At 53.2% G+C, this 71,109-nt stretch overlaps 1 protein-coding gene across 1 annotated transcript; it reads right to left on the bottom strand.

Moving 5' to 3' along the window:
• Window positions 1-13,282: 13,282 nt before the first annotated feature.
• On the bottom strand, window positions 13,283-47,824 carry tnk1 (tyrosine kinase, non-receptor, 1). The gene is made up of 14 exons (XM_085977383.1): window positions 47,430-47,824; window positions 46,059-46,129; window positions 43,725-43,919; window positions 41,945-42,097; window positions 38,377-38,651; window positions 28,910-29,036; window positions 26,818-26,964; window positions 24,895-24,989; window positions 24,017-24,211; window positions 21,822-21,880; window positions 19,982-20,577; window positions 17,406-17,501; window positions 15,639-15,749; window positions 13,283-13,657 (listed from the first exon to the last, which is right to left on the bottom strand). The coding sequence occupies exons 1-14, from the start codon at window positions 47,806-47,808 to the stop codon at window positions 13,646-13,648; spliced, it is 2,511 nt and encodes an 836-aa protein (XP_085833509.1). The 5' UTR covers window positions 47,809-47,824; the 3' UTR covers window positions 13,283-13,645.
• Between the last annotated feature and the right edge of the window lie 23,285 nt (window positions 47,825-71,109).

Consider the following 71,109-nt stretch of genomic DNA (forward strand, 5'->3'; position numbering starts at 1 on the left):
TGGAAGAGATTGAGGGGAGGGGGAAGAGATTGAGGGGAAGCGGGAAGAGATTGAGGGGAAGGGGGAAGAGATTGAGGGGAGGGTGGAAGAGATTGAGGGAGAGGGGAGAGATTGAGGGAAGGGGAAGAGATGAGGGGAGGGTGGAAGAGATTGAGGGGAGGGTGGAAGAGATTGAGGGGAGAGGGGGAGAGATTGAGGGGAAGGGGAAGAGATTGAGGGGAGGGTGGAAGAGATTGAGGGAGAGGGGAAGAGATTGAGGGGAGGGTGGAAGAGATTGAGGGGAGGGTGGAAGAGATTGAGGGGAGAGGGGAGAGATTGAGGGGAAGGGGAAGAGATTGAGGGGAGGGTGGAAGAGATTGAGGGGAGGGGGAAGAGATTGAGGGGAAGGGGGAGAGATTGAGGGGAAGGGGAGAGATTGAGGGAAGGGGAAGAGATTGAGGGGAGGGTGGAAGAGATTGAGGGTGGGTGGAAGAGATTGAGGGGAGGGGGAAGAGATTGAGGGGAAGGGGAAGAGATTGAGGGGGGGGAAGAGATTGAGGGAGGGTGGGAGAGATTGAGGGGAGGGGGAAGAGATTGAGGGAAGGGGAAGAGATTGAGGGGAAGGGGGGAGAGATTGAGGGGAGGGTGGAAGAGATGTTGAGGGGAGGGGAAGAGATTGAGGGGAAGAGATTGATGGGAAGGGGGGAAGAGATTGAGGGGAGGGTGGAAGAGATTGAGGAGAGGGGGAAGAGATTAGGGGAGGGTGGAAGAGATTGAGGAGAGGGGGAAGAGATTAGGGGAGGGTGGAAGAGATTGAGGGGAGGGGGGAAGAGATTGAGGGGAGGGTGGAAGAGATTGAGGGGAGGGGGAAGAGAGTGAGGGGAGGGGAAAGATTGAGGGGAGTGGGAAGAGTTTGAGGGGAAGGGGAAGAGATTAGGGGAAGGGGAAGAGATTGAGGGAGGGGGAAGAGATTGAGGGGAGGGGGAAGAGATTGAGGGGAGGGTGGAAGAGATTGAGGGGAAGGGGAAGAGATTGAGGGGAGGGGGAAGAGATTGAGGGGAGGGGGAAGAGATTGAGGGGAGGGGGGAAGAGATTGAGGGAGGGGGGATGAGATTGAGGGGAGGGGGGATGAGATTGAGGGGAAGGTGGAAGAGATTGAGGGAGGGTGGAAGAGATTGAGGGAGGGTGGATGAGATTGAGGGGAGGGGAAGAGATTGAAGGGAGGGTGGAAGAGATTGAGGGGAGGGGAAGAGATTGAGGGGGAGGGGAAGAGATTGTGGGGAGGGGGGAGAGATTGTGGGGAGGGGGAAGAGATTGAGGGGGGGGGAGAGTTGAGGGGAGGGTGAAGAGATTAGGGGAGGGTGGAAGAGTTGAGGGGAGGGGGAAAGATTGAGGGGAGGGGGAAGAGGATTGAGGAGGGGGGAAGAGATGAGGGGAGGGGGGAAGAGATTGAGGAGAGGGGCAAGAGATTGAGGGGAGGGGAAGAGATTGAGGGAGGGAAGAGATTGAGGGGAGGGGGAGAGATTGAGGGGAGGGGGAAGTGATTGTGGGGAGGGTGGAAGAGATTGAGGGGAAGGGGAGAGACTCTGTGGAACGGAGACAGGGGGGAAGAGAGAGGAAAGAAGATTCTGTTAACCATCTGAAGGCACTGGCACATTCTTAACGTGACTCCGGAGTGCGCGTGAGAGTTAATGGGCTCTGCTATTCCCAACTGATCCAGTTGGATCTCCTGGCTGATAACCTCCTTACCCAATGCAGGCCCTAATCCTGATTCCCAAAAGCCAGGGGCTGGAATTCCCATTCTGATGTTTGCCAACACCTTCCCTGGCTGGGTCTCCGATGGGAGCGAGGCACGCATTGCGGAGAAGAACTGTGTTCCGCCAGGCTTCGAGGGGGGCCGCCGTCTTGGATTCCTTGGTGCGACACGCCAAATATTCCCGATACCAAAGTTTACGCAGACGTTCTTGCTTGCCCTTTGCTGGAAACCTTGGGCTCCACACCCTGGGTGTGGCCCAAAAGTGTATATAAGACAATAAACAGTATTGAACATTACCTCAGGCTAAAGCAGGACGTGGATACAGAGCCAGCGAGAGGAAACCTTGGGGTTGACGTCAGGAAGCTCCTCGTCAACAGATAGCATGATCAGCACATGGAAAGGCCTTCCAACTCTGGTTGGACGCGCTGCTGAGGCTTCATCACATGACCTCCCGCCTCATACTGCCCCCTCCCCCAACAACTCCCGCCATTGGTCACCTGACATGTCCATCCTTGTGGTGCCCTGCCTTCCCACGGCTAATTGGAAAGCCAGCAGACACTCCGTTCTTCGATTGGATGATTCTTAGCTCTCAGTCAAATGGCCTTTTTCCCCACCCCCACCCGCCATCTCCAATATTTTTATAACTAACACAAAGAAAGGTCTTTGAAGAAAATAGTTGAAAAAATATTTTTTCACTCAATGCCCTCTATGATTTTTCCCCTGGGTGTCGCGCCTGGAAATTAGCCTTTGCCTCCTCGGTTGGTATGGGTAACGCTGGATGGTCTCTCAAGTAGGGTAGTGGGGGGCAAAAAAAAGCCTGGACTCACTTAAGACCTTGACATTCAACGGCATTACCATCGCCGAATCCCCCACCACCAACATCCTGGGGGTCACCATTGACCAGAAACTTAACTGGACCAGCCACATAAATACTGTGGCAACAAGAGCAGGTCAGAGGCTGGGTATTCTGTGGTGAGTGTCTCGCCTCCTGACTCCCCAAAGCCTTTCCACCATCGACAAGGCACAAGTCAGGAGTGTGATGGAATACTCTCCACTTGCCTGGATGAGTGAAGCTCCAACAACACTCAAGAAACTCGACACCATCCAGGACAAAGCAGCCCACTTGATTGGCTCCCTATCCATCACCTTAAACATTCACTCCCTCCACTACCGGCGTACCGTGGCTGCAGTGTGCACCATCTACAAGATGCACTGCAGCAACTCGCCAAGGTTTCTTCGGCAGCACCTCCCAAACCCGCGACCTCTTCCACCTAGAAGGACGAGGGCAGCAGGCGCATGGGAACACCACCACCTCCAAGTTCCCCTCCAAATCACACACCATCTTGACTTGGAAGTATATCGGCCGTTCCATCATCGTCGCTGGGTCAAAATCCTGGAATTCCCTCCCTAACAGCACTGTGGGAGTACCTTCACCACATGGACTGCAGTGGTTCAAGGCGGCTCACCACCGCCCTCTCAAGGGCAACTAGGGATGGGCAATAAACGCTGGCCCTGTGAGTGACGCCCACATCCCATAAACAAATTTTTAAAAAACTGTTGGGTATACTGGCACAGGCCTTTCTTGTGTCAGTCGTGGCTCAGTGGTCGCTCTCACCTCTGAGTCAGAAGGTCGTGGGTTCAAGTCCCGCTATCTAGACTTGAGCACAAAATCCAGGCCGACACTGTCAGAGGTGCTGTTGTTCAGATGAGGCGGTTAAACCGAGGCCCCGTCTGCTCTCTCAGGTAGACGTAAAAGATCCCACTGCCACTATTTCGAAGACGAGCAGGGGAGGAGTTCTCCCCGGTGTCCTGGGGCCAATATTTATCCCTCCATCGACATCACTAAAAAACAGAGGATCAGGTCATTATCATATTGCTGTTTGTTGGAGTTTGCTGTGCGCAAATTGGCTGCTGCGTTTCCTACATTACAACAGTGACGACACCTCATTGTACTTCATTGGCTGTAGAGCGCTTTGTGATGTCCTGAGCTGGTGAAAGAGGCTATGTAATTGTAAGCCTTCCTTTTTTCTGGATGGACAAGCTAAAGGTCGGCCTTCCTCTTTTGCAATAGCAAAATACTGCGGATGCTGGAAATCCGAAAGAACAACAGAAAACGCTGGAAAAACTCAGCAGGCCAGGCAACATCCGTGGAGAGAGAAAGAGAGTCAACGTTTCAGGTCGAAACCCTTCGTCAGAACTGAGGAAAAAAAGGCAGGAAATGAAACATTAAAAGGCCAGTTTGGGGGCCGGGAATGGGGATGAAAAGAACAAAGAGAAGTGAAGAGGTATTCAAAACCAGACGAGATGGTGATAGGACTAGTGGAGACAAAAGACGGCTCTAGATTAGGTGTGAAATGTTCTGGCAGAAAGGGAGACAGCTGCCATGTGGGAGAGAGAGAAAAAAGAGGGGGGTGGGGGGAAAGGGCCAAAACAAAGGTGTGGGTAAAAAATATAAGTAAAAATGTAATAGGGCCGAGGTTATGATCTGAAATTGTTGAACTTGATACTGAGCCTGAAGGCTGTAAAGTGCCTAATCGGAAGATGAGTTGCTGTTCCTCGAGTTTACGCTGAGCTTCCGTGGAACAATGCAAGAGCCCGAGTACAGTGAGGTCTGAGTGGGAATGGGGCGGTGAATTAAAGTGACAGGCGACCGGAAGCTTGGGTCACCCTTACGGACTCTTTTACACCCCGCCCCGTGGTTTAAATGACATTTATCTGGGCTGTGATAGGCCGATGGCATTGCGCTCACGGCGTCAGTCTGTCACTGGGTGGGAGCTGCCTAGATTGGCGGGGGAGAATTGGGGGAGGGGAGAGGCAGGGGAGAAGTGGGGGGGAGGAGGGAAGAGGTGGGGGCAGGGGAGGGGTGGGAAAGGGACCAAACGGAGCTTGAATTGTGGGCATATGTCTTGGGGGGTGCAGGGTGTGAGAGGGGGTTGGAGGGAGTGGCCCCCTCTTCTGATAAGAGGGTGAATGTGGGCTCTTCCTCTATGGGGGCGGGGGGGAAGGCTTGAGACTGAGGGCCCATCCTGAGGAGGAGAGAAGTGGGGTGAGAGTTCAGAGGTCAGAAACGACAGGTCCCACCCCTGCTGCTGGGAGGCAGGGGATAGAGACAATGGACCTCTATCGGGCCAACAGCGAGGTCGGGAGGACCACACTGCAGCCTACAAAACCCAGGCCGAGAGGACCTGCGGGAAGGAGGGAGGAGGACAGTAGCAGTATGTTTGTGTTTGTGTGTGTGTGTGTGCTAGGCCGATGTAGCAGAGCCTGGTCTCCAATCGTCTTGGGTCCCCTTACCATTGGACCAAGACCTTGCTCTGTCAAGCCCGTGTGACACGTTAAAAGAATTCACGCACAGGCATCTTCCACCCACCTTCCATCATCGAGATAACTAGAGCGCGCCCTAGGGGCAGGGTCCGTTGGATCCTCGCTGATTGGGGGAAGGGAGGCCTCTTCCTCTGTTGACCCTGGGGTCAAAGACTTATGATTGGGGGAATGGGGTTGGAAGCTACGCCCCCGTGGAATTGTAGTTGGGGGGTCTCCCTGCAGCTCGTAGGAGACCAAGGAAGCTTCGGGAAGCATTGGGAGGTTCAAAGCACGAGCAAGAAGGACGGTCTTCTGCGACGATCGAGTTCTTTTTGTACTTTATTTACACCCGCCTTGCGTCTCGAGATTGGTGGGGTCCGTGACCCACGAGCTTTCTTGTTTTTTTATTATGTAAATGCAGCCATTTTATTTCCAGCCGCTGATTTACGTTTGTAAATTAATAAAAGTTCAGTCGGTGGGAAATGTTTCCGTGTGGGGCGTCTCTGGTAAACCCGGCCGCCCTCTCGAAATTTGGATCGGGCTGTTTTGGTCGGCGCAAAGAGGGGACGCCTTAAGGGATGCAAAATGGTGGAAGGTGTTGGCAGCGGTTTTGCCATAGGCCTCCGGGGCGCGAGCTCGAAACAGGCAGTAGGCCCCGCTGCCTGTGCAAAACTTGGGGGGGGGGGGGGGGGAGGCGGGGTAGGTGGTGGGGCCTAAGGCCTGGTCAGGGCCCCTCCCCCATCTTCACAAAGACACGATGGCTGCTCACTGTCGGTCAGTTTTCTTGGCCATCCCAATGGATATGGGGGGAAGGCAGGGACAGGGTACTGAATTTGGATGATCAGCCATGATCTCATTGAATGGCGGAGCAGGCTCGAAGGGCCGAATGGCCTACTCCTGCTCCTATCTTCTATGTTTCTATGTAACCCAACGGTCCTTAAAGGCGGCAGCTGGAGGCCGCCACCGGAAAGGGATCGTGGGGTCAGGAGGGGCAAGGGTGGACTTTAAATCCACAGGCCTCGCCGCCGCCCCTCCCCCCCCCAGACTCTCCTAAGGATCGTGCCCTGACCCTATCTTCCCCCCGCTCCCTCCAGAGACCAACGAGCTACCTCTGGGCCAGAGACTGGCACCTATAGCTCGTCAGTACATCGTTCGGTTGCCAGCCTTTGGCTCAGTGGGTCGCACTCTCTTTCTCTCTCGCCTCCGAGTCAGAAGGTCGTGGGTTTGAGCCCCACTCCCGAGACTTGAGCACAAAATCTCAGGCCGACACTCCCCAGTGCCAGTACTGAGGGAGCCTCCGCTGCACTGGCGGAGGGAGCCGTCTTTCGGATGAGACGTTAAACGGAGGGTGGACGTAAATTATCCCCGCGGCCACTATTTCGAAGAGGGGCAGAGGGGGAGGAGGTGGTATCCTGGTGCCAATATTAATCCCTCAACCAACATCACTTAAAAAACCCAGATTATCTGGTCATTATTACATTGCTGTGTGTGGGAGCTTGCTGTGCGCAAATTGGCTGCCATGTTTTCTGCATTGCACCAGTGACCACACTTCAAAAAGTGCTTCATTGACTCTGAAGCGCTTTGGGACATCCTGAGGTGGTGCAAAGAAGTGCGAGGACCTCCAAACCAGACGAATAACGGTGAGCAGAGAAAGACTGTCGGAAGGGAACAGCTCCGAGTGTTCCTCACACAAGGCGGATGTTGAACTCCTAACACAGCCCAGTGGGGGGCGCCGAAGGCAAAGACAAATGATAGTAGGCCCAAGAAGCCTGCTTTCCTCTTTTGGGATTGGCCAGGTTTTGTTCCCCCTCTTCTGAAGACGCTGATTCTACACTGAGGAACCATTCCTTGCGCGCCAGAGTCCCTTCAATAAGGCGCACAAGTGACCAGCGTCGCACAGCAGTGGGTTTCGGAGCACCATTCGACCAAGGTGGCCTTCACAGCCCAGCCCTCGTTCCAGCCTTCGAGCAGAAGTTGCATCAGGCCGTTTTGGGGGGGGGGGGGGGGGGGGCGGCGGCGGGGGTGAGTCACTGGATAGAGGGAGGGAGCGGGAAGCTTGGCTGGTGGTTTCCCCTCCACCCTACTTCCCCCTGACCTTTCCCCTTGCTAACCCAGGGGTCCCGAGGGCAACTGCAGCACGCCCCACTGCTGACCCGAACAGCTCAGCACTGATGTTCAAACTTGGAGGTTCTCTGGAGTACCGGTTCTGGGCACCGCACCTCAGGAAGGATATATTGGCCTTCCGACGGGGTGCAGGGCAGATTCACCAGAATGATACCCGGGGGCTTAAAGGGTTAAATCACGAGGACAGGTTGCACAGACTAGGCGTGTATTCCCTGGAGTATAGGAGATGATTGGGGTGATCTAACGGAGGTGATTAAAGGAGTTGATAGGGTCGATAGAAACGACTTCCTCTGGTGGAGGGAGTCCAGACCAAGGGGGCTTAACCTTACAATTAGAGCAAGGCCGTTCAGGGGTGATGTCAGGAAGCATTTCTTCACACCAAGGGAGGTGGAAACCAGGAACTCACTCCCCCAAAAAGCTGTGGTAGAGAATTCCATAGGTTCACCACTCTCTGGGTGAAGAAATTACTCTCATTTCTGTCCTAAATGGCCTACCCCTTATCCTTGGACTGTGACCCCTGGTTCTGGACTCCCCCGACCATCGGGAACATCCTTCCTGCATCTAGTCTGTCTAGTCCTGTCAGAATTTTAAAAGTTTCAGTGAGATCCCCTCTCATTCTTCTAAACTCCAGCGAGTACAAGCCCAATCGACCCAATCTCTCCTCATACGTCATTCCTGCCATCCCAGGTATCAGCCTGGTGAATCTTCGCTGAACTCCTTCCATGGCAAGAACATCCTTCCTCAGATAAGGCGACCAAAGCTGCACACAATACTCAAGGTGTGGTCTCACCAAGGCCCTGTACAACTGCAGCAAGACATCCTTGTTCCTGTACTCAAACCCTCTCACTATGAAATATATCGGCCGTTCCTTCATCGTCGCTGGGTCAAAATCCTGGAACTCCCTCCCTAACAGCACCGTGAGTGCGCCTTCACCGCACGGGACTGCAGCGGTTCAAGGCGGCGGCTCACCACCACCTTCTCAACTGGGGATGGGCAATAAATGCCGGCCTTGCCAGCGACGCCCACAGCCCCGCGGTGAGGATCGGCTGAAGAAATACTGGAAAAGGGAGGGTTTGAGCTGATCTTATAGAAGTTTCCAGGATCCCAAGGTCAACAGCAACAGATTATTTTATAGGCGGCAGCCGTGGCCAATTGGTATCTCTCTCGCCTCAGAGCGAGAAGGTCGTGGGGTTCGAGCCCCACTCCAGAGACTTGAGCACATAATCCAGGCTGACACGCCCAGTACCGTACTGGGGGAGCGCAGCACGGTCATAGATGCCATCTTTCTGATGGAGACGTTAAACCGAGACCTCATCTGCCCTCTCAGGTGGACAATAAAGATCCCACTGTGGCGGAGCCACCAGAGGACTCAAAGCAGTTGTACGTAATTCCTTTAACAGCAATGTAGTTATAGCCTGTGTCTGTACCTTTAATTACACTGTTTAACTGTACTCTGCCTAGTTACCTTTACAGCGCGGTCTTAACGTCATGACGTCACGCCGTTCATCACGTGATCTCCCAATGGCGGGAAGAACGTGATGACGTCAGCCATTGGACCAGCCCAGCAGTCCTCATGGAGCCTTGAGAGAGAACAGACCTGTTTTTGATGTATCCCAGCAGTTTCCAGTTTAAACCTGTTTTGTTCCATTAAAGTTCGTTGTTTAACTGCCTGAGTTGAACTCAGTCTTTTCGTTAGGAACCTCCGTTCCTACACCACGACACTTTGGGAAGAAGCACTTGGGAGTTCTCTACGATGTCCCGGTCAATATTTATCCATCGGCCATTTTCACTATTAAAAAAAGTCTCATTGGCGGGAGCTTGCTGTGCGCAAATTGGCTGCCACGTTTCCCTGCATTGCAACAGTGACAACACTTCAAAAAAGTACATCATTGGCTGTAAAGAACTTTGGGACTTCCGAGAGATCGCGAAACGCTCAAGTCCTTTTGTTTATCAAGAGGGCATAGCGTCAAACTTAGAAAGGACAGCTTAAATTTAATGACTTTATGCAAAGGGTGGGGGCGTATGGCATCGACTGCCGAGCGAGGCAGCGGCGCTGGAGCGCATCAGCAGATTCAAGAGGATACAGAGACACTGGGGGAGGTGCAACAAAGATTTACAAGGATGATACCAGAACAGGAGCAGTTCGGAGGCTGGGTATTCTGCGGTGAGCGTCTCACCTCCTGACTCCCCAAAGCCTTTCCACCATCTACAAGGCACAAGTCAGGAGTGTGATGGAATACTCTCCACTTGCCTGGATGAGTGCAGCTCCAACAACACTCAAGAAGCTCAACACTATCCAGGACAAAGCAGCCCGCTTGATCGGCACCCCATCCGCCACCTTAAACATTCACTCCCTCCACCACCGGCGCACCGTGGCTGCAGTGTGTACCATCTACAAGATGCACTGCAGCAACTCGCCAAGGCTTCTTCGGCAGCACCTCCCAAACCCGCGACCTCTTCCACCTAGAAGGACAAGGGCAGCAGGCGCATGGGAGCACCAGCACCTCCAAGTTCCCCTGCAAGTCACACACCATCCTGACTGGGAAGTATATCGGCCGTTCCTTCATCGTCGTTGGGTCAAAATCCTGGAACTCCCTCCCTAACAGCGCTGTGGGAGCACCTTCACCACACGGACTGCAGCGGTTCAAGAAGGCGGCTCACCACCACCTTCTCGAGGACAATTAGGGATGGGCAATAAATGCTGGCCTTGCCAGCGACGCCCACATCCCATAAGCGAATTTTTAAAAACAGCGAGGAAAGACTGAACAGGCTGGGGCTCTTTTCTCTAGAAAAGAGAAGGCTGAGGGGGTGACCTTGTAGAGGTCTTTAAAATTATAAAGGGCTTCGATAGGGTCGACGTAGAGAAGATGTTTCCACATGTGCGGGAGACCAAAACTAGAGGCCATCAATACAAGATAGTCTTTAATAAATCCAATAGGGAATTCAGGAGAAACTTCTTTACTCAGAGAGTGGTGGGAATGTGGAACTCGCTACCACAGTCATCGAATGGTTACAGCACAGGAGGAGGCCATTCGGCCCGTCGAGCCCGTGCCGGCTCTCTGCAAGAGCAGTTCAACCAATCCCACTCCCCCTGCCCTTTCCCCGTAGCCACGCAATTTTTTTTCCTTCAGCTACTTATCCAATTCCCTCTTGAAAGCCAGGATTGAATCTTCCTCCACCACCCGTTCAGACAGTGCGTTCCAGATCATGACCACTCGCTGTGTAAAAATGTTTTTCCTCACGTCGCCTTTGGTTCTTCTGGCAATCGCCTTAAATCTGTGTCCTCGGGCTCGCGACCCTTCCGCCAATGGGAACAGTTTCTCTCTATCTGCTCTGTCTCGAGTGGTTGAGGCGAATGATGTATTTAAGGGGAAGCGAGATAAACACTAATACAAACAGAAAATACTGCAGATGCTGGAAATCTGAAATAAAAACAGAAAATGCTGGAGATACTCGGCAGGTCAGGCAGCATCGGCGGAGAGAAAAACAGAGTTAACGTTTCAGGTCGATGACCTTTCGTCAGAACTGGAAAAAAGCAGGAAAGGAACAGATTTCACTACTGTGCAATGGAACATTCCTACAAGCCCACTGACTCCCACAGATACCTGGACTACACTTCCTCCCACCCTGCCTCCTGTAAGGACTCTGTTCCATTCTCCCAGTTTCTCCGTCTCCGCCGCATCTGCTCCGACGATGCCACCTTCCATACCAATGCTTCCGACATGTCTTCCTTTTTCCTCAACCGAGGATTCCCCTCTACCGTGGTTGACACGGCTCTCGACTGTGTCCGTTCCATCTCACGCACTTCTGCCCTCACCCCTGCCCCTCCCTCCCGGAACCACGATAGAGTTTCCCTTGTCCTCACCTTTCACCCCACCAGCCTCCACATTCAACGGATCATCCTCCGCCATTTCCGCCACCTCCAGTGTGATCCCACCACCAAACGCATTTTCCCCTCACCTCCCCTTTCAGCATTCTGCAGGGACTGCTCCCTCCGCGACACCCTAGTCCACTCCTCTATCACCCCCAACACTGCTTCCCCTTCGCCCGGCACCTTCCCGTGCAAGCGCAGGAGATGCAACACCTGCCCTTACACCTCCACCCTTCCCACTGTCCAGGGCCCCAAACACCCCTTCCAGGTGAAACAGCGATTTACTTGTACTTCTTGCAATCTAGTATACTGTATTCGCTGCTCACGATGTGGTCTCCTCTACATTGGGGAGACCAAACGCAGATTGGGTGACCGCTTTGCGGAACACCTCTGTTCAGTCCGTAAGGGGGACCCCGAGCTTCCGGTCGCCTGTCACTTTAATTCTCCGCTCCACTCCCACTCAGACCTCACTGTCCTCGGCCTCTTACATTGTCCCACTGAAGCTCAACGTAAACTCGAGGAGCAGCACCTCATCTTCCGATTAGGCACTTTACAGCCTTCGGACTCAATATCGAGTTCAACAATTTCAGATCATATCCTCGGCCACTATCACATATATATATTTTATCCACACCTTTTGTTTGTGTCTTTTCTTCTCTCCCACATGGCAGCTGTCTTTCATTCCGCCAGCGCAATTTACACTTCATCTAGAGCCATCCTTTGTTTCTGAACCTGTCCCATTACCATCTCCTCTCGCCTTGAATATCTCTTAATCCCTCTTTACTTCTCCTGCCTTCTATCCTATCGCACACCTTCCCTTTTGTTCTTTCCTCCCCTCCCCCATTTCCCAGCCCCTACACTTGCTTTAAAATCTGTTCCATTTCCTGCTTTTTTCCAGTCCTGACAAAAGGTCATCGACCTGAAACGTTAGGCTGGATTTTCATTGAGGAGGCGGGTAGGAGGCGGGACTACAACTTTCGGGGTTGTAGTCCCGCCTCCATTGAGTCCTAGCCAACCCACGTGATTTTGACTTGATTGACCTTGTTGAGCCCGCCCAGCCGGCCAATTAAGGGCCACCTGGCAACAGGTGACGTCACAGATTGACATTTCATCTGTCAAGACCTTTTGACAGATGAAATATCAGCGTTTCACAGCTGTTTGAAGCTGTCAAACACTGATGATCTGTACTCTAAGTTAATTCCTTCCCATCAGGATGATTTAGAGATCTCCCCGGAACAGAAAGCTGAATGCTGCAACTTTTGACAGCTCGCGGCCATTCTGCTTTCTGTGCCGATGAGATGAGGGACTCCCGAGACCTGAAGGAAGGAAGGCTGTAAAGGTAAGTAAAGGTATGTAAAACTTCTTTAAACACTTTACACACACCAAACACACTTACCTCTGCATTTATGCACCCATCACTCACCTGAGCACCAGACATCTCGACCCCTCCAAGTCCTTCATCCCGACGGTCCGCCTCCTCTAACTTGGCGTCGTTTGGAGCCGTCGGGAATCCCACAGTTCAACCTTAAAAATAGGGATTAGGCTAAAAACTGCCTGTTAACTACCTGTTAACAGGCAGTTAATTGGCACTAATCCCCTTCCCGCCTCAGGGAGGCGGGTCCCAGTGCGGGGCGGGTACCCGCCGCCTTTGAAACTGGCATGGAGGCGGGTTGGGGTTGGGATGGGGTCGGGATCCCCGATTTCAGGATTTTAACCCCCCCCCCCCCCCCAATGCCTCCAACCCCGACTCCACGGCCCAATGAAAATCCTGCCCGTTAACTCTGTTGTTCTCTTTTCACAGATGCTGCCTGACCTGTTGAGTATCTCCAGCATTTTCTGTTTTTATTATAGCTAAACACATAGAGAGAAAGGAATAGAGGATGTGCTGATGGGGTGAGATGAAGAGGGGTGGGAGGAGGCTCGTGTGAAGCATAAACACCGGCACGGATCAGTTGGGCCGAGTGGCCAGTTTCTGTGCTGTGCGTTCTATTTAGAGTTGGAGAAGTAGCTGGAGAAAGATTTTTTTTGAGAGGGGTGTGGGAGTTGGCGTGTGACATTTCCCCGACACTGGGCTTTTCCAGTCTGGTACACCTGGATGCCGCGATCTATCGGGAGGTGAAGTCGTTCCATTCACGGCCTGGCGTTTCGAACCAGGCGACTCTCTGGATCACGTGAACCCGGTCACGCGAACAAGTAAACAACCTCACCTCTCCCCTTACCCAGCAACCACCCCCCCCCCCTCCCCACCCCGGGGACCAATCGCGTCGCACGAAACCAGGCCGAAATTCTCACACGGCACGTTGAATTCAAACGGCTTGGGGGAGGAGGAATGGGGTGAAAGGTCACTGCCCACAGGCTTTCCCCCTTCACTGCCATCGTCATTCCCTTCCTGAGCACTGGAGGAGGCCACACAGGAGCCGACCTATCGGCACACGGATATCAATGTGATACCTGCCAACAAATCGAGCGGGTCTAAGTTCACCCGCAAAATACTCGAATCTCTACACAAAGCTGGGCAACAGCAGTCCAAAAAGATGTCCATAGATTTCTGTCGTCCAGTCCATTGCTGAAGCAAGATTCCTGCCACGTTCTTTCGATTCCTCGTGGGATCCTCAGGATTTCAACTGCAAGTGGAAAACAGGAAGTCTATTCAGAAAAACGCGTGACAAATTGACGTGTTTGGTTTCTATTATTATATTAGTCCCAAGGCAGGAACAGCATGGGTCAGATACAGAGTAAAGCTCCCTCTACACTGTCTCATCAAACACTCCCAGGGCAGGTACAGCACGGGTTAGTTACAGAGTAAAGCTCCCGCTACACTGTCCCATCAAACACTCCCAGGGCAGGTACAACACGGGTCAGATACAGAGTAAAGCTCCCTCTACACTGTCCCATCAAACACTCCCAGGGCAGGTACAGCACGTGTTAGTTACAGAGTAAATCTCCCTCTACACTGTCCCATCCAACACGCTCAGGGCAGGTACAGCACGGGTTAGATACAGAGTAAAGCTCCCTCTGGACTATCCCATCAAACACTCTCAGGGAAGGTACAGCATGGGTTAGATATAGAATAAAGCTCCCTCTACACTGTCCCATCAAACACGCTCAGGGCAGGTACAGCACGGGTTAGATACAGAGTAAAGCTCCCTCTGGACTATCCCATCAAACACTCTCAGGGAAGGTACAGCATGGGTTAGATATAGAATAAAGCTCCCTCTACACTGTCTCATCAAACACTCCCAAGGCAGGTAAAGCATGGGTTACATACAGAGTAAAGCTCCCTCTACACTGTCCCTTCAAACACTCCCAGGGCAGGTACAGCACGGGTTAGATACAGAGTAAAGCTCCCTCGACACTGTCTCATCAAGCACTCCCAGGGCAGGTACAACACGGGTTAGTTACAGAGTAAAGCTCCCGCTACACTGTCCCATCAAACACTCCCAGGGCAGGTACAACACGGGTCAGATACAGAGTAAAGCTCCCTCAACACTGTCCCATCAAACACTCCCAGGGCAGGTACAGCACGGATTAGATACAGAGTAAAGCTCCCTCTACACTGTCCCATCAAACACGCTCAGGGCAGGTACAGCACGGATTAGATACAGAGTAAAGCTCCCTCTACACTGTCCCATCAAACACTCTCAGGGCAGGTACAGCACGGGTTAGATATAGAGTAAAGCTCCCTCTGGACTATCCCATCAAACACTCTCAGGGAAGGTACAGCATGGGTTAGATATAGAATAAAGCTCCCTCTACACTATCCCATCAAACACTCCCAGGGCAGCTACAGCACGGGTTAGATACAGAGTAAAGCTCCCTCTACACTGTCCCATCAAACACTCCCAGGGCAGGTACAGCACGGGTTAGATACAGAGTAAAGCTCCCTCCACACTGTCCCCATCAAACACTCCCAGGGCAGGTACAGCACGGGTTAGATACAGAGTAAAGCTCCCTCTACACTGTCCCATCAAACAATCCCAGGGCAGGTACAGCACGGGTTAGATACAGAGTAAAGCTCCCTCCACACTGTCCCATCAAACACTCCCGGGGCAGGTACAGCACGGGTTAGATACAGAGTAAAGCTCCCTCTACACTGTCCCATCAAACACTCCCGGGGCAGGTACAGCACGGGTTAGATACAGAGTAAAGCTCCCTCTACACTGTCCCATCAAACACTCCCAGGGAAGGTACAGCATGGGCTAGATACAGGGGCAGATAAAATTCCCCTTCACCAGATCACATTCCATACTCTATTATTTTACTCTTGCCCTTCTCCTCCTGAAGGTGCTGACTGCTGCTGGGTAAAGGTTTCATGGGCTCTCGATGTACTCTGGCACTTCACCCAAGTGATTCCTTCACGAGGGCACATCTGCCAAGCCCGGGTCGTGCCCCTTCACCCCTGACCTCCAAACCCATGCTTTTTTGACACAGGGGTCACCAGATAGCGGTCAGGAGCAGCCAATCCTGGGAGACTCCTCTCTCCAATAAGCCCGGATCACCCCCTGGCTGGGATGAGTTAATTCCGCCTAGCCCAAGGATTGATCCTGGGGCTCCACAAGGCCTGTCCCGCACGGGGCGCTGCCTTATCCCACCAAACCTACTCACCTTCTTCTTCAGCAGGTACTGGCTGGCATTCTCCAGGCTCCAATTAAAGTCCTGCAGGATGTGTTGGCATTCCTCGCGGGACTTCTGACTCATATTGTAAAGTTGTTGGATCTAATGGAAAGCAAGTTGAGGGACTGTAAGGGCGACGGTGGCGGCAATAGGAACGTAGGACTTGCTAGACGAGAAAAAAAAGGGCCGTGGCCTGTCTCGTTCATCTTCCTGGTAGTCACGGGGATAATGGGAGCTGTTGACTAATCCTCGCAGTCAATCTCTGTCAATGAATCTACAACAGACCCAAACACGAGGCGAGGAATACCCCCAGTGGTGGATAGCTTTGGGAACCATAGGTCCAAAGTCGTATGTTCTTAGCATTCTTGGGCGGAACAGAAGAATTAGGAGCAGGAGTAGACCAGGCGGCCCCTTGAGCCTGCTCCGCCATTCAATAAGATCATGGCCGATCTTCGGCCTCACATCTCATACTCTTGCCCTTCTCTGGTGTTGGATACATTTCTTAAGGCTAAAGGGATCAAGGGGTATGGGGAGAAGGCAGGGACAGGGTACTGAATTTGGATGATCAGCCATGATCTCATTGAATGGCGGAGCAGGCTCGAGGGGCCGAATGGCCTACTCCTGCTCCTATCTCCTATGTTTCTATGTTTTCTCCTGAAGGTGCTGACTGTTGCTGGGCAAAGGGTATAGTGGGCACCAGATGCACTCTGGCACTTCACCCAAGTGCATCCTCCTCACGAGGGCACGTCTGCCAGGCCCAGTCATGCCCCCTCACCCCTGACCTCCAAACCCATGCTTTTTTTGACACAATGGGGTCACCAGACAGCGATCAGGAGCGGGCAACCCTGGAAGACTCTCCTTTCCAATAACCCTGGATCACCCCCTGGCGCTACCTTGGCTGGGATGAGTCCGCTTTCCCACCCGATCCCCATATCCCTCGATTCCCCTCGAGTCCAAAAATCTATCGATCTCAGCCTTGAATATACTCAACGACTGAGCCTCCACAGCCCTCTGGGGTAGAGAATTCCAAAGATTCACAACCCTCCGAATGAAGAAATTTCTCATCTCAGTCCTAAATGGCCGACCCCTTATCCTGAGACTGTGACCCCTGGTTCTAGACTCTCCAGCCAGGGGAAACAATCTCTCAGCATCTACCCTGTCAATCCCCCTCAGAATCTGAAACGTTTCAATGAGATCACCTCTCATTCTTCTAAACGCCAGAGAGTATAGGCCGAGTCTACTCAATGCTACACTCACCACATCATGTCTCAAATTACTCGCATACTGTATCCCAAAATGTATTCTGACGATAGTCACCCTTCTAGAACCCCTCTTATCAGCTGTTAATAGAGCTCAGCTTAATGAAATGAAACAAGAAGGCACTTAACCTCTTCCCTACCCAACCTTGCAGCAGGCACCTGCTGCCCGTGCTTGCTCAGCTCATCATCATCACTGGCCAATACCCGCTCGCTTGCTCCGTTAATCGCTCACCGGCCCGATACCCCCGCCCCCCCGCCCCTTGCTCGCTCCGCTACCTCCTCACCAGCCCGATACCCCCCCCCCCCTCACTCGCTCCGCTACCTCCTCACCGGCCTGATACCACCCCCTCGCTCGCTCCGCTACCTCCTCACCGGCCCGATACTCCTCCCCCACCCCACCCTCGCTCGCTCCGCTACCTCCTCACCGGCCCGATACTCCTCCACCACCCCCCTCGCTCGCTCCGCTACCTCCTCACCGGCCCGATACCACCCCCCTTACCTTCAAGTGTTGGATGGCCTTCTGTGTATCGAAGTTGGTGACCTGCAAGGCGTTGCGGCATTCCTCTGTGGTAACTCCATGCACCGCCTCCTGGACCTAACGGGCAAGGAGCATGGAAATTGAGAGTCAGGTGCTATGAGCACGTGCGAGTGAGTGAGAGCGAGTTTGAGTGCATCACAGGGGTGAGAACATTCAACTCGGTCTACGCCCCCATCAAACCCTCGGTGTCCACCTCTCAGCATTCGACAGTACACCACTCCCTGCCCTTCTCCCGCTCCCCCACACCCGACGGCCTCCACTCCGCTATTCAACAGCCCATTTCCCCCTCCTCTCATTAAGAATCTCCTCCTGCTTTTTCACTCAGCCCCTCCCCGCTCTCCCCATTCAGCCCCTCCCCGACTCTCCCCATTCAGCCCCTCCCCCACTCTCCCCACTCAGCCCCTCCCCCACTCAGCCCCTTCCCCCGCTCTCCCCACTCAGCCCCTCCCCCACTCAGCCCCTCCCCCACTCAGCCCCTTCCCCCGCTCTCCCCACTCAGCCCCTCCCTCACTCAGCCCCTTCCCCCGCTCTCCCCACTCAGCCCCTTCCCCCGCTCTCCCCACTCAGCCCCTTCCCCCGCTCTCCCCACTCAGCCCCTCCCCCGGCTCTCCCCACTCAGCCCCACCCCCACTCTCCCCACTCAGCCCCTCCCCCACTCTCCCCACTCAGCCCCTCCCCCACTCTCCCCACTCAGCCCCTCCCCCACTCTCCCCACTCAGCCCCTCCCCCACTCTCCCCACTCAGCCCCTCCCCCACTCTCCCCACTCAACCCCTCCCCCACTCTGCCCCTCCCCCACTCAGCCCCTTCCTCCGCTCTCCCCACTCAGCCCCTCCCCCGGCTCTCCCCACTCAGCCCCTCCCCCACTCAGCCCCTTACCCCGCTCTCCCCACTCAGCCCCTCCCCCGCTCTCCCCACTCAGCCCCTCCCCCGCTCTCCCCACTCAGCCCCTCCCCCGGCTCTCCCCACTCAGCCCCTCCCCCACTCAGCCCCTTCCCCCGCTCTCCCCACTCAGCCCCTTCCTCCGCTCTCCCCACTCAGCCCCTCCCCCACTCTCCCCACTCAGCCCCTCCCCCACTCAGCCCCTTCCCCCGCTCTCCCCACTCAGCCCCTCCCCCGGCTCTCCCCACTCAGCCCCTCCCCCACTCAGCCTCTCCCCCACTCAGCCCCTTCCCCCGCTCTCCCCACTCAGCCCCTCCCCCGCTCTCCCCACTCAGCCCCTCCCCCGCTCTCCCCACTCAGCCCCTCCCCCGCTCTCCCCACTCAGCCCCTCCCCTGGCTCTCCCCACTCAGCCCCTCCCCCACTCCCCCCGACTCACCCCCTCCCCCGACTCACCCCCCTCCCCCGACTCACCCCCTCCCCCGACTCACCCCCCTCCCCCGACTCACCCCACTCAGCCCCTCCCCCACTCAGCCCCTCCCCCACAGCCCCTCCCACTCAGCCCCTCCCCCACTCAGCCCCTCCCCCGTGTGCCCACCATTCAGCCCCCACCCCCTCCATTCTCCCCACCCCTCACACCCCCCTCTGCTTCCACCTGTACCAACGTTGGCTTCAATTCCTATTTCGTTACTGTTAAAAGTTCAATGAACAGTTTCCCTAGCGTCACGTTAAGAGAGCTTTAAAATAAAACGTTCCCAATGTGTGTGTGTGGTGGGCTCCAGTTGCTCGGCAACAGTCTGGAGTTCCTGTTTCTGACCCGGCCGCCCGCACTCTACGTCCTCCGCCTCCATCCCACTTCAGAATGTCAAGTCGCTTCCTGCTCGGTAGATTTTTCTGACCTTCTTCCCAAACATAGAAACATAGAAGATAGGAGCAGGAGTCGGCCATTCGGCCCCTCGAGCCTGCTCCGCCATTCAATGAGATCATGGCTGATCATCCAAATTCAGTACCCTGTCCCTGCCTTCTCCCCATATCCCTTGATCCCTTTAGCCTTAAGAAATATATCCAACTCCTTCTTGAATATATTTAATGAATTGGCCTCTACCGCCTTCTGTGGTAGAGAATTCCACAGGTTCACCACTCTCTGGGTGAAGAAATTCCTCCTCATCTCTCTCCTAAATGGCTTACCCCTTATCCTTAGACTGTGACCCCTGGTTCTGGACTCCCCGACCATCGGGAACATCCTTCCTGCATCTAGTCTGTCCAGTCCTGACAGAATTTTATAAGTTTCAATGAGATCCCCTCTCATTCTTCTAAACTCCAGCGAGTACAAGCCCAATCGACCCAATCTCTCCTCATACGTCATTCCTGCCATCCCAGGTATCAATCTTTGCTTAACTCCCTAAGGATTTTATCGGCAGCCGCCAACCTACAGAAACCTCCCTCAACAATTCGTTTCTAATTGGCCCCGAGTGTACCGGTACAACCCTGCACTCAGCCCCCCGCCCCGCCCGCCCACCCGCAGGCAGTGCCTCAGAGCAGCCTTAAAGGGGACAGGTCTGAACTAAGTGCATCTTAGCTGTTGTCCCGAGGCTACTCTTGCGAGTGCCGCCACGGGTGATCAGCTAGCATCGATAGATTCTCTCGGTGATAACGTACACGTTTAATTTTGTCCTGTAGACTAGGGCCGCTCCCCTGCCGGTTAAGCCCAGCCTCTGGATGGGATGCTCGCGTCTCCTCGGGGATATTCTTGTGGAGATAATTGCCCCTGGGACCTCGGGGTCTACCTTGCTGCTGCTCGCTCGGCCTGAAGCCCCTCGAGTCCTTCTTCTGCTCCGTTGGGAGGTGGAGCTGGGCGGCCATCTTAGAGTGGGCCTCGAGCCCCAGCCGGCCGGCTGCCTCTTGCTCCTGCCTGCCGCGTTCGCTGGCGCTGCTTGTCTGCTGGCCTGGAAGCCCGGGAAGGTGGAGGTCCACCTGGGGCAAGACCACGGGCCAACAGCTGGGCCTGGGCTGGGCGGTCCTCAGCCGCAGCTTGGCCATGGCGGGAACCACGTCTTCGGCCTCGGCGGCCCAGCTGGGTCCTTTCCTCGGCTTCTCGTTCGCCTGGCCCCTGGCGGCCCGGACTGCCGCGGCCTGCTCGCTGATCCGTCTGAGGCGCTCCTTGGAGACGGGCTTCGGGTTCGGCTCTGGCGTGTGGGCGATCTCGGACAACTGGTCCTTGCTGTCGATGTTCGAGTCCAAACTTCGGGATAGGCCTGAGGATCCAAAAACACAGGCGGGCCTAGTCAGGAAATTGTACGCTACAGTAAGGAGTACTTATACGGGTCAGCTGGCTACACACCCCGCTCTATGTCGGATGGATAGACACAGACAGATATATAGATAGAAAGAAAGAAGGAAAGATAAACAGAAAGATAGACTTGCATTTCTATAGCGCCTTTCACGACCTCATGACGTCCCAAAGCGCTTCACAGCCAATGAAGTACTTTTTGAAATGTGGTCAACTGTTGTAATGTAAGAAACGCAGCAATTTGCGCACAGCAAGCTCCCACAAACAGCAATGAGATACTGAGCAGATCATCTGTTTTTTATTGATGTTGATTGAGGGATAAATATTGGCCCAGGACACTGGGGAGAACTCCCCTGCTCTTGGCCGTGGGGTCTTTTACGTCCTCCTGAGAGAGTAGACGGGGCCTCGGTTTAACGTCTCATCCGAAAGACGGCACCTCCGACAGTGCGGCACTCCCTCAGTACTGGCACTGGGAGTGTCGGCCTAGATTGTGTGTTCAGGTCTCTGGAGTGGGACTTGAACCCACGACCTTCTGACTCAGAGGCGAGGGCGCTGCCCACTGAGCCACAGCTGACACCTAAATGATGCCCATTTTTATATCTGTTCTTGGGATGTGGGCGATACTAGCAAGGCAGCATTTATCGTCCACCGCGAGTTGCCCTGAGGATATTAAGGACCAACCCCCCCCCGCCCCCCCCCCCACCATGTAGGCCCAGGCTGGGCAAGGACGCAGGGTCCCTTCCCTCAAGGACATGAGTGAACCACTTGGGTTTTACGACCATCTGGTGGCTTCATGTGTCACATCGCTGGCACCGGCCCACAAACCACCAGATTTACTGAATGCCATTTGAATTCAGGGCCTCACGTTCGCTAGTTCCGTACCACGACCAGTAGGGACTTCAAGAATTTGAATTTAGTTTAAAAGTCAGTAGGAGTGACCGTGAAGCTAATCGTAAAAATCCAACTGCTTCACTCGTCCTTCCGTGAGGGAAACCTACCGTTCTTACCCGGCCTGGGCCCAAACGTGACTCCAATCCCACACCAAGGTGGTCGACTCTTAACTGCCCTCCGATGAATCAGAGGGAAAAGGATGGGAGATTGGGTAACACTCGTATCTGTAAGAAGCTCGTACTGATTCAGCGACAGTTTGAGTCGAATCACGCCGCCCCCCCCCGCCTGCCCCCGTCTTCTCTCCTGACAATGACTTACCCGACATCTTCAGCAGCTGAATCGGGTTCATGTTGTCCAGTAGGTTACTCCAAGATTTCCTGCAAGATCAGAGAGGTCAGTCAGTGAACAGAATGGGTGAAAGCACAAGGGATGTGATTGCATTGCAGAGGAGATTCACCCGGATGTTACCTGGGCTGGAGCGCTTCAGCTATGAAGAGAGACTGGACAGGCTGGGGTTGTTTTCCTTAGAGCAGAGAAGGCTGAGGGGGGACCTGATTGAGGTGTACAAAATTATGAGGGGCACTGATAAGGTAGATAGAAAGGAACTTTTCCCCTTAGTAGAGGGGTCAATAACCAGGGGGCATAGTTTCAAGGTACAGGGCAGGAGGTTTAGAGGGGATTCGAGGAAAAGCTTTTTCCACCCAGAGGGTGGTTGGAATCTGGAACTCACTGCCTGAAAGGGTGGTAGAGGCAGGAATCCTCACAACATTCAAGAAGCATTCAGATGAGCACTTGAAACGCCATAGCATACAAGGCTACGGACCAAGTGCTGGAAAATGGGATTAGATTAGACAGGGCTTGATGGCCGGCGCGGACACGATGGGCCGAAGGGCCTCTTTCTGTGCTGCATAGCTCTATGACTCTATGACACAACAATGGAGCGGGCCGTGGAACACCTGCAGGGGGCGGTGGTGGGAGAGAGCAAGGGGAACATATCCCTGGGACATAGAAAGGGAGTAGTTGGGGTGGGCAAGGTATCAGAGGCATTTCGGACTGAGAGGAGGAGAAATTTCTTCACTCAGAGGGTGGTGAATCTTTGGAATTTTCTACCTCAGAGGGCTGTGGAGGCTCCGTCATTGAGTATATTCAAGACAGAGATCGATAGATGTTTGGACACCAAGGGAACGAAGGGATATGGGGATAGTGCGGGAAGGTGGAGCTGAGGTCGAAGGTCAGCCATGATCTTAGAGAATGGCGGAGCAGGCTCGAAGGGCCGAATGGCCGACTCCTACTCCTGTTCATTTTTCATATGTTCTCAAAATGTCCCCGGAATCACTTGGGGAGTACTGAAGGTCGTTCAGACGGATGGGCTGAGATGGGCCGAATGTCCTTCCTTGTGACTGACCTCTGAAGGGCCTTTGAAGGGAAAGGGTAATTGGGGGAGGAGAAGGCGGCCAATGGAATGGAGGCCAAAATGTCCCTATTTCATTCCAGACGCTGCACACTGTTGCCGGGCAGAAGTTGTATCCCATGGTAACCCCTCAATGTACGTCACATTCCCACTAATTCTTCAGACCTTTGACCTTCGGCCCCTTCATGCCAGGAGGACGGTTGTGTGGCCTCTTCCCAGCAACGCTCCACCCCTGGTAGCACCAGACACCTCCCAAGTTCCAAGTTATTCTTCCTGAAGGATCAGGAGCAAGAAGCTCGACACCATCCAGGACAAAGCAGCCACGCTTGATTGGCACCCCATCCACCACCTTAAACATTCACTCCCTCCACCACCGGCGCACCGTGGCTGCAGTGTGTACCATCTACAAGATGCACTGCAGCAACTCGCCAAGGCTTCTTCGGCAGCACCTCCCAAACCCGCGACCTCTTCCACCTAGAAGGACAAGGGCAGCAGGCGCAGGGGAACACCACCACCTCCAAGTTCCCTTCCGAGTCACACACCATCCAGACTTGGAAATATATCGGCCGTTCCTTCATCGTCGCTGGGTCAAAATCCTGGAACTCCCTCCCTAACAGCACTGTGGGAGCACCTTCACCACACGGACTGCAGCGGTTCAAGAAGGCGGCTCACCACCACCTTCTCAAGGGCAACTAGGGATGGGCAATAATTGCTGGCCTTGTCATAGACGCCTACATCCCGTGAAGGAATATAAAAAAAACCCTGCCAATTTCCCGAAGTCTAACTGACTGTACAGCTCCTAACCCAACCCAGCACGGCCGAAAGGCCATTGGACTGAAATGTTAACGCTGTTTCGCTCTCCACAGATGCTGCTCAACTTGCTGAGTATTTCCAACATTTTCTGTTTTTATTCCAACCCAGCACTAGGCCGCGGATGGAGCCTGGGACTTTCCTGCTCGGTACAGCCCACAGACGGAGGCTCTCCCCGGCAGCCACGACAGCTATTTATCTTTATACTGTCAGGTTCTCAGTTGTCGGTCCCCAGTCTGTAAAAGGGGCCCAACAACAGGAGCTTGGCAAAGGCCTTGAACTGGAGACTTACTCGTTGACCTTCTCCGGGAAGCCCCAGGAGCGACGCGGGTCGATGTCCCCGTGCCCAGAGTGGACAAAGCTGCTCCTCAACGGGCAGCTGATGACTGGCCCCGAGCGGGCCGTGATGGCGGTCACGTAGGCCTGAGGGAACAGGCCCACCTGCAGAGTTTTCTTGTTCTGTCCTCGCCAGAACACCAGCTCAGGCCTAGAGAGGACAAAGAGCAGCGAGTGAGACTGGGACACATCCCTCCGCAGAAACAAAACAAGAGACCAACCCCCTCACTGTAACACTCCCCGATATACCCCTCACCCCTCACTGTAACACTCTCTGATATACCCCACACCCCTCACTGTAACACTCACTGATATACCGCACTCCCCTCACTGTAACACTCTCTGATATACCCCTCACTGTCACACTCTCTGATATACCCCACACCTCTCACTGTAACACTCTCTGATATAACCCACACCCCTCACTGTCACACTCTCTGATATACCCCACACCTCTCACTGTAACACTCTGATATACCCCACACCCCTCACTGTAACACACCCTGATATACCCCACACCCCTCACTGTAACACTCTCTGATATATCCCACACGCCTCACTGTAACACTCACTGATATACCCCACACCCCTCACTGTAACACTCACTAATATACCCCACACCCCTCACTGTAACACTCACTGATATACCCCACACCCCTCACTGTAACATTCTCTGATATATCCCCCTAATAACCGATACTGGATACCAAAGACGGAATGACCTGCCCATATGAACACCTCTCCCCCCTCTTCCAGGTCAGTAGGGTGGGCTGTACCACACATGGTGGGCAGACAACGCCCCCCCCCCTGTCCCCGCCCACAATGGGTACTCACCGCCCATCGATAACCGTGATGGGATCGTTGTTCTGCATCTTCAGCTTGCCCGCCTCGCTGAAGTCCTGGAGGGCTTTCACTTCCATTGGACGAGCCTGAGGGAGAGAACAAGGAACCTGATTGGTACTCGCCCTTTAACCCCACACTCGCCCTTTAACCCCCGTGCTCGCCCACTGCCCACGCCCCTCGCCCCCCCGCCACAACCGCACTCGCCCCCCTCCACAACCGCACTCCGCCCCCCTCGACAACCGCACTCGCCCCCCCGACAACCGCACCCGCCCCCCTCGACAACCGCACTCGCCCCCCTCGACAACCGCACCCGCCCCCCTCGACAACCGCACCCGCCCCCCTCGACAACCGCACCCGCCCCCCTCGACAACCGCACCCGCCCCCCTCGACAACCGCACCCGCCCCCCTCGACAACCGCACCCGCCCCCCTCGACCACCGCACTCGCCCCCCTCGACCACCGCACTCGCCCCCCTCGACCACCGCACTCGCCCCCCTCGACCACCGCACTCGCCCCCCTCGACAACCGCACCCCGCCCCCCTCGACAACCGCACTCGCCCCCCTCGACAACCGCACCCGCCCCCCTCGACAACCGCCACCGCCCCCCCCGACAACCGCACTCGCCCCCCTCGACAACCGCACTCGCCCCCTCGACAACCGCACCCGCCCCCCCCGACAACCGCACCCGCCCCCCTCGACAACCGCACCCGCCCCCCTCGACAACCGCACCCCGCCCCCCTCGACAACCGCACCCCGCCCCCCTCGACAACCGCACTCGCCCCCCTCGACAAGCGCACTCGCCCCCCTCGACAACCGCACCCGCCCCCCTCGACAACCGCACCCGCCCCCCTCGACAACCGCACCCGCCCCCCTCGACAACCGCACCCGCCCCCCTCGACAACCGCACCCGTACCCCCCGACAACCGCACCAGCCCCCCTCGACAACCGCACCCGCCCCCCCTCGACAACCGCACTCGCCCCCCTCGACAACCGCACTCGCCCCCCTCGACAACCGCACTCTGCCCCCCTCGACAACCGCACTCGCCCCCCTCGACAACCGCACTCTGCCCCCCTCGACAACTGCACTCGCCCCCCTCGACAACCGCACTCGCCCCCCTCGACAACCGCACTCGCCCCCCTCGACAACCGCACTCGCCCCCCTCGACAACCGCACTCGCCCCCCTCGACAACCGCACTCGCCCCCCTCGACAACCGCACTCGCCCCCCTCGACAACCGCACCCGCCCCCCTCGACAACCGCACTCGCCCCCCTCGACAACCGCACTTGCCCCCTCGCCCCCCTCGACAACCGCACTCGCCCCCCCTCGACAACCGCACTCGCCCCCCTCGACAACCGCCCCCTCGACAACCGCCCCCTCGACAACCGCACTCGCCCCCCTCGACAACCGCACCCGCCCCCCTCGACAACCGCACCCGCCCCCCTCGACAACCGCACCCGCCCCCCTCGACAACCGCACTCCGCCCCCCTCGACAACCGCACTCGCCCCCCTCGACAACCGCACTCGCCCCCCTCGACAACCGCACTCGCCCCCTCGACAACCGCACTCGCCCCCCTCGATATCGTTCCCACTCACAAAATCGCACGCAGTTCCAATTAAACCACACTCACTAAACCACCTTTTTACAGGTAACAATCTAGCTGACTGGGACGTTCTGCTCAAGAGCGAGGCTCCCGTGAAGAGGAGAGTCCTGGCTCCCCACTCCCAATCACTCTGCAGTGTCCCGCGCTGCCAGGGGCTGACACCGGATGCCGTCTCTCCCACGGGGGAATAGCCTGACGCCGCTCGCTGTCTAAGCGGACGGTCAGGCGAAGTACCAAGGAGGGGGTCTGGTAGCGGTGGGCAGGAGAGAGAACCGGGAAACCAGACACCATAAACAGCACGAGCCAGCCATACCTCCTTGATCCGTGTACAGAGAGCGCTGAATGTCGGTCGGTCCTCGGGAGCAGCAGACCAGCACTGCAGCGCCATGTTGTAGATATTCGCCGGACAATCGACGGGCTGCTCCAGTCTCTTCCTTTCCCGATCGATCATCATTAAAATCTGGAGAGAGAGAGTCCCTTATTGTTACTGCAAAAGACACAGGAAGCTAGCATGCAGTTACAGCAAGAAAGAAAGACTTGCATTTCTATAGCGCCTTTCACGACCACCGGATGCCTCTATAGCTTTACAGCCAATTAAGTACTTTTTGAACTGGAGTCACTGTTGTAATGTGGGATACACAGCAGCCAATTTGCGCACAGCAAGCTCCCACAAACAGCAATGTGAAAATGACCAGATAATGTTGAGGGAGAACTCCCCACTGTTCTTCTTCGAAATAATGGCCATGGGATCTTTTACGTCCACCTGAGAGAGCAGACGGGGCCTCGGTTTAACGTCTCATCCGAAAGACGGCACCTCCGACAGTGCGGCGCTCCCTCAGCACTGCACTGGGAGCGTCAGCCGAGCTTTCTGTGCTCAAGCTCCTGGAGTGGGACTTTGAACCCACGACCTTCTGACTCAGAGGCGAGTGTGCTGCCCACTGAGCCACAGCCGACATTGAAAACTGACACTGACACAAGCAATTAGGAAGGCAAATGGCATCTTGGCCTTTATTGCAAGGGGGTTGTGAGGAAGTCTTGCTACAATTGTACAGGGCCTTGGTGAGACCACACCTGGAGTACTGGGCACAGTTTCAGTCTCCGTATCTAAGGAAGGATATACTTTCCATAGAGGGAGTGCAACGAAGGTTCACTAGACTGGTTCCTGGGATGGGGGGATTGTCCTATGAGGAGAGATTGAGTAGACTAGGCCTATATTCTCTAGAGTTTAGAAGAATGAGAAGTGATCTCATTGAAACTTACAAAATTCTTACAGAGATTGACAGGGTAGATGCAGGGAGGATGTTTCCCCCTGGCTGGGGAGTGTAGAACCAGGGGTCACAGTCTCAGAATAAGGGGTCGGCCATTTTGGACTGAGATGAGGAGAAATTTCTTCACTCAGAGGGTGGTGAATCTTTGGAATTCTCAACCCCAGAGGGCTGTGGAGGCTCAGCCGTTGAGTATATTCAAGACCGAGAGCGATAGATTTTTGGATGTTAAGGAAATCAAGGGATAGTGCAGCAAAGTGGAGATGAGGTAGAAGATCAGCCGCGATCTTATTGAATGGCGGAGCAGGCTCGAGGGGCCGAATGGCCGACTCCTGCTCCTACATCTTATGTTCTTATGAAAAACTTTCTTCTCACCTCCCCTCTAGATCTTTTGCCAATTATTTTAAATCGATGGCCCCTGGTGATTGACCCACTTGTCGGAGGAAAGAGCTTTTCTCTATCTACTCTATCAGAACCTCTCATCAGGCTGAAAATCACTGGCGATATTTTGGCCTCTTATGATGTCTTACTACAGTTATACAGGGCCTTGGTGAGACCACACCTGGAGTACTGTGTGCAGTTTTGGTCTCCTTACCCAAGAAAGGATATACTTGTCATAGAGGGAGTGCAGCGAAGGTTCACCAGACTGACTCCTGGGATGACAGGACTGTCGTATGAGGCGAGATTGGGTCGACTAGGCCTGTATTCACTAGAGTTTAGAAGAATGAGAGGGGATCTCATTGAAACGTATAAAATTCTGACAGGGCTAGACTGACTGGATGCAGGGAGGATGTTTCCCCTGGCTGGGGGGGGGGGGGGGGGGTCTAGAACGAGGGGTCACAGTCTCAGGATACGGGGTAGGACATTTAGGACTGAGATGAGGAGAAATTTCTTCACTCAGAGGGTGGTGAACCTGTGGAATTCTCTACCACAGAAGGCTGTGGAGGCCAATTCACTGAATATATTTAAGAAGGAGATAGATAGATTTCTAGACACAAAAGGCATCAAGGGGTATGGGGAGAGTGCGGGAATATGGTATTGAGATAGAGGATCGGCCATGATCATATTGAATGGCGGAGCAGGCTCGAAGGGCCAAATGGCCTACTCCTACTGCTATTTTTCTATGTTTCTATGTTTTACCTCCCGGCCGTACATTCCCAACCAGGGCTCCTCGCAGTACGAGAACAGCTCCCACAAAACGACACCGAACATCCAGACGTCAGACGCGTGGGAAAACGTTCCGGATTTCAGGCTTTCCGGAGCACACCTGCAGAAATAAAAAGAGAGCCGGAATGTCGATGGGTAACATAGAAGATAGGAGCAGGAGTAGGCCATTCGGCCCCTTGAGCCTGCTCCGCCATTCAATGCGATCATAGCTGATCATCCAAATTCAGTGCCCTGTCCCTGCTTTCTCCCCATACCCCTTGATCCCTTTAGCCTTAAGAAATATATCCAACTCCTTCTTGAATATATTTAATGAATTGGCTTCTACTGCCTTCTGTGGTAGAGAATTCCACAGGTTCACCACTCTCTGGGTGAAGAAATTCCTCCTCATTTCTGTCCTAAAAGGCCTACCCCTTATCCTTAGACTGTGGCCCCTGGTTCTGGACTCCCCGACCATCGGGAACATCCTTCCTGCATCTAGTCTGTCCAGTCCTGTCAGAATTTTATAAGTTTCAGTAAGATCCCCTCTCATTCTTCTAAACTCCAGTGAGTATAAGCCCAATCGACCCAATCTCTCCTCGTACGTCATTCCTGCCATCCCAGGTATCAGCCTGGTGAATCTTCGCTGAACTCCTTCCATGGCAAGAACATCCTTCCTCAGATAACGCGACCAAAACTACACACAATACTCAAGATGTGGTCTCACCAAGGCCCTGTACAACTGCAGCAAGACATCCTTGTTCCTGTACTCAAACCCTCTCGCTACGAAGGCCAACATACCATTTGCCTTCTTAACCGCCTACTGCACCTGCATGCTTACCTTCAGCGACTGGTGCACAAGGACACCCAGATCTCGTTGCACTTCCCCTTCTCCCAATCTATTGCCATTCAGATAATAATCTGCCTTCCTGTTTTTGCCACCTAAGTGGATAACCTCACATTTATCCACGTTATATTGTATCTACCATGCTTTTGCCCAATCACCCAAACTGTCCAAATCATTCTGGAGTTCCTTGGCATCCTCCTCACAGCACACACGCCCACCCAGCTTAGTGTCGTCAGCAAATTTGGAGATATTACATCAATTCCCTTGTCTAGATCATTAATATATATTGTGAATAGCTGGGGTCCAAGGACCGATCCCTGCGGTACCCCACTAGTCACTGCCTGCCACTCGGAAAAAAATCCGTTTATTCCAACTCTTTGCTTTCTGTCTGCCAACCAGTTCTCTATCCAAGTCAATACTTTGCCCCCAATCCCACGTGCCTTAACTTTACACGCTAATCTCTTATGCGGGACCTTATCAAAAGCCTTCTGAAAATCCAAATACACCACATCCACTGGTTCTCCCTTATCTATTTTACCAGTTACATCCTCAAAAAATATATCTAACTCCTTCTTGAATTTATTTAATGAATTGGCCTCCACCGCCTTCTGTGGTAGAGAATTCCACAGGTTCACCACCCTTTGGGTGAAGAAATTCCTCCTCATTGATGCGCAATTAATTACTCATAAAAGACGGAGAGTTAGGAGAGTAACTAAAAGGCTTTTATTAACAAAGAACAGAGCATGCCTCTCGTGGTTGACTGGTTTCCAAGAAGGCAGGGGGCTGCAGAGCAGTCACCTTTATACCTGGGCATGTGGGTGGAGCCAGGGGCGGAGCCAGCTGAGGCATGCATAGATACAACAGTGTGCAACAACAACAACAACGGTGAACAACAATAACAGTGGTTTACCACATTCACCCCTTGTTTAAAATTGAGTCCGGCGGGGTGAAGTGTAGTAAAGGTTCGTGTAAGTAAGTCTATCAGGTGGCCTTGTATGCCGTCCTGATCGTCGTGGTGGCGGCGGTGATGGTGCAGCATCCAACGTTGAATCTGGCGTCTCATTGAGTGGTTGGGTGGTCAATGACGGGTCCTGGGGCTGCGGCATGCCATCTACAGGGGTTGGGTTGTGGGTAGTGGTGGATGGCAATGGTAGTGTTTCAGGGGCACCCGAAGGTGCGAGGTCTCGTATGGAGACTGTGTCCTCCCGCCCGTCCGGGTACGCCACGTAAGCATACTGGGGGTTGGCGTGGAGGAGGCTCACCCTCTCGACCAGGGGGTCCATTTTATGGGACCTCACGTGCTTCCGCAGTAGGACGGGTCCTGGAGACGTCAGCCATGTCGGTAGCGAGGTCCCCGATGTGGACTTCCTGGGGAAAGTGAACATTTTTTCATGGGGGGCGGCATTGGTGGCCATACAAAGCAGTGACCGAATGGAGTGGAGCGCCGCAGGGAGGACCTCCTGCCAGCGAGAGGTCGGAAGGCCCTTAGATTTTAAGTTTAAGAGGATGGCCTTCCAAACCATCGCGTTCTCTCTTTCCACCTGGCCGTTCCCCCGGGGGTTGTAGCTGGTGGTTCTGCTTGTAGCAATACCTCTCGTGAGCAGGTACTGACGGAGTTCGTCGCTCATAAAGGATGAGCCCCGGTCGCTATGGATATAGCTAGGGAAGCCGAACAAGGCGAAAAGGTCATTCAGACCTTTAATGACCGTGGTACTGGTCATGCCTGGGCAAGGGATGGCAAACGGGAAACGGGAGTACTCATCAATTATGTTGAGGAAGTACACGTTGCGGTCAGAGGAGGGGAGGGGCCCTTTAAAATCGACGCTCAGGCGCTCGAAGGGGCGAGTGGCCTTGATCAGGCTTGCTCTGTCTAGCCTATAAAAATGCAGTTTGCACTCGGCACAGATTTGGCAGTTCCTGGTCATGGTCCTGACCTCCTCGATGGAGTAGGGCAGGTTACGGGATTTGATGAAATGCAAGAACCTGGTGACCCCCGGGTCATTGTGGAGGGTCTGCAGTCTATCAACCTGCGCGTTGGCGCATGTACCACGTGATAGGGCATCTGGGGGCTCATTGAGTTTCCCGGGCCGGTACAAGATATCGTAATTGTCGGTGGAGAGTTCGATTCTCCACCTCAAGATCTTGTCGTTCTTGATTTTGCCCCTCTGCTTATTATTAAACATAAAAGCTACTGAACGCTGGTCAGTGAGCAGGGTAAATCGTTTTCCGGCCAGGTAATGTCTCCAATGTCGCACCGCTTCCACAACGGCCTGGGCCTCCTTTTCGACAGAGGAGTGTCGCATCTCGGGGCCCTGGAGGGTCCTTGAGAAAAAGGCCACGGGTCTCCCCGCCTGGTTAAGGGTTGCAGCTAGGGCGAAGTCGGATGCGTCGCTCTCCACTTGGAAAGGGATGGACTCATCCACTGCGTGCATTGTGGCCTTCGCAATATCTCTTTTTATGAGAGTGAAGGCTGCACATGCCTCTGCTGTCAGTGGGAAGGAGGTGGACTTGATGAGGGGTCTGGCTTTGTCCGCATAGTTGGTCACCCACCGAGCATAGTAAGAGAAAAACCCTAGGCATCTCTTCAGTGCTTTTTGGCAGTGGGGGAGGGGGAGCTCCATAAGGGGGCGCATTCTGTCGGGGTCGGGGCCGATGACTCCGTTCTCCACTACGCAGCCAAGAATGGCGAGGCGCGTGGTGCGAAACATACATTTGTCCTTGTTGTATGTTAGATTCAGTCGCTGGGCCGTACGGAGGAATTTCTCTAGGTTAACGTCATGGTCCTGCTGGTCGTGGCCGCAGATGGTGACGTTGTCTAGATAGGGGAAGGTGGCCTGCAGCGCGTTCTGGTCAACCATTCGGTCCATCTCCCTTTGGAAGACCGAAACCCTGTTGGTGACGCCGAAGGGGACTCGGAGGAAGTGGTAGAGACGACCGTCAGCTTCAAAAGCTGTGTACTGGCAGTCCTCAGCCCTGATGGGGAGCTGGTGGTATGCCGACTTCAGATCAATCGTCGAGAACACCCGGTATTGTGCTATCTGATTGACCATGTCAGATATGCGGGGGAGTGGGTATGCATCTAACTGGGTGTAGCGATTGATCGTCTGGCTGTAGTCAATAACTAGGTGCTGTTTTTCGCCAGTCTTCACTACCACCACTTGTGCTCGCCATGGGCTAGTGCTGCCCTCAATAATCCCTTCCTTCAGGAGTCTTGCTACTTCGGATTTAATGAAGCTCCTATCCCCGGCACTGTACCGCCTGCTTTTGGTAGCGATGGGCTTACAGTCGCGGGTGAGGTTAGCGAACAGGGGGGGGGGGGGGGGGAGACTTTAAGCGTGGAGAGGCTGCAAATGGTGCGCGGCGGGCGATTTAAAAGCTGCTGGCTGCAGACTGTGAGTGAGGGGAGGGGTCCGCCGTACGCTAATGTGACACTTTTAAGGTGGCACTGAAAATCCAACCCCAGTAGAACGGCAGCGCAGAGATGGGGCAGGACAAGAAGTTTAAAATTTTTGTATTCTGTGCCCCTTACTGAAAGGGTCACTACACAGTAGCCACCAACGTCTGCTGAATGGGATTTGGAAGCCATAGAGATCCGATGGCGCGTTGGCCGGACCGGGAGAGAGTAACTGCGCACCGTGTCGGGGTGGATAAAGCTCTCCGTGCTCCCGCTGTCGAAAAGGCAGGTAGTGGCGCGGCCGTTTACCGTAATGTCCATCATGGACCTGGACAGTTGGTGAGGGAGAGATTGGTCCAGCGTCACGGAGGCCAGCGTATGGTCGAGCGAGTCGCTGTGGTCGTCAGACGAGGCGGTGGTTGAGTCCGGGTCACCCGCGATTGGAGTTGGAGGCGTCCAAGATGGCGGACAAAATGGCTGCGCCCATGATCCCGATCCCCACGCGGCTGGAGGTGTCCAAGATGGCGGACAAGATGGCTGCCCCCACGGTTCACACGCGGCGCTGCTGGCGTTAGCGGTTTTACCTTTGCAGGCGCTGACGTAGTGTCCTTTCTTCCCGCAGCCAGAGCAGGTAGCGTTTTTCTCCGGGCAGTGTGCTCTGGGTGTTTTGCCTGGCCACAAAAGTAACATTTCGGGCCCTTGGACATCACTGCAGCAGTTGGTGCCGGGGGTGGCGGTCCCATGACCCAAGGTTGCGGCGTCCACAGTGCGGAGCGGTTAGGGGAGAATGCGTCCATATCCCGGTGGGCCGCGTCTAGCGAGAGCGTGAGGGACACTGCCTTCTTCAGGTCGATTTCGCCCTTCTCCAGCAGTCTCTGCCGGGAGTAGTCGGACTTGAGGCCCGCAACGAAAGCATCTCGGATAAGTCCCTCCGTGTGTGTCGCGGCCGATACCTCTTTACAATCGCAGGCTCGGCCGAGTATCTGTAGTGCCCGTAGGAATGCCTCCACCGATTCCCCGGACTGCTGTTTGCGGGATCTTAGGAGGTGTCTGGCATAAACCGTATTTACCGGGCGTGTGTATTGTCCTTTTAGCAGATCGATAGCCGCCGCATAGGTAGTCGCGTCCTGGATGAGCGTGTAGACTTGGTGGCCCACCTTGGAGGCCAGGATTTTTAGTTTGTTTCCATCTAGTGTCACGGCTGAGGCTTCCAGGTAAGCTTCGAAGCAACGCAGCCATTGTGCGAACTTGGTAGACGAACCCGCCTCTTGAGGGTCTAGGTCCAGGCATGTTGGTCTGAGGGCATGCAGCAGCGCCTGCTGCTCAGCGTTTGGTGCCGTCATTTGCTGCAGCGCCTGCTGCTCAGCATTTGGTGCCGACATTTTGTTTTTGTTAATAAAATTGATGCGCAATTAATTACTCATAAAAGACGGAGAGTTAGGAGAGTAACTAAAAGGCTTTTATTAACAAAGAACAGAGCATGCCTCTCGTGGTTGACTGGTTTCCAAGAAGGCAGGGGGCTGCAGAGCAGTCACCTTTATACCTGGGCATGTGGGTGGAGCCAGGGGCGGAGCCAGCTGAGGCATGCATAGATACAACAGTGTGCAACAACAACAACAACAACGGTGAACAACAATAACAGTGGTTTACCACACTCATCTCTGTCCTAAATGGCTTACCCCTTATCCTTAGACTGTGACCCCTGGTTCTGGACTCCCCCGCCATCGGGAACATCCTTCCTGCATCTAGTCTGTCTAGTCCTGTTAGAATTTTATAAGTTTCAATGAGATCCCCTCTCATTCTTCTAAACTCCAGCGAATATAAGCCCAATCGACCCAATCTCTCCTCATACGTCATTCCTGCCATCCCAAGTATCAGTCTGGTGAATCTTTGCTGCACTCCCTCCATGGCAAGAACATCCTTCCTCAGGGTAAAAAGAGAACGCCCGCTGGCTGAGAAGGGAAGGCCACAGCCTCTTGCTGGTTCACCTTCATTAGCCCGCAATTCCGACCCAAGTTGTAGGTAACCCCTTCAAGTCAAGCAGTTCAGCGTGAATGGACGAAGCGCCGTACTGCCGGTGGGGAGCGTCCGTCTCCCTCGAGCAGTCCAGGGACGACGCACACGCATTGTCGCGTGACCCCGCACGGGTACGTGTTTTGTGCAGAGTTCTTTCGAGTCATAGGTGGGAAAAAATTCTGTTGGTTTGCGCCTCCCGTTAGTGCCTTAAGAGGGCGCTAATGGGGCGCAAAGCAACGAGCGCCCGGGCACGGCGATGTTTGCGCCGCTCGCGAAATTGACCAGTTTGCGGCTGCGTTAAACACTACCGCTACGATCTCCTGCGCCGGCAGATCGTGACGTCAGTCGAGCGTGCAACGCCCCGGACCGGATATTGAGTGGCGCCCCCTGCCTTACCGCCTGCCGCTAGCAACGACAGGTTGAGGGGAGCGTTTTGCAGTCGGGAAGGAACTGGGGGAGCGCTATTTAAAAGCGACCGCTTCCCGTCTTTGTATGTCGGCGAAGTTTTTTCACCACGCATTCTGAGTGAGAGAGAGCGAGAGACTGCAGGAGATATTCAATGCTGTGTGAAGGAGTTTTGGGTACTGAGCAGCACTTTGCAGGTTCATTTTGATTTGCCCTTCCTTGTATCGATTTAGAAGAGACTGTGGGGGCTGCACTCTGAGCTCTTTCCCTGGGCCTCTCCATTGTTCTTTGCAGCAGATTTGATGTACAGGTCTCTCCAGGCCGAGATTCAAGGCTGCAATGAGCAGGATGTGGCTGGAGAGCAAGATTGACCCTCCCCTTTAAGAACTGGCCAGCGCCAGTCTGTCCGTGTTCCATTGCTGACTGACATCACAGGAGCTTCGCCAGCGCTCTGAGTTAGCGCCTCGCTCCTCGGCCTTTGCGCCTTAAGACAGGTGTGAAGCGCCTGATTTAGCGCTCCAATCAACTCCAGGGGCGATAAAAGCCAAGTTTGCCGTCGGAGGCGATAATTAGCACCAGGCGCTAAACATTGCGCCCGGCCGATAACCGTGCCCCAAACGGGGCGATACTGAATTTCTCCCCCATAGAGTCATAGGGGGAACAATTAGCGCCCCCGCAGCCGACATTGAGTGGTAGCGCCCCAAGAGGGGAGGGGCCTTGCGCAGCGCGACCCGAGGCCCAGCTGGGCTACCGGGGATCGGAGTGTCGGCAAAAGAGCCCGACACTCAAGAGAAGTGCCGGGGTCATGGAGCGCAGCCGGCATTCCGCGGGGGGTGGGGGCGGGTAAGGAGGCCAGGAACGGGAGCGGAGGCAGACAGCCAGAAACAAAAATGGCTGCCCGGCACCTCACCTTTAAATAGCGCTGCCCCGGCCGCAGATAGGCCCCCCCTGACCCCGTCGGACATCGTGTCCGGCGGTAAGTCAGGGGGCGCTCCCGAAGATCGCGGCCGGGGCGCGAGCAGGGCGCTAACGGTTACCGCCGCCGCTGCTAACCTCCTGCTGAATTTCGCGGGAGGCGTTGGCGGCGCCACGCCCGGGCGCTAGTTGCTTTACACCCCGTTAGTGCCCTCAACGGGAGGCGCAAAGCAACCAAATGTTTCTCCCATAGAGTCATAACGGCACAGAAGGAGGCTATTCGGCCCATCGAGTCTGTGCCGGCTCTCTGTAGAGCAATCCAGTCAGTCCCATTCTCCCGCTCTATCCCCGTAGCCCTGCAAGTTTATTTCCCTCAAGTGCCTATCCAGTCTCCCCTTGAAAACATCGAGTGTCTCCGCTTCCACCACTTCCGTCGGCAGCGAGTTCCAGGTCCTCACCACTCGCTGCGTAAAAAGGTTTCTCCTCACATCCCCCCTGTTTATTCGCCCTGTGTGGTTGGGTGTACGGATACACAGTGAATATACAGCCCCATACAAGCTTATACTCGCACGGCTGTGCAACAATTAGGCGCAAACGCCGGCGTGCGCACACACCGCTTGTAAACATATGGATGACACACTGACAGCATGCACACAAACACACAGACTACACGTGGTCAGCACACGCACAGACAGAATCGGGTTATACAGCACATGTACCCACACCCGAAAACACAGATTAGATGCTATCTGTTTGCTCTCTCTTCCACACACAAACACAGTCACGCACGTAGACACAGATCGTTATGCAGTCAAACACACACAATCTTTCTCTGGAACAGTGTCAGCTGTGGCTCAGTGGGTCGCGCACTCGCCTCGAGTCAGAAGGTCGTGGGTTCGAGTCCCGCTCCAGGGACTTGAGCACATAAAGCTAGGCTGACACTCCCAGTGCAGTACTGAGGGAGTGCTGCACTGTCGGAGGTGCCGTCAGATTATCTGGGTCATTATCACATTGCTGTTTGTGGGAGCTTGCTGTGTGCAAAGTGGCTGCCGTGTTTCCTACATTACAACAGTGACTACACTGCAAAAGTACTTCATTGGCTGTAAAGCGCTTTGAGATGTCCGGTGGTCGTGAAAGGTGCTATATAAATGCTTTCTTTCGTTAACAGAGGAGGCTGAGGGGATATTTAATTGAGGGGTATAAAATTATGAGGGGCCCGGATAGAGTGGATAGGGAGGACCTATTTCCCTTAGCAGAGGGGTCAATAACCAGGGGGCAGAGATTTAAAGTAATTGGTAGAAGGATTAGAGGGGAGTTGAGGAGAAATCTTTTCACCCAGAGGGTGGGGGGGGTCTGGAACTCTCATCGTATTTAAAAAGTACTTGGATATGCACTTGAAGTGCCGTAACCTGCAGGGCTACGGACCAAAACCTGGAAAGTGGGATTAGGCTGGATGTCGGCATGGACACGATGGGCCGAATGGCCTCCTTCTGTGCTGCAAATTTCTATGATTCTATGGGGGAGAAATTCAGTTGCTTTGTGCCTCCCGGGACAGTCTCCCTCCTAGTGCCCTGGGACGCAAAGCAACTAGCGCCCGGGCGTGGTGCTGCCAACGCCTCCCGCGAAATTCAGCAGGAAGTTAGCGGCGGAGGTAACAGTTAGCGCCCCGCAGCGCTGCGCTGCCGGCGATGACGTCATCGTCGAGCGCAGCACCCCAGCTGCGATCTTCGGTAGCGCCCCCTGACTTACCACCGGACGCTCTGTCTGACGGGGTCAGGGGAGCCTACCTGCGGCCGGAACAGCGCTAATTAAAGACTATTTTTCAATACACACACACACACACACACACACACACACACACACACACACGTGCGTGGAGAATCTCACCAAGCAAAGGGGATCTTCCGATGAGCCTGCATCACGTAATGGTCGCCGTTGGACAGGGACCGCGTCAGGCCGAAGTCCGCGATCTTCACCAGGTCCTCGGCGGCCAGCAGGATGTTGCGGGCGGCGAGGTCGCGGTGTATGAAGTGGTTGGCCTCCAGGTACTCCATGCCCTCGCACACCTGCACGGCGTAGAGCCACAGCATGTGGATGGGGAAGGCACCGTGCCTGCCCCTCAGGTGGTCGTAGAGAGACCCGAACGACGCCAACTCCGTCACCTACACCAGGGGAGAAAAGATCAGGAAGGGTTTCGATCGAGTGAACGAGGAGAAACTGTTTTCAGTGGCAGGAGGGCCGGTAACCAGAGGACACAGATTTAAGATCATTGGCAAAAGAACCAGAGGGGGAGATGAGGAGAATATTTTTTACGCAGCGAGTTGTTGTGATCTGGAATGCACTGCCTGAAAGGGCGGTGGAAGCAGATTCAATGGTAACTTTCAAAAGGGAATTGTAAAAATACTTTAAGGGGAGAAATTTTGCAGCACTATAGGGGAAAGAGCAGAGGAGTCGGACTAATTGGAGAGCTCTTTCAAAGGCCGGCATTGGCGCGATGGGCCGAATGGCCTCTTTCTGTGCTGTATCGTTCTATGACTTAACCTCAGAAAAGGGTGAATGACAAGGAAAGAACAGAACGAGAGAGAGAGAGCGAACAGTGTAGAGGGAGCTTTACTCTGTATCTAACCCGTGCTGTACCTGCCCTGGGAGTGTTTGATGGGACAGTGTAGAGGGAGCTTTACTCTGTATCTAACCCGTGCTGTACCTGCCCTGGGAGTGTTTGATGGGACAGTGTAGAGGGAGCTTTACTCTGTATCCAACCTGTGCTGTACCTGCCCTGGGAATGTTTGATGGGACAGGGTAGAGTGAGCTTTACTCTGTATCTAACCCATGCTGTACCTGTCCTGGGAGTGTTTGATGGGACAGTGTAGCGGGAGCTTTATTCTATATCTAACCCGTGCTGTACCTGCCCTGGGAGTGTTTGATGGGACAGTGTAGAGGGAGCTTTACTCTGTATCTAACCCGCGCTGTACCTGCCCTGGGAGTGTTTGATGGGACAGTGTAGAGGGAGCTTTACTCTGTATCTAACCCGTGCTGTACCTGCCCTGGGAGTGTTTGATGGGACAGTGTAGAGGGAACTTTACTCTGTATCTAACCCGGAACTGGTGCCGAGTGCTTAGAGTGGAAAGTTTCCTATTTCCACCCGCCAGATGGATAGAGAAACAGTGGCGTTCTGACAGAATGTTGTGTAACAATAAGATTTTTGCTCGATCGGAACTGGATTTTGTTGAATAATATATTGCCGCTTGCTAATCAGACAGATGGACCATATATTACACATTGAATTATTTATCTGAGACTCTGATGGGCCCAGCGTCAGCTTGATGTCTCCAGGCGGGTTTCGTTATTTGAGGGAACATCAACAAAAGTTTCCATGATGGCGCACAACCCAAGGCCTGTAACAGATGTAAAGAAACGACGGGTGGTCACTGTGAATCCTGGAGCAGGGCCAAGCCAGGCTCAAAGCCAGAACCCAGGCCACAAATGAGGCCCCAACCCAGAACATAGGCCTCGACCCAGAATCCAGGCCCCGACCCAGAATGCAGGCTCTAACTCAGAATGCAGGCCCCAATCTGGGCTCCAACTGAAAACTGAGGTTGCAACCCAGAACTCATACCTCAATCCAGGCTCCATCCCAGAACACAGGCCCCCGACCCGGAGCCAGAACCCAGGCCCCCCACTCCAGAACCCAGGCCCCCCCCACTCCAGAACCCAGGCCCCCCCACTCCAGAACCCAGGCCCCCCCCACTCCAGAACCCAGGCCCCCCCCACTCCAGAACCCAGGCCCCCCCACTCCAGAACCCAGGCCCCCCCCCACTCCAGAACCCAGGACCCCCCCACTCCAGAACCCAGGCCCCCCCCACTCCAGAACCCAGGCCCCCCCCACTCCAGAACCCAGGCCCCCCCCCACTCCAGAACCCAGGCCCCCCCCACTCCAGAACCCAGCCCCCCCCCACTCCAGAACCCAGCCCCCCCACTCCAGAACCCAGCCCCCCCAACTCCAGAACCCAGCCCCCCCACTCCAGAACCCAGCCCCCCCCACTCCAGAACCCAGCCCCCCCCCCACTCCAGAACCCAGCCCCCCCCACTCCAGAACCCAGCCCCCCCCACTCCAGAACCCAGCCCCCCCCACTCCAGAACCCAGCCCCCCCCACTCCAGAACCCAGGCCCCCCCCCACTCCAGAACCCAGGCCCCCCCACTTCAGAACCCAGGCCCGCCCCCACTCCAGAACCCAGGCCCCCCCCCACTCCAGAACCCAGGCCCCCCCCACTCCATAACCCAGCGCCCCCCCCACTCCAGAACCCAGCCCCCCCACTCCAGAACCCAGCCCCCCCCCACTCCAGAACCCAGCCCCCCCCCACTCCAGAACCCAGCCCCCCCCCCCCACTCCAGAACCCAGGCCCCCCACTCCAGAACCCAGGCCCCCCACTCCAGAACCCAGGCCCCCCACTCCAGAACCCAGGCCCCCCACTCCAGAACCCAGGCCCCCCCACTCCAGAACCCAGGCCCCCCACTCCAGAACCCAGGCCCCCCACTCCAGAACCCAGGCCCCCCACTCCAGAACCCAGGCCCCCCACTCCAGAACCCAGGCCCCCCACTCCAGAACCCAGGCCCCCCACTCCAGAACCCAGGCCCCAATCTGGCCTCAAACCCAGAGCTGAGGCAAGAACATAGAATCCAGGCCTGAATCCAGGCTCCAAGCCAGAAAACAGACTCCAAGCTGGGCTGTAATTGAAAACCAAGGCTCCAACCCAGAATTCATGCCTCAAAAGCTAGTATCAGTAATGGTGACCATGAAACTATCGGATTGTCATAAAAACCCATCTGGTTCACTAATGTCCTTTAGGGAAGGAAATCTGCCGTCCTTACCCGGTCTGGCCCATATGTGACTCCAGACCCACAGCAATGTGGTTGACTCTTAACTGCTCCCTCTGAAAAGGCCTAGCAAGACACTCAGTTGTACCAGACTGCTACAAGAAACAATAAGAAGAATTAAACTGGATGGACAGCTCGGCAACGACCTTGGCACCAGCTTCGGACAGGATACCCCTCCAAGTCACACACCATCCTGACTTGGAAATATATCGCCGTTCCTTCATCGTCGCTGGGTCAAAATCCTGGAACTCCCTCCCTAACAGCACTGTGGGAGCACCTTCACCACACGGACTGCAGCGGTTCAAGAAGGTGGCTCAAGGTCAACTAGGGATGGGCAATAAATGCTGGTCTTGCCAGCGATACCCACATCCCAGGAACGAATAGAAAAATAATCCTGGCTCCAACTCAGAACCCAGGCCCCAATCCCAGGAAATAGAGGCAAGAAAGGTTGAGAAGCAGAGAGCAAGGTAGGAGGAGCCACAGGTACAATGTGAGACCCCCTTTCCCTTCTGTCCATCCCTCCCCCAGGAGGAGAGGTGTACAGTGTTGCTAGGCAACCCTGGCCAAGACAGTACTCACCATTTTCATGGGGTGACTGAGGATGACCCCGTACAGGTGGATGAGGTGCAGGTGGTTGATCGCGTACATTGCGTTCACTTCCTGTAGGAAATCAGCCATGGCATCCATCTCGTTAGAAATGTCCGATCTCAGGCACTTCACAGCCACGTTCAGCTGAAACACACGGGAGGGTGATCACATCACAGGGTGAGAGGGGTCGTCATCGCAGAGAAAGATCCAACAGGACGACAGCATCAGTATTCCCTGGCATCAGGACATTATTCCTCATATCAATATATCCCAGCGACTGCCCCCGCCCCCAGTGCCTGCCATCCTGCCCATTGCCACCACCTACTGCCTGCCAACCATTGCCAACCTGCCTATTGCCACCCCCACCTAGTGCCTGCCGACCATCGTCAACTTGCCCATTGCCACCCCAACCAGTGCCTGCCAACCATTGCCAACCTGCCCATCGTCACCCCACCTACTGCCTGCCTGCCCATTGCCACCCCACCTGCTGCCTGCCAACCATTGCCAACCTGCCCATTGCCACTCCACCTACTGCCTGCCAACCATTGCCATCCTGCCCATTGCCACCCCCACCTACTGCCTGCCAACCTGCTCATTGCCACCCCCACCTAGTGCCTGCCGACCATTGTCAACTTGCCCATTGCCACCCCCGCCTAGTGCCTGCCGACCATTGTCAACTTGCCCATTGCCACCCCAACCAGTGCCTGCCAACCATTGCCAACCTGCCCATTGCCACCCCCACCCAGTGCCTGTTGACCATTGCCAACTTGCCCATTGCCACCCCAACTAGTGCCTGCCAACCATTGCCAACCTGCCCATTGCCACTCCACCTACTGCCTACCAACCATTGCCAACCTGCCCATTGCCACCCCATCCAGTGCCTGCCAACCATTGCCAACCTGCCCATTGCCACCCCAACCAGTGCCTGCCAACCATTGCCAACCTGCCCATTGCCACTCCACCTAGTGCCTGCCAACCATTGCCAACCTGCCCATTGCCACTCCACCTACTGCCTACCAACCATTGCCAACCTGCCCATTGCCACCCCACCCTGTGCCTGCCAACCATTGCCAACCTGCCCATTGCCACCCCAACCAGTGCCTGCCAACCATCGCCAACCTGCCCATTGCCACCCCCACCTACTGCCTGCCAACCTGCTCATTGCCACCCGAACCAGTGCCTGCCAACCATTGCCAACCTGCCCATTGCCACCCCAACCAGTGCCTGCCAACTTGCCCATTGCCACCCCCACCCAGTGCCCACTGGCTGTAACTCCAATGCCTGCCCACCATTGCCATCAGTGCCCACAATGGGGGAAGCAACACTCGTCCTTCAATAGCTCACCCACATAGCCACACCTGAGACTGGACAGGGAGTTCTTGTACCAGATGGAGGGAGGGGTTGGGGAGAGGTTGGGCGGGTGGGGGAGGAGGAAGGACATCAATAGCGAGTTTGGATCTGTCCCTCCGATGACCACAGGACACCGGGGAGAACTCGCCAGCTCTTTTTCCAGTAGTGGCCATGGGATCTTTTACGTCCACCTGCGAGGACAGACAGGGCCTTGGTTTAACGGCACCTCAGACAGTGCAGCACTCCCTCAGCACTGGCACTGGGAGTGTCGGCCTAGATTTTTGTGCTCAAGTCTCTGGAATGGGACTTGAACCCACGACCTTCTGGCTGAGAGGCGAGAGAATGTGCGCCCCAATGAGCCAACACATTGATCCAGATGTGGCAACCTGAATTTAGGCGGGGGAGGGGGGGGGATACTTACGACGCGGCCATTCGGCAGCCTCCATTCACCGCGCCTCACCACGCCGAAGGAGCCGTTCCCCAGCCGCTCGTACAGTGCCAAGTCCTTGTCGTTAATCAGACACTTCAGAGCGAACTCCGACTCCGGGGCCGAGGAAGAGGCGCCGCCCGCGTAGGACTGCTGGTCGTAGTAATCGCCAATCCTCGCGCTGAACATCTGCAGAGACAAAATGGCGGCATAGAAATATCTTGGGAGACAAAATGGTGGCTTAGAAACATCTGCGGAGACAAAATGGCAGTATAGAAACAAAATGGCGGCTGGTTTAACAACAACATAAGAAACATCTGCATGACTTAAGCTGGCACCGAGTCTGAAGCCAATGAAACGTCATTTATGCACATTATACACGACAGGTTTAAGAAAACGCGATTGCGGAAGGGTTAAATTATGAGGACAGGTTGCTTAAACTTGGCTTGTATTCCCTCGCGTTTAGAAGGTTAAGGGGTGATCTAATCGAGGTGTTTAAGATGATTAAAGGAGTCGATAGTGTAGAGAGAGAGAAACTATTTCCTCGTGTGGTGGAGGTGGAGTCCAGAACAAGGGGGCGTAACCTTAAAATTAGATAGGGCCTTGGTGAGAACACACCCGGAGTACTGTGTGCAGTTTTGGTCTCCTTACCTAAGAAAGGATATACTTGCCATAGAGGGAGTGCAGCGAAGGTTCACCAGACTGATTCCTGGGACGGCAGGACTGTCGTATGAGGAGAGATTGGGTCGACTAGGCCTGAATTCGCTCGAGTTTAGAAGAATGAGAGGGGATCTCATTGAAACGCATAACATTCTGACAGGGCTAGACAGACTGGATGCAGGGAGGATGTTTCCCCTGGCTGGGGGGTCTAGAGCGAGCGGTCAGAGTCTCAGGATACGGGGTGGGACATTTAGGACTGAGATGAGGAGAAATTTCTTCACTCAGAGGGTGGTGAACCTGTGGAATTCTCTACCACAGAAGGCTGTGGAGGCCAAGTCACTGAATATATTTAAGAAGGAAATAGATAGATTTCTAGACACAAAAGGCATCAAGGGGTATGGGGAGAGAGTGGGAATATGGTATTGAGATAGAGGATCAGCCATGATCATATTGAATGGCGGAGCAGGCTCGAAGGGCCTACTCCTGCTCCTATTTTTCTATGTTTCTAGAGCCAGGCCGTTCAGGGGTGATGTCAGGAAGCACTTCTTCACACAAAGGGTAGTGGAAATCTGGAACTCTCTCCCCCAAAAAAGCCTTTGAGGCTGGGTGGTCAGACCTGAGATTGATAGAATTTTGTTGGGTTAAGGGATATGGAGCGACGGCGGGTTGAGGTACAGATCGGGCCTGATCTAATTGGATGGCGGATCTTGTTCCTCTGTTTAATTCAACAGATTCCAATGCCATTAAAGAGCATTCAAAGATAAAGAAAACACAGAAATGAAAAAAAGCTGTTAAAAATAAAAATCGCTATAAAATATCGGAAATGGTGACTGTGGGTCCTGCTCTTAAAATTTTAGGCGTAAATTTATGTCTGGGTGAGTGCAGCTCCAACAACACTCAAGAAGCTCAACACTATCCAGGACAAAGCAGCCCGCTTGATTGGCACCCCATCCACCACCTTAAACATTCACTCCCTCCACCACCGGCGCACCGTGGCTGCAGTGTGTACCATCTACAAGATGCACTGCAGCAACTCGCCAAGGCTTCTTCGGCAGCACCTCCCAAACCCGCGACCTCTTCCACCTAGAAGGACAAGGGCAGCAGGCGCATGGGAACACCACCACCTCCAAGTTCCCCTCCGAGTCACACACCATCCTGACTTGGAAATATATCGGCCTTTCCTTCATCGTCGCTGGGTCAAAATCCTGGAACTCCCTCCCTAACAGCACTGTGGGAGCACCTTCACCACACGGACTGCAGCGGTTCAAGAAGGCGGCTCACCGCCACCTTCTCAAGCGTCAACTAGGGACGGGCGATAAATGCTGGCATTGCCAATGACGCCCACATCCCAGGAACCTTCTGACTCATAGGCGAGAGAGTGCAACCCACTGAGCCGCTGCTGACATCACCAATAAACAGATGATCCGGTCATTTATCACAGCGCTGCCTGGGGGATCTCGCTGTGCGCAAATTGGCTGCCACGTTTCCCACAGTACAAGTGACTCCACTTCAAAAAAAGCACTTCATTGGCTGTGAAGAGCTCTGGGACGTCACGAGGTGGCAAAAGGCATTGTAGAAACGCGAGTCTTTCTTTTAAATCAGAACAGTTTGTGACAAGGATCTCTGCTCAACAGATTAACGGACGGCGGGAGCGGCTCTCCACTGTACCTTCGACATCCAGGATTTGGGCCGGCCCATCACTCGTCTTCTCTTAACAGCCTCAAAGAGACGTCTGTGCCCTGAGACAGAGAGACAAACAGCAGAAAATATCAGTAAGCGAAGGGTGAGCAACACACGGCAAATCTGTTCAAGTGACTTAAGTACAGCTGTATCCGATAAGCTGAGGCTGTTGTGGAGCTCAGTGCCAAAGATCCCGGGGAAGGGGAACGCCAGCGCGCAGCCTCCCGGGGAAGGGGAATCCCAGCGCGCAGCCTCCCGGGGAAGGGGAATCCCAGCGCGCACCAACCCGGGGAAGGGGAATCCCAGCGCACAGCCACCCGGGGAAGGGGAATCCCAGCGCGCAGCCTCCCGGGGAAGGGAAATCCCAGCGCGCAGCCTCCCGGGGAAGGGGAACGCCAGCGCGCAGCCGCCCGGGGAAGGGGAATGTCAGCGCGCAGCCGCCCAGAGGGAAAAAAATGTCTTGCATTTCTATAGCGCCTTTCACAACCACCGGACGTCCCAAAGCGCTTTACAGCCAATGAAGTACTTTTTGAAGTCTAGTCACTGTTGTAATGTGGGAAACGCGGCAGCCAATTTGCCCTCAGCAAGCTCCCACAGACAGCAATGTGATAATGACCAGATCATCTGTTTTTTAGTGATGTTGGTTGAGGGATAAATATTGGCCCCAGGACACTGGGGAGAACTCCCCCCTGCTCTTCTTCCAATAGTGGCTGTGCAATCTTTAATGTCCACTTGAGGGAGCAGACGGGGCCTCGGTTTAATGTCTCATCCGAAAGACGGCACCTCCGACAGTGCGGCGCTCCCTCAGCACTGCACTGGGAGTGTCGGCCAAGCTTTATGTGCTCAAGTCTCTGGAGTGGGACTTGAAACCACAACCTTCTGACTCGGAGACAAGGGTGCGACCCACTGAGCTGACACTTCGGGAAGCCGAGCACACAACCTCCCGGGGAAGGGGAGCGTCAGTGGACAGGCCACGCCTGATGTTGGGATGGATTGGCCATCTTACATGGCTCTCTGTGCCTGACGTAGACTTTGCCATGTGAGGAGGGGAGGCGGGGGGTCCCCTGGGGTGTCACAGTCTGAGTGTGAAGTGTTAATGTAAGGAGGCCCACTCTTTAAACAGCAGCTGGTGTGGGAGTTATAAAAAAAAGATTCATTCTCGGGATGTGGGCCTCGCTGCAAAGGCCGGCATTTATTGACCTGTTTTTTGATACAATGCTGTGGCTCGCTGGGCCACTTCACAGGGCAGTTGAGATTGAACACGTCGGTGTGGGACTGGAGTCACGTATAGGCCACGGTGCGGAGAGAGAGAGAGAGAGAGAGACACACATTGCGGACTAGATCGGAAGCGTTCTGTACCTGGGCGCCCCATTCCAATCCGCTCCAGATCAACCGTCTTAACGAAGTCAAAGTGCGAGAGGCGGGTGACGTTCAGGTCGTCGCGAATCCTCAGGTAGAACTGTTCCAGCTGAACCTCTTTGAGGAGCTGGAGGAGCCATTCGGTGCCCTCGTCCGGCGACATCATGCCCAGCTGTGCCTGTGGGAAGAAAGATGACCTTGTACAGAGTTCGCCATTGTGCATACGCAGTGTGTAGGGAGTGCTGTCACCTGGGAGCGGTGCAGGGGGTTCGAATCGGAGAATCTTACAGCGTAGGAGGAGGCCATCCGGCCCATCGAACTTATGCCAGCCCTCCGAAAGAGCTCCCCATTCAGTCTCCTTCCCCTGCCCTTTCACCATTCAACCCATCGTGCCTGTGCCAGCTCTCTGAAAAAGCTCTCCACTTAGTCCCATTCATCAGCCCTTTTAAATTTTTCTTTACAAATAGGACGTCAAGGCCTTGGAGAGGTCACCACACTTTAGGAAGGATGCCAAGATCTTGGGAGAGGACACCACACTTTAGGAAGGATGCCATGGCCTTGGAGAGGTCACCACACTTTAGGAAGGATGCCAAGATCTTGGGAGAGGTCACCACACTTTAGGAAGGATGCCAAGATCTTGGGAGAGGACACCACACTTTAGGAAGGATGCCATGGCCTTGGAGAGGTCACCACACTTTAGGAAGGATGCCAGAATCTTGAAGAGGTCACCACACTTTAGGAAGGATGCCAAGATCTTGGGAGAGGGTGCAGAGGAGCTTTACCAGAATGGTACCAGGGATGAGGGATTTTAATTATGTGGAGAGACTGGAAACCCAAAGCAAACTCAATTGCTACTTGGCCCTAAACAGACAATACAACATGGCTGATTACCTGACCATGGTAAAGGATAGCAAACTGAGAAAAACTTTGACAATGTACAGACTTAGTGAACATAACCTGGCGATCGAAAAAGGTAGACACGGGCAGACCCGGCTACCAAGAGAGGACAGGATATGCTCTCACTGCAGTCAGGGAGTGGTGGAGGCAGAGGTGCACTTCCTCACAGCTTGTAGAAAATATCAGGGCATAAGGGAGAATTTCTACCCAAAATTCACAAAAATATGCCCGGAATTCAGAAATTTGAATGACGACAAAAAACTCCCATACCTACTAGGGGAAGAGAGAAATTGTGTAACCTTAGCGGCACACTATGTTACAGCTTGCCATAAACAGAGGGACAACCACTAAATATAAGGAAAGAGTATATATAAATTATATGAAAGTATATTTATACACTCAGGGACATATGTGAACAAACATGAATGTTTTCCGATGCTTTGGCAACATAAGATGTAACTTGTCATGCCAATAAAGCGATTTGAATTGAATTGAATTGACTGGAGAAACTGGGAATGTTCTCCTTAGATCAGAGAAGGTTAAGTGGAGATTTAACAGAGGTGTTCAAAATCATGAGAGGTATTGATAAGAGTCAATAAGGAGAAACTGTTTCCACTGGCAGGAGGGTCGGTAACCAGAGGACACGGATTTAAGATCATTGGCAAAAGAACCAGTGCGGAGATGAGGAGAATTTTTATTTTTATTTTTTACACCGAGTTGCTGTGATCTGGAATGCGCTGCCTGAAAGGGCGGGGGAAGCAGATTCAATAGGAACTTTCAAAAGGAGAATCGGATAAATACTTGAAAAGGAAAAATTTGCAGGGCTCTGGGGAAAGAGTAGGGGGGGGGGTGGGGGGCGGGGGGGGGGGGGAGGGGGGAAGTGTGGGGCTAATTGGAGAGCTCTTTCAAAGAGCCGGCACAGGCACAATGGGCTGGATGGCCTCCTTCTGTGCTGCATTATTCGATCAAATATTTCTCAATTTCCCTTTTAAAAGTGGTTAAGAGCTCGGCTTCCCCCACGGTTTCTGATTGGGCGTTCCGTGAGATAAAATCGTACAGCACAGTCCCTCCACATAACTGAAGTCTTAGCCCTGGTGTAGTTCTGGTAAATCTCCTCCGCACCCTCTCCAAGGCCTTGACGTCCCAGAATTGGACACAATACTCCAGCTGAGGCCTAACCAGTGTTTTATAAAAAGGTTCAACATAACTTCCTTGCTTTTGTACTCTGCCTCTGTTTCTAAAGCCCAGGATCCCGTATGCTTCTTTTATTTTTTAAAACAGCTTTCTCAATGCATCCTGCCACTTTCACAGATGACCCAACAACCAGCCGTATAAAAAAAAAATTGCTCCCATCGTTATACAGAATTACATAGAATTACCGTACAGAAACAGGCCATTCGGCCTAACGAGTCTGTTGGTGTTTATGCTCCACACGAGTCTTTTTAAAAAAAATTGTTTTATGGGATGTGAGCGTCGCTGACAAGGCCGGCGTTTATTGCCCATCCCTAATTGCCCTCGAGAAGGTGGTGGTGAGCCGCCTTCTTGAACCGCTGCAGTCCGTGTGGTGAAGGTACTCCCACAGTGCTGTTAGGGAGCGAGTTTCAGGATTTTGACCCAACGACGATGAAGGATCGGCCGATATACTTCCACGTCAGGATGGTGTGTGACTTGGAGGGGAACTTGGAGGTGGAGGTGTCCCCATGTGTCTGCTGCCCCTGTCCTTCTAGGTGGAAGAGGTCGCTGTCGTGTATTGATTGCGAGTTTGACACCAGTCAATACGGTAATGTAATGTGCATTGCATTATGGGAATTACCCGGGAAAACGGCAGTCGGCCATTTTACGCAATAAAGTGAAGATCACAGTTATGAGCCTGTCTGCCTGATTCTATGCTTTAATGCGTTCATACAACATTGGCGACGAGGATAACGAACGGAATCATTTTAGATAGGTAGTTGCCCAAGTTTTAGTTAGCTAGGATGGAGAAGACCGGCATTCAAAATTTTGCATGCTTCGCCGAGCCAGCCACGTTGGGTCCAAGATGGACGAGGTGGTTAACGTCTTTTGAGCTTTATGCAGACGGCAAAGGACTCATTATTGATGATATCTCTACAACTGCCACAAAGCAGAGGAGAGCTCTACTTCTACACTTAGCAGGACCAGATGTCCAGGATATCGTTTCGACTCTACCGGACACAGGAGAACCAGCAGACTACACGGCGGTGGTTAGTGCTTTGAATCACTACTTCGTGCCCCAGGTCAACGCAGCATTTGCTAGACAGACTTTTCATAAGTTGTCCCAGAAGACAGGTGGGGCTGTGCAACAATTTGCTACTCGCTTGCGGCAGGCTGCTAAAGACTGTGCTTTTGGGGGGGGATGCGGATAATCAAATAAGAGACGCTATCCTGAGTAGGTGCACGTCAACCTATGTGCAGAGGAAATTGCTAGAGGAAGGGCAAGATCTAACGCTCGCCCGCACGTTACAATTGGCCTCACAATGTGAAAACGTCGAGGAGCAGATGTCAGCCATGTCATGTACAGAGAAGGCGGAGGCAGATATTGTTCGTTGTGTTACACAGAAAAGAGGGCATTATGCGAAAAGCTCGACAGGGAAACCAAAGGGAAATGGCGATAGGAACGAAAGGAAATGTTACAGATGTGGACACACAGACCACATGGGCAGAGATCCGAAATGCCCAGCACGCGGACAAACATGTCATAAGTGCAAGGGAAAGGATCATTTCTCCAAAGAATGCTGCACAAAGGGTACAAAGAAACACAGTGTGAACAATGTAGAGGAACAAAATGACTTTGCATTTGCTGTTACTGGAAATAACGTGACAGAGAGACTTACCTTTTGTGTGGGGGAAGTAAACCTGAGAATGTTAATTGATTCGGGTGCAACTAATAATGTGATAGATGAGAATACATGGGAAGGATTAAAGTCAGAACACATTAAGTGTCAGTCACATGTCCCTAAGACAGAGAGAAAGTTATTCTCTTATGCTTCTAGCCGACCACCGTCAGTTAAAGGTGTATTCACATGTGGGATTACAATAGGTAAGAGAACTGAGCAGGCGGAGTTCATTGTGGTTAAAGGCCATGGAGAGCCGTTGCTAGGAAGGGAGACAGCCATGGAACTGGGAGTTTTAAAAATAGGCGCAGATGTCTCAGCTGTGGTAGATGTAAGACAGCTACTAGAACAGCGGTATCCAAAGGTGTTCCAGGGAGTAGGAAGGCTGAACACAAAACAGATCAGTTTGTATATCGACCCACAAGTGAAGCCTGTGGCCCAGCCACTCAGGCGTATACCATTCAACTTAAGGGGGGCAGTAGAGGCCTAAATAAAACAATTGAGGGACATATTGAACCTGTAACTGGTCCCACCCCATGGGTAAATCCTGTGGTCATTGTACCAAAAGCGGATAAGGATGTAAGGTTATGCCTAGACATGAGACGAGCAAACCAGGCAATAGTGAGGGAATGATATCCAATCCCCACCGTTGATGAGATACTCCAAGGTATGAACGGCTCGGCGGTGTTTAGTAAGCTAGACCTGAAATGGGGTTATCACCAGCTAGAACTGACCCCTGAGTCACGAGAAATCACAACGTTTGCAGTACATAACGGAGTATACAGGTACAAGAGGCTGATATTCAGTGTATCTTCAGCTAGTGAGCAATATCAGCACGAGATAGCTAATGCCTTAGCTGGAATAGAGGGTGTTGAAAACATCTCAGACGACATTATCGTGCATGCACACGACCAGGAAACGCACGACAGACGCCTGCACGCTGTCATGACCAGACTAATGGAAAGTGGACTGACACTAAACTCAGAGAAGTGCCAATTCAACACGGACCAATTGATTTTCATGGGAATCCTGTTGTCTGAAAAGGGCATTGGACCAACAGCAGAGAGAGTGCGAGTGGTGGCAGAAGCTCGGGAACCAGAGAATGCTACAGAGGTGAGGAGTTTCTTGGGACTCGTTGGGTACAGTAGCAGATTCATCCCGCAGTTTGCAACACTATCAGAGCCACTGCGACGCCTGATGAGAAAAGACACACCATTTAAATTTGGATCACAACAGAGACAGTCATTCAGTGCACTCAAGGAAGAGTTGGCCAGAGCCGGCACTTTAGCATATTTTGATAAGGACGCACCAACCAAGGTGATAGCAGATGCCAGTCCTGTAGGTTTAGGCGCAGTACTAGTTCAGGACCAACAGGGACAATAGGTGCCAATATGCTATGTAAGTCGTAGTTTAACAGACTGTGAGAGGAAATACTCTCAAACAGAGAGAGAGGCCTTAGCTCTTGTATGGGCTTGTGAGAGGCTGCATCCATATGTGTATGGCCGAAAATTTAACTTGGTAACTGACCATAAGCCATTGCAAGTGACATACGGCCCACACTCTAAACCCTGTGCCCGTATAGAGAGATGGGTACTTAGATTACAGCCGTACGATTTTAAGGTGATACACATTCCAGGCAAGCAAAACATTGCAGACCCACTGTCAGGATTGCTGGGGGAGACAGCAAAACAAGAGAGACATTCTCATGGCTCAGATGAATACGTGAGATTTGTAGCTGTGAGTGCGACACCAAAAGCACTCACTATTGGAGAGGTGGAGGAAGCCTCTGCTACCGACCCAGAGCTGATTGAGGTACGGAAGGCAATCACAAACGGACATTTTGAGAACTGTAAAGCTTATGCAGCAATTGCAAACGAGCTGTGCGTAGTGGGGTACCTAGTTCTTCGGGGAACACGCATCGTGCTACCCACAGTGTTACACGCACGAGCCCTGGTGTTAGCACATGAAGGACACTTGGGAATAGTTGGAACAAAGCAACATCTCAGAACTAAGGTTTGGTGGCCTGGCATGGACAAGGCAGCTGAAAAACACTGTAAAGCGTGCCACGGCTGTCAGATAGTAACCAGACCCGACCCACCTGAACCGTTGAGACCAACACCATTACCGGAGAGCCCCTGGCAGGATGTAGCTATAGACTTACTGGGACCCTTGCCATCCAACCACTCCATTCTTGTGGTAGTTGATTATTATAGTCGCTACTATGAATACGGCATCATGACCTCCACAACAACAGAGAAGGTTATTGATAGTTTAGAGTCAATCTTCAGCCGTCATGGTTTGCCAATCACCTGCAAATCTGATAATGGTCCCCAATTCAGATCTGAATTATTCAAAGAATACTGTGAAAACAACGGGATCAAACACCTGAAAACGACAGCAAAATGGGCTCAGGCTAACGGAGAAGTCGAGCGCCAGAATGCATCGCTGATGAAGAGAATCAGAATTGCTCAGTCAGAAGGACTAGATTGGAAACATGAACTTAGAAAATATGTGACTGTGTACAGGAGCATTGACCATGCCACGACAGGAAAGAGCCCGGCAGAGCTGCTCTTTAAACGGAAAATGAGAGGAAAGCTGCCAGACATCACAGAGTCGCGCGCAGACATGGAAGTACGTGACCGGGACGCAGAACAAAAAGGCAAGTCCAAACTGTACGCACATGAACAGCGGAGAACACAATACTCAGAGGTGGAAGTTGGCGACACGGTGCTGGTACGGCAGGACAAAGTGGACAAGCTCACCACTGCTTTTAATGCCACACCCCACAAAGTTTTGAGTAAAACAGGGAGTCAAGTAGTAGTAGAATCTCCAGACGGAGCACGTTACTCGAGAAACACTACGTTTGTGAAGAAATACAGAACCAATGGTCCAAAGGAGGCACTCCATGAGCAGGAGGAAACACAAGGGACTGAGGACAGTATAGTAGACCCTGACACACATACCACTGTGACACAGGCAATACCCACTGACACCAACATGTCAGACATACCCAATACAGCCAGACCTCAAAGGGTTAAAAGAAAACCCCAAAGACTGTCTAATTATGTCACAACATAAGCTGTGCGAGAACTGCATGGGTGATGTTAAATGTTTAAACCTGGGAATTATTTAGTTGTGTGGTATGACACAAGTTTGTAAAAAGTTTATAAACCAAATAAGTTATGCAGTGTTATTGTAAGCAACTGTTTGTAAACTGCAAGTTTGTTTCCAAGGAAAAGGGGGATGTCGTGTATTGATTGTGAGTTTGACACCAGTCAATACGGTAATGTAATGTGCATTGCATTATGGGAATTACCCGGGAAAACGGCAGTCGGCCATTTTACACAATAAAGTGAACATCGCAGTTATAAGCCTGTCTGCCTGACTCTGATTTAATTCGACGTATCTACATGCTTGATTGAACGCATTAAAGCATAGATACAACAGTCGCCGGTTTGGGAGGTGCTGCCGAAGAAGCCTTGGCGAGTTGCTGCAGTGCATCTTGTAGGTGGTACACACTGCAGCCACGGTGCGCTGGTGGTGGAGGGAGTGAATGTTTAAGGTGGTTGATGAGGTGCCAATCAAGCGGGCTGCTTTGTCCTGGATGGTGTCGAGCTTCTTGAGTGTTGTTGGAGCTGCACTCATCCAGGCAAGTGGAGAGTATTCCATCACACTCCTTAATTGTGCCTTGTAGATGGTGGAAAGGCTTTGGGGAGTCAGGAGGTAAGACACTCGTCACAGAATACCTAGCCTCTGACCTGCTCTTGTTGCCACAGTATTTATGTGGCTGGTCCAGTTAAGTTTCTGGTCAATGGTGACCCCCAGGATATTGATGGTGGGGGATTCGGCGATGGTAATGCCATTGAATGTCTAGGGACGGTGGTTAGACTCTCGCTTGTTGGAGATAGTCATTGCCTGGCACTGGGGGGCGGGGGGGGGGGGGAAAGGAGAGGGGAGGGGGGGGAAAAGGAGAGGGGAGGGGGGGAAAGGAAAGGGGAGGGGGGGAAGGAGAGGGGAGGGGGGGAAAGGAGAGGGGAAGGGGGGAAAGGAGAGAACAAAAGAAAGAGAGAAGAAGCCTTACACAACCTCAGGACGTCTCAAAGTGCTTTACAACCAATGAAGTGCTTTTGAAATGCAGTCACTGTTGTAATGTGGGAAATGCGGCAGCCAATTTGTGCACAGCAAGCTCCCACAAACAGCAATGTGATAATGACCAGATCATCTGTTTTTCGTGGTGTTGATTGAGGGACAAATATTGTCCCCAGGACACCGGGAAGAACTCCCCCCCCCGCAACCTTGCTCTCCAATAGTGGCCGTGGGATCTTTTATATCCACCTGGGAGAGCAGACGGGGCCTCGGTTGAATGTCCCGTCCGAAAGACGGCTCCTCCGACAGTGCGGCACTCCCTCAGCACTGTTGGAGCCGAGAGCATCGAGAAGGTCACTTCCAGTCTTCCTGCTCTCCTGGAGTGGATCCATACGTAACTGTGCGGAGACAGGGAAAAGGTGGGGGCAGAGTGGGCTTCTATAGGGAGGGGTCACAAGGTGCCTGGGAACTTGCTTAAAACCAAAATCGAGCAACAGCAGCTCATCTTTCGATGAGGCACTTTACAGCCTTCCGGGTTCAACAATTTCAGACCATAACCTCTGCTCCCATCGTTTCAGATGGCAGCTGTGTCTGATAATTCTGATATTTCCATCGACACCTCCTTGAGTCTAGACCCATCTTTTCCTTCTTTACTTATCCCATTACCATCTCCTTTTGCCTTGCACCATCATCCATTATGTGGAGATGCCGGAGTTGGACTGGGGTGGACAAATGTAAGAAGTCACACAACACCAGGTTATAGTCCAACAGCTTTATTTGAAATCACAAGCTTTCGGAGCGCTGCTCCTTCGTCAGGTGAAAACAGCCCCAGCCTCTCCAGTCGTTCCTCACAGCTGGAATTCTCCAGTCCCGGCAACACCCTGATGAAGGAGCAGCGCTCCGAAAGCTTGTGATTTCAAATAAAACTGTTGGACTATAACCTGGTGTTGTGTGACGTCTTACATTCATCATCCATTAAGGAGGCATGCTTGCCGTTATTAGCCAAGGCATAGAATATAAGAGCAGGGAGCTTATGCTTGAACTGTATCAAACTGCTAGAGTACTGCGTGCAGTTCTGGTCCCCACATTACAGGAAGGATGTGATCGCACTAGAGAGGGTGCAGAGGAGATTTACGAGGATGTTGCCGGGACTGGAGAGTTTTAGCTGCGAGGAAAGATTGGAGAGGCTGGGGTTGTTTTCTTTGGAACAGAGGAGGCCGAGGGGAGGTTTAATTGAGGTGTGTAAAATTATGAGGGGCCTAGATAGAGTGGATAGGAAGGACCTATTTCCTTTAGCAGAGAGGTCAATAACCAGGGGGCAGAGATTTAAAGTAATTGGTAGAAGGATTAGAGGGGAGTTGAGAACTTTTTTCACCCAGAGGGTGGTGTGGGTCTGGAACTCACTGCCTGAAAGGGTGGTAGAGGCAGAAACCCTCATCGCATTTAAAAAGTACTTGGATGTGCACTTGAAGTGCCGTAACCTGCAGGGCTACGGACCAAGAGCTGGAAAGTGGGATTAGGCTGGATGGCTCTTTGTGGGCCGGCGCGGACACGATGGGCCGAATGGCCTCCTTCTGTGCCGTAAACTTCTGTGATTCTATGATCATCCCTTCTGTCATTTAATCTCTCCTGCCTTCCACCCCATCACAGACCTTCCCTTGTGTTCTTTCCACCCTTTCCCTGCCTCTGTACTTACTTAAAACCCCAGTTCTGACGAAGGGTCATCGACCTGAAACGTTAACTCTGTTTCTCTCTCCACAGATGCTGCCTGACCTGCTGCGTGTCTCCAGCATTTTGTGTTTTTATTTCAGATTTCCAGCATCTGCAGTATTTTCTTTTGTATTCTCTGTTTTTAGTTCACAAGCCCGAGGCTATGTCAACAGAGAGCTCCCGAGTCCACAAATCGAGTTCAACAATTTCAGATCATAACCTCGGCCCCTATCATATATTTTTTATCCACACTTTTTGTTTGGCCCCTTTTTATCTTCCCTCCCACATGGCAACTGTCCTTCATTCTGCCAGCGCAATTCACACTTCATCCAGAGACACCCTTCGTTCCTTAACCTGTCCCATTACCATCTCCTCTTGCCTTGAATATCTCTCAATGTCTCTCAGCCTCTCCTACTTTCTATCCTATCACTGACCTTCCCTTTTGTTCTTTCATCTCCTCCCCTCTTTTCCCAGCCCCTAAACTTGCTTTCCATTTCCTGCTTTTTTCCAGTTCTGACGAAAGGTCTTCGACCTGAAACGTTAACTCGGTTTCTCTCTCCCCGGATGCTGCCTGGCCTGCTGAGTTTTTCCAGCGTTTCCTGTTGTTATTTCGGATTTCCAGCATTCGCAGTATTTTGCTATTCCACAAAGAGAGGCTGTGCCAGTCACAGGAAAGTTGACGATGCATTTTGCTCTATTTACTTCGCCAGTTCACACAGGTAAACTGGTTCCTTTAATCCTTCAGGTTTCAAGATCTTCAACCTTTATCTCCTTTGACGCAAGAGAGAGAGAGAGGCAGAGAGGCGGAGGAGCGAGGGGCAGAGAGGCGGAGGAGCGAGGGGCAGAGAGGCGGAGGAGAGAGAGGCAGAGAAGCGAGAGGCAGAGAGGGGGAGGAGAGAGAGGCAGAGAGGGGGAGGAGAGAGAGGGGGAGGAGAGAGAGGCAGAGAGGGGGAGGAGAGAGAGGCAGAGAGGGGGAGGAGAGAGGCAGAGAGGGGGGAGAGGGGCAGACTGTGGGGAGAGGGGAGGGGGAGAGGGGCAGACTGTGGGGAGAGGGGAGGGGAGGGGCAGACTGTGGGGGGGAGGGGCAGACGGGGGGGGAGGGGCAGACTGGGGAGGAGGGGCAGACTGTGGGGGGGAGAGGGGAGAGGGGCAGACTGTGGGGGGGGGGGAAGAGGAGAGAGGCAGACAGGGGGAGAGAGAGACAGAGACAGAGAGAGAGAGAGAGAGAGAGATACATACAGACAGAGACAAAGAGTGAGAGAGCCATGGCAGAGAGAGTCAGACAGAGAGGCAGAGAGAGAGAGAGACAGACAGCGAGAGAGAGAGACACGGCAGAGACAGAACAAGAGAGAGACTGAGAGAACATGAGTGAGAATGAGAATGAGAAAGATGGAAAATGAGATCGAGAACGAGAAAACAGGAGAACAAATGAGACAGAATGTGAGAAAACAGAGAAAAAGAGAGAAAGAACAAACAAGAGGGAGAAAACAAACGAGAGTGAGAGAGAGAGAGAGAGAGAAAACAAGAGTTGTTGCGGACTCGATCCTGCCTAACTGGCTGCACCAGGTACCTTGCCTCAGGGCAGTGTCTGCCGTGGGTGAGTGGGAGAGGCCTCACCTGCCAGGCTCTGTCTCAGACACAGTGAGCAGCACTCCCAGAAACCCTGGAGTATACCGAGCCCGAGTCACAGTGCTTACTGGAACCCGGGATCGGTCTGTTCAGGTTCCGGATTGATGCCTGCCAGCGGCACCGTCCCACAATAAGTGATGGGCGTAGAGGACTCGTGAGCCACACCAGTTCAAATCCCGCGCGGCTGGTTTGAGAATTCCTCTCTCTCTCTGCCTGCCTGCCTCTCTCTCTCTCTCTCCCTGTCTCTCTCGCTCTCTCTCTCTCTCTGCCTGCCTCTCTCGCTCTCTCTCTCTCTCCCTGCCTGCCTCTCTCTCCCTGCCTGTCTCTCTCTCTGCCTGCCTCTCTCTCTCTCTCTGCCTGCCTCTCTCGCTCTCTCTGCCTGCCTGCCTCTCTCGCTCTCTCTGCCTGCCTGTCTCTCTCTCTCTGCCTGCCTGTCTCTCTTTCTCTGCCTGCCTGCCTGTCTGTCTCTCTCTCTCTGCCTGCCTGCCTCTCTTGCCTCTCTCTCTCTCTGCCTGCCTGTCTCTCTCTCTCTCTCTCTGCCTGCCTGCCTCTCTCGCTCTCTCTCTGCCTGCCTCTCTCGCTCTCTCTCTGCCTGCCTGTCTCTCGCTCTCTCTGCCTGCCTGTCTCTCGCTCTCTGCCTGCCTCTCTCGCTCTCTCCCTGCCTGTCTCTCTCTCTCTCTCTGCCTGCCTGTGTCTCTCTCTCTGCCTGCCTCTCTCTCTCTCTCTCTCTGCCTGTCTCTCTCTCTGCCTGCCTCTCTCTCTCTCTCTGCCTGCCTCTCTTGCCTCTCTCTCTCTCTGCCTGCCTGTCTCTCTCTCTCTGCCTGCCTCTCTCTCTCTCTCTCTCTGCCTGCCTGCCTCTCTCGCTCTCTCTCTGCCTGCCTCTCTCGCTCTCTCTCTGCCTGCCTGTCTCTCGCTCTCTCTGCCTGCCTGTCTCTCGCTCTCTGCCTGCCTCTCTCGCTCTCTCCCTGCCTGTCTCTCTCTCTCTCTCTGCCTGTCTCTCTCTCTCTCTCTGCCTGCCTGCCTCTCTCGCTCTCTCTCTGCCTGCCTCTCTCGCTCTCTCTCTGCCTGCCTGTCTCTCGCTCTCTCTGCCTGCCTGTCTCTCGCTCTCTGCCTGCCTCTCTCGCTCTCTCCCTGCCTGTCTCTCTCTCTCTCTCTGCCTGTCTCTCTCTCTCTCTCTGCCTGCCTCTCTCTCTCTCTCTCTCTGCCTGCCTGCCTCTCTCGCTCTCTCTCTGCCTGCCTCTCTCGCTCTCTCTCTGCCTGCCTGTCTCTCGCTCTCTCTGCCTGCCTGTCTCTCGCTCTCTGCCTGCCTCTCTCGCTCTCTCCCTGCCTGTCTCTCTCTCTCTCTCTGCCTGCCTGTGTCTCTCTCTCTGCCTGCCTCTCTCTCTCTCTCTCTCTGCCTGTCTCTCTCTCTGCCTGCCTCTCTCTCTCTCTCTCTGCCTGCCTCTCTTGCCTCTCTCTCTCTCTGCCTGCCTGTCTCTCTCTCTCTGCCTGCCTCTCTCTCTCTCTCTCTCTGCCTGCCTGCCTCTCTCGCTCTCTCTCTGCCTGCCTCTCTCGCTCTCTCTCTGCCTGCCTGTCTCTCGCTCTCTCTGCCTGCCTGTCTCTCGCTCTCTGCCTGCCTCTCTCGCTCTCTCCCTGCCTGTCTCTCTCTCTCTCTCTGCCTGCCTCTCTCTCTCTCTGCCTGTCTCTCTCTCTGCCTGCCTCTCTCTCTCTCTCTGCCTGCCTCTCTCTCTCTCTGCCTGCCTCTCTCTCTCTCTCTCTCTCTGCCTGCCTGTCTCTCTCTCTCTCTGCCTGCCTCTCTCTCTCTGCCTGCCTGCCTCTCTCGCTCTCTCTGCCTGCCTGTCTCTCTCTCTCTGCCTGCCTGTCTCTCTCTCTCTCTGCCTGCCTGTCTCTCGCTCTCTCTGCCTGCCTGCCTCTCGCTCTCTCTGCCTGCCTGCCTCTCTCTCTCTCTGCCTGCCTGCCTCTCTCTCTCTCTCTGCCTGCCTCTCTCGCTCTCTCTGCCTGCCTGCCTGTCTGTCTCTCTCTCTCTCTCTCTGCCTGCCTGCCTCTCTCGCTCTCTCTCTGCCTGCCTCTCTCGCTCTCCCTGCCTGTCTCTCTCTCTCTCTCTCTGCCTGCCTCTCTCGCTCTCCCTGCCTGTCTCTCTCTCTCTCTCTCTGCCTCTCTCTCTGCCTGCCTCTCTCTCTCTCTCTCTGCCTGCCTGTCTCTCTCTCTCTCTGCCTGCCTGTCTCTCGCTCTCTCTGCCTGCCTGTCTCTCGCTCTCTCTGCCTGCCTCTCGCTCTCTCTGCCTGCCTGCCTCTCGCTCTCTCTGCCTGCCTGTCTCTCGCTCTCTCTGCCTGCCTGTCTCTCGCTCTCTCTGCCTGCCTCTCGCTCTCTCTGCCTGCCTGCCTCTCGCTCTCTCTGCCTGCCTGCCTCTCGCTCTCTCTGCCTGCCTGCCTCTCGCTCTCTCTGCCTGCCTGTCTCTCGCTCTCTCTGCCTGCCTGTCTCTCTCTCTGCCTGCCTGTCTCTCTCTCTCTGCCTGCCTGTCTCTCTCTCTCTGCCTGCCTGTCTCTCTCTCTCTCTCTGCCTGTCTCTCTCTCTGCCTGTCTCTCTCTCTCTCTCTCTCTGCCTGCCTGCCTCTCGCGCTCTCTCTGCCTGCCTGCCTCTCTCGCTCTCTCTGCCTGCCTGCCTCTCGCTTTCTCTGCCTGCCTGCCTCTCGCTCTCTCTGCCTGCCTGCCTCTCGCTCTCTCTGCCTGCCTGCCTCTCGCTCTCTCTGCCTGCCTGCCTCTCGCTCTCTCTGCCTGCCTGCCTCTCTCGCTCTCTCTGCCTGCCTCTCTCTCGCTCTCTCTGCCTGCCTGCCTGTCTCTCTCTCTCTCTCTCTCTCTCTGCCTTCCTGTCTGTCCCTGATTCCAGTCCTGCACTAGTGTGGTTGACTCTTAACTGCCCCCAGGACCTGGCCTGGCAAAGCCACTCAGTTGAATCAGATAGAAGGCCCAGCACCACCTTCAACGGCAACAAATGCCAGTCTTGCCAGCGATACCCGCGTCCCCGAGAATGAATTAAAAAACAAAAAAAAGTTAATTAAAAAAAATATATAAATTTGACAACCTGTGCTGTGAAGGTGCTGACTCTTGCTGGGGTGCAGTTCCCCGGGCAATGGCTGCCCACTCTTCATGTAATCCTGGATCAGTGCTGTCCAACATGTTAGCCAATAGCCACGCGTGGCGAACTGGGAATCCAGATCACAGAATCATAGAAAGTTACAGCACAGGAGGCCATTCGGCCCATCGTGTCCGCGCCGGCCGACAAAGAGCCATCCAGCCTAATCCCACTTTCCAGCACTTGGTCCGTAGCCCTGCAGGTTACGACACTTCAAGTACATATCCAAGTACTTTTTAAACATGATGAGGGTTTCTGCCTCTCCCACCCTTTCAGGCAGTGAGTTCCAGACCCCCTCCGCCCTCTGGGTGAAAAAAGTTCTCCTCAACTCCCCTCTAATCCTTCTACCAATTACTTTAAATCTATGGCCCCTGGTTATTGACCTCTTTGCTAAGGGAAATAGGTCCTTCCTATCCACTCTATCCGGGCCCCTCATAATTTTATACACCTCAATTAAATCTCCCCTCAGCCTCCTCTGTTCCAAAGAAAACAACCCCAGCCTATCCAATCTTTCCTCACAGCTAAAATTCTCCAGCCCAGGCAACATCCTCGTAAATCTCCTCTGCACCCTCTCTAGTGCGATCACATCCTTCCTGTAATGTGGTGACCAGAACTGCACGCAGTACTCTAGCTGTGGCCTACCTAGTGTTTTATACAGTTTAAGCATAACCTCCCTGCTCTTATATTCTATGCCTCGGCTAATAAAGGCAAGTATCCCGTATGCCTCCTTAACCACCTTATCCACCTGTCCTGCTACCTTCAGGGATCTGTGGACATGCACTCCAACAGATGTGGCTAACTGCATTTCTGATTAGCAAATAATCAATGAGTAATAGAGACAGTTATTGGTCATGTGATCTCAATACTCATTCACACAGCGTTTGCATGAACTTTAACCCTTTTCTGCGTTTGTTGGTAAAACTGAGAGGAAGAGCAGAGAGTGCGAGTGTCTTTTGGTGGGGCGGGCGGGGAGCCGGGGAGGCGGGCGGAGGGCCGGGGAGGGGGGCGGAGAGCCGGGGAGGGGGGCGGAGGGCCGGGGCGGGTCTGATACTCCCTCCCTCTCCCCCTGGCATACCCTGGTAAATGTGCGGTATTTTGAATGGGCTGCACACCCCAAAAAAAATTCACGTGAACATTGACCCTGGTACCCCTCCCTGCCCACCATCCCAGGGCCAGTACATGGAAACAGAATCCCAAACATTCTTGCTATGCAAAGATCAGCCACATAGGCCTCAGGCTTTCAGGGACAGCTACTACTCGCCACTGAAGACAAGAGGGCCAAAGCTGGGTTGTTTTTCTTTCCATAAGTTAACTCTGTTACCAAGACGACAGATCAACAAACCGAGGTAGAGTCAGCACGCTTGCTCGGAGTGAGGCCCTCCAGTAACATTTCCTCTCCCGCTAAAGTTGCTCTCAAGAAGCTCACTCTCCTATTTCTTGCTGAAAGTTTCTCTCCAACAGCTCTTGATTTTCTACAGGCCCCATATCTGGGGAGGCCTCTCTCACACTCCTGGGCCTGCATTCACAAATAGCCTCTGGTGAGAAAAAACATCCCAAGGCTTTTCACAGAGATGTAATCAGAAGAAAAAATGGGCACCAGAGGCATAGGAGGTGATATTAGGAGAGGGGGGGAAAGAGAGAGAGGAGGGGGGCGGGGAGAGGAGGGGGGCGGGGAGGAGGGGGGTGGGGGAGAGAGGAGGGGGGAGAGAGGGGGGAGGGGGAGAGAGGGGGGAGGGGGAGAGAGGAGAGGGGAGAGAGGAGGGGGAGGAGAGGAGGCGGGGGGGAAAAGAGGGGAGTGATTGGGGGCAGCAGGGAGGGGGGCGGGGAGAGTGAGCACGGGTTGGAGAGAGAAAGAGAGTGCGTGAGGAGAGTGGGGAAAGGTAGAGTGGAGATGAGATATATACACAGGCCGGTTAGAATTGGGAGCATTTATTGGGGAATGCCAGCTGTGTTTATGTTCGAAGTGCACCTGTTGGAACTTGCTCATCTGGCGCTGTTGCCAGAGTTTCTCCCAGCTCAGAAACATTCCCCATCACTCCACCTACCTCGCTGCTCACCCCCTCCCAAATGAGTACCTTGTTCACATGCTGCTCTTTCCCATCACCACAGTGTAGCTGTCACAAAGGTGTGGATCTACCTGTCCTGTGCTCCGTTTAATTAAAGAGCAGGCGGAGGCTTCTGATCCACAGATCAAAGGGGCTTCTTTCATTACTTGTTCGATTGAAGGGGGCTTTGGAATCTGGGACAGAACTTGCAGCAGAGTTCTTTGAAGTGAAAGGAACAGATTATTCACACGGTTCATCTCTGTCGTATGTTATTATCACTTGAGACACTCCTGATCTTCGCCAAAGATTCCTCCCTAACAATTTCAAGTGATCTCCACTTCTAAAGAATTGAGTGGTTAAAACCGAACGTTTGCTTGAGTTTGACCCTGGTGCTGGTGCCAGGTCAGATCATAGAATCACACAGCACAGGAGGAGGCCATTCGGCCCATCGTGCCTGAAGCCGGTTCTTTGAACGAGCTCTCCAATTAGTTCCGCTCCGCTCCCCTCTGCTCTTCACCCCGTAGCCCTGCAAATTTTTCCTTTGCAAGTATTTATCGAATTCCCCTTTTGAACGTTACTGCTGAATCTGCTTCAAGACAGTGCATGCCAGATCACAACAACTCGCTCCGTTAAAAATAATTCTCATCTCCCCCTCTGGTTGTTGCACCAATTATCTTCAATCTGTGCCCTCTGGTTACCGACCCTCCTGCCAGTGGAAACAGTTTTCCTTATTTACTCCATCAAAACCCCTCACAATTTTGAACACCTCTATTAAAATCTCCCTTCAAGGAGAACAACCCCAGCTTCTCCAGTCTCTCCACCGAACCGAAGTCGCTCATCCCTGGAATGATCTGGACGAGGGAATTGGATGTAATATCTCCAAATTTGCAGATGACAAAAGCTGGGTGGGAGGGTATGCTGTGAGGAGGATGTCGTGAAACTCCAGTACGATTTGGACAGGTTGGGTGATTGGGCAGAAACATGGCAAAGGCACCATAATGTGGATAAATGTGAGGTTATCCACTTTGGTGGCAAAAACAGGAAGGCAGATTATTATTTGAATGGCAATAGATTGGGAGAAGGGGAAGTGCAAAGAGACCTGGGTGTTCTGGTGCACCAGTCGCTGAAGGTAAGCATGCAGGTGCAGCAGGCGGTTAAGAAGGCAAATGGTATGTTGGCCTTCGTAGAGAGAGGGTTCGAGTACAGGAACAAGGATGTCTTGCTGCAGTTGTACAGGGCCTTGGTGAGACCGCACCTTGAGTATTGTGTGCAGTTTTGGTCGCCTTATCCGAGGAAGGATATTCTTGCCATGGAGGGAGTGCAGCGAAGATTCACCAGGCTGATACCTGGGATGGCAGGAATGACGTATGAGGAGAGATTGTGTCGATTGGGCTTATACTCACTGGAGTTTAGAAGATTGAGAGGGGATCTCATCGAAACCTATAAAATTCTGTCAGGCCTGGACAGACTAGATGCAGGAAGGATGTTTCTGATGGCCGGGGAGTCCAGAACCAGGGGTCATAGTCTAAGGATAAGGGGTAAGCCATTTAGGACTGAAATGAGGAATTTCTTCACCCAGAGAGTGGTGAACCTGTGGAATTCTCTACCACAGAGGGCGGTGGAGGCCAGTTCATTAAATATATTCAAGAAAGAGTTGGATATATTTCTTGAGGCTAAAGGGATCAAGGGGTATGGGGAGAAAGCAGGGACAGGGTACTGAATTTGGATGATCAGCCATGATCTCATTGAATGGCGGAGCAGGCTCGAGGGGCCGAATGACCTACTCCTGCTCCTATCTTCTATGTTTCTATGTTTAAATCTCCAAGGCCTTGACATCCTTCCTCAAGCATGGTCACAATACTCCAGCTGAGGCCTAACACCAGTGATTCATAAAAGGTTTACAAAGAAATCCATCGTTACTTTGCAGGAAATACTCAGCAGGCCAGGCAGCTTCTGTGGAGGGAGAAACAGAGTCCCAGACCTGAAACGTTAACTCTGTTTCTCGCTCCCCACAGATGCTGCCTGGCCTGCTGAGTATGTCGAGCAATTTCTGTTTATATTTCAGATTTCCACAGTATTTTGCCTCTTCCCTCTATTCTTTCTCTGGGTGTAAGTCACGCTACATTACAATTCAAAACGGAGCATTACACAGAATGTACAGCACAGAAACAGGCCGTTCAGCCCAACTGGTCCGTGCCGGAGTTTGTGCTCCACACGAGCCTCCTCCCGCCCCTCTTCATCTCATCCTATCAGCATATCCTTCTACAGTATTCCTTTCTCCCTCATGTGTTTATTCAGCGTCCCCTTAAATACATCTGTGGTATTCACCTCAACCACTCCCTGTGGTGGCGAGTTCCACATTCTCACCACTCTCTGGGTAAAGAAGTTTCTCCTGAATTCCCTGTCGGATTTATTAGTGACTCTCTTATATTGATGGCCCCTAGTTTTGGACTCCCTCCCCCCACCCCCCCACCCAAAGTGGAAACCTCTACGTTTTGCCTATTGAAAGAAAGAACTTGCATTTTTACAGCGCCTTTCACGACCACCGGACGTCTCAAAGCGCTTTACAGCCAATGAAGCACTTTTTGAAGTGCAGTCACTGTTGTAATGTGGGAAACACGGCAGCCAACTTGCGCACAGCAAGCTCCCACAAACAGCAATGTGACAATGACCAGATAAACTGTTTTTGTTATGTAGATTGGGGGATAAATATTGGCCGGGACACCGGGGTTAACTCCCCTACTCTCCTTCGAAATAGTGGCCGTGGGATCTTTTATGTCCACCTGAGAGGGCAGACGGGGCCTCGGTTTAACGTCTCATTCGAATGACGGCACCTCCGACAGTGCGGCACTCCCTCAGCACTGCACTGGGAGTGTCGGCCTAGATTTATGTGCTCAAGTCCCTGGAGTGGGACTCGAACCCACGACCTTCTGACTCCGAGGCGAGTGTGCTACCCACTGAGCCACTGGCTGAGACTCCTTCACAATTTCAAAGACCTCGATCAGGTCACCCCCTCAGCCTTCTCTTTTCTAGAGAAAAGAGCCCCCGCCTGTTCAGTCTTTCCTGATAGGTATATAACAATCTACACCAATACACGAAGGAGTTAAGAGAGGATGAAATCTCATTGAATTTTCCAATGCAAGAAAAAAAAAAGTGCAATTAACTCAATTTAAGATGTTCCGGACGTCGTTCTTCCATTGGGGGATATGTTTACAAAGGGTAAATATTTTTTTTATTCATTCACAGGACGTGGGCATCGCCAGCAAGGCCAGTATTTATCACCCATCCCTAACTGCCCTTGAGAAGGTGGTGGTGAGCCGCCTTCTTGAATACAACGGAGAGGCTTGCTAGGCCATTTCAGAGGGCGGCTAAGAGTCGACCACATTGCTGTGGGTCTGGAATCACATATAGGCCAGACCGGGTAAAGACAGCAGATTTCCTTCCTCTAAAGGACATTAGTGAACCAGATGGTAAACTAGGCCTGTATTCTCTTAAATTCAGAAGAATGAGAGGGGATCTCATTGAAGCAAACAAAATTATTCCAGGGCTTGATAGGGTGGATGCTGGGAGAATGTTTCCCTTGTCTGGGGAGTCGAGAACCAGGGGCCACAGCCTCAGGAGAAAGGGTAGGCCATTCAGGACTGAGCTGAGAAGAAATTTCTTCACACAGAGGGTGGTGAATCTTTGGAATTCTCTACCCCAGAGGGCTGTGGAGGCTCAGTCATTGGGTATATTCAAAACAGAAGTCGATAGATTTCTGACTAGTAAAGGCATCAAGGGATATGGCGATAGGGCCGGTGAATGGAGTTGAGGCAGGAGATCAGCCATGATCTCATTGAATGGCGGAGCAGGCTCGAAGGGCCGAATGGCCGACTCCTGCTCCTATTTCTTATGTTTACGACAATCCGATAGTTTCATGGTCACCATTACTGATACTCGCTTTTTATTCCAATTTTAATTAATTCAATTTAAGTTCCCCAGCTGCCGTGGTGGGATTTGAACTCTCGTCTCCGGATCATTAGTCCAGGCCTCTGGATTACTAATCCAGTGACATGCCGTACCCCTGATTAACCCATTTGCATCCTTTCCCTCCAAAGCTTCCATCCACAGCTCGAGTCTCATTGTTATATTGTAATGTCAGCTGTGGGTCAGTGGGTTACACACTCACCCGAGGGAGCGCCGCACTGTCGGAGGTGCCGACTTTCAGATGAGACGTTAAACCGAGGCCCCGTCTGCCCTCTCAGATGGATGTAAAAAATCCCATGGCCCCTATTTCAAAGAAACATAGAAGATAGGAGCAGGAGTAGGCCATTCGGCCCCTCGAGCCTGCTCCGCCATTCAATGAGATCATGGCTGATCATCCAAATTCAGTACCCGGTCCCTGCCTTCTCCCCATATCCCTTGATCCCTTTAGCCTTAAGAAATATATCCAACTCCTTCTTGAATATATTTAATGAACTGGCCTCTACTGCCTTCTGTGGCAGAGAATTCCACAGGTTCACCACTCTCTGGGTGAAGAAATTCCTCATCTCTGTCCTAAATGGCTTACCCCTTATCCTTAGACTGTGACCCCTGGTTCTGGACTCCCCTGCCATCGGGAACATCCTTCCTGCATCTAGTCTGTCTAGTCCTGTTAGAATTTTATAGTTTCGATGAGATCCCCTCTCAATCTTCTAAACTCCAGTGAGCACAAGCCCAATCGACCCACTCTCTCCTCATACGTCATTCCTGCCATCCCAGGTATCAGCCTGCTGAATCTTCGCTGAACTCCTTCCATGGCAAGAACATCCTTCCTCAGATAAGGCGACCAAAACTGCACACAATACTCAAGGTAAGAGCAGAGGGGAGTTCTCCGCGGTGTCCTGGGGACAATATTTATCCCTCAATCAACATCACAGAGAGAGATTATCTGGCCATTTATCTCATTGCTGTTTGTGCGCACAGCAAAGCTCCCAAATTGGCTGCCGCGTTTCCTACATTAGAACAGTGACTACGCTTTAAAATGACTTTACATTGGCTGATCTGTGCCAAAGGTTATGTCTCCAAGAAGCCAATGTCAAACGAGCTTTACGAAGGAACAAGAGGAGGCCATTCAGCCCCTCGAGCCTTCTTCCGCCATTCGATGAGATCATGGCTGATCGGTATCTTAACTCCATCCACCTGCTTTGGCTCGCTTTCCTTTTATAACCTTCTCTAAAAATCTATCGATCTCAGCTTTAAAAAATGATTCATTGAGTTGGCATCTACTGCCTTCTGCAGGAGCGAGGTCCACACTTCTGCCGCCCTCTGGGTGAAAAGTGTTTCCTAACTGCTCTCCTGAATGGCCTGGCTCTGATTTTAAGGTTATGCCCCCCCTTGTCCTCGACTCCCCCCACCAACGGAAAATGTTTCCCTCTAACCACCCCCTTTCAAAATCCTAAAAACCTCAAATCAAATCACGCCTTTAATCTTCTATATTCCAGGGATTACAAGCCTAGTTTGTGTAAGCTCTTCTCTATGCTTTCTTGGCACCACACACCAGGGTGTCGCATAAATTATTCAACTGTAATTACATAGGATATACGGCACAGAAACAGGCCATTCGGCCCAACCAGTCCATGCCGGCGTTTATGCTCCACTCGAGCCTCCTCCCGTCTTTCCTCATCTAACACTATCAGCGTAACCCTCGATTCCCTTCTCCCTCATCTGCTTGTCCAGCCTCCCCTTAAATGCATCGATACTATTCGCTTCAACCACTCCCGGTGGTAGCGAGTTCCACATTCTCACCACTCTCTGGGTAAAGAAGTTTCTCCTGAATTCCCTATTGGATTTCTTGGTGACTATCTTATATTGATGGCCTCTAGTTTTGCTCTTCCCCACAAGTGGAAACATTCTCTCTGTATCCACTCTATCAAAACCTTTCATAATTTTAAAGACCTCTATTAGGTCACCCCTCAGCCCTCTCTTTTCCAAGAGGAAAGAGATCCAGCCTGTTCATCTTTGCCCGATAGGTATAACCTTCATTTCTGGCACCATCCTTGTAAATCTTTTTTGCACCTGTAATTACATTTTTTTGTAGAGGGAACAGAACGTTTAAGAATGGCCTGAGGGGTGGACGTGAAACCATCGGCTCCAAAGGAAAGCCACGAGTGCCGTGCAGACCAGGGTCGGGGCCGCTCAGGGGACGCAGGTGGCCCCCCCCCAGGTAACCATTGGCGACGGAGCAGCTCTGAAGCAAACTGAAGCCACCTCGAGGGGACAAACCTCAAAAGGATGTTGGCAACAAGGATTCTATACGGTTAACCGTTTCTCGAAGGGGAGCGGGCACTCTGAAGAGGGAACTATTCCTCCTAGGCGGGTGGAGCTTTAAACAAATAAAAAAAAACACAAAGTACTGCAGATGCTGGAAATCAGAAACAAAAGCAGAAAGTGCTGGCAACACTCAAATAAGTCGGTGTCTGTGGAGAAAACAGACAAGTTGACCTTTTGGGTGTAGGTCCTTCATCAGGGCTGGAACATGGATTAACCTGCTTAATTCATCCCAAAATAGGGTTACTGACCCGCCAGCATTGTTCTGGAGTCTCCAGGAGTTAAAGATTAATGCTGTGATTATTAGTTATAAAAACATCGACAGTCAAGATTCATCCAATCGGGGTTAGGAAGAGCCTGTTCGCATTCCGATTGGCCGAGGGCTGAGAGAATGGCCATGGCGGTTGATCAATGGCGGGGGGAGTGGGGCGGATGGGGTCGGTGGGGGGGTCATGCGATGAACCCTCCAGGAACACATCCAACCAGAGCTGGTAACCCAACTCCCGAGAACCTTCAGTTCTGACTAGTTTATGGGATGGTCTGGCCTACGTGTCAGCGGTGGCTCAGTGGGTAGCACTCTCTCTCGCCTCGGAGTCAGAAGGTTGTGGGTTCAAGTTCCACTCCAGGGACTTGAGCACATAAAGCTAGGCCGACACTCCCAGTGTCAGTGCTGAGGGAGTGCTGCACTGTCGGAGGTGCCATCTTTCAGATGAGACGTTAAACCGAGGCCCCGTCTGCTCTCTCAGGTGGACGTAAAAGATCCCACGGCCACTATTTCGAAGAAGAGCGGGGCGGGGGGGGGGGGTTCTCCCCGGTGTCCTGGGGCCAATATTTATCCCTCAACCAACATCACTAAAACAGATTATCTGGTCATTATCACACTGCTGTTTGTGGGAGCTTGCTGTGCGCAAATTGGCTGCCACATTACCCACATTCCAACAGTGACTACACACCAAAAGTATTTGTTGGCTGTAAAGTGCTTCGAGACTTCCGGTGATCCTGAAAGGCGCTATATAAATGCAAGTCTTTCTTTCTTTACAG

Source organism: Somniosus microcephalus, unplaced genomic scaffold (genome assembly GCF_052327205.1).
Source record: "Somniosus microcephalus isolate GS21.2 unplaced genomic scaffold, FLI_Smic_1.0 unresolved_chr4, whole genome shotgun sequence".
Taxonomy (NCBI): domain Eukaryota; kingdom Metazoa; phylum Chordata; class Chondrichthyes; order Squaliformes; family Somniosidae; genus Somniosus; species Somniosus microcephalus.

Excerpts from the sequence above, each read along its gene's own strand:
- tnk1 (XM_085977383.1), bottom strand. The coding sequence starts at position 47,808 with ATGGTGAAAGGGCAGGGGAAGGAGACTGAATGGGGAGCTCTTTCGGAG. Across the intron at positions 46,130-47,429 it reads GATTGGAATGGGGCGCCCAG|GGCACAGACGTCTCTTTGAG; the intron begins GTACAGAACGCT and ends TCTCTGTCTCAG. Across the intron at positions 29,037-38,376 it reads CGGAAGATCCCCTTTGCTTG|GTGTGCTCCGGAAAGCCTGA; the intron begins GTGAGATTCTCC and ends TTATTTCTGCAG.